The sequence below is a fragment of the Gossypium hirsutum genome, chromosome A12 (genome assembly GCF_007990345.1).
Source record: "Gossypium hirsutum isolate 1008001.06 chromosome A12, Gossypium_hirsutum_v2.1, whole genome shotgun sequence".
NCBI lineage: Eukaryota > Viridiplantae > Streptophyta > Magnoliopsida > Malvales > Malvaceae > Gossypium > Gossypium hirsutum.
Genome location: NC_053435.1, coordinates 804000 through 875138, shown reverse-complemented (window position 1 = coordinate 875138; position 71139 = coordinate 804000). Strand labels below are relative to the sequence as shown.

The 71139-nt window shown below is 33.6% G+C and overlaps 6 protein-coding genes and 1 long non-coding RNA gene across 35 annotated transcripts; 2 read left to right on the top strand and 5 right to left on the bottom strand.

Moving 5' to 3' along the window:
- Window positions 1-14050: 14050 nt before the first annotated feature.
- LOC107930187 (uncharacterized) lies at window positions 14051-19248 on the bottom strand. The gene is made up of 3 exons (XR_005905981.1): window positions 19152-19248; window positions 15274-15340; window positions 14051-14467 (listed from the first exon to the last, which is right to left on the bottom strand). It is a non-coding gene; the product is annotated as an uncharacterized lncRNA (long non-coding RNA).
- A 1350-nt stretch (window positions 19249-20598) lies between these two features.
- LOC107930194 (LEC14B protein) lies at window positions 20599-25025 on the top strand. 2 transcript variants are annotated; one of them, XM_016861783.2, is made up of 10 exons: window positions 20599-20816; window positions 21288-21825; window positions 21938-22057; window positions 22348-22425; window positions 22582-22755; window positions 23282-23359; window positions 23517-23692; window positions 23933-24091; window positions 24222-24282; window positions 24561-25025. In XM_016861783.2, exons 2-10 carry the CDS (start codon window positions 21397-21399, stop codon window positions 24750-24752), a joined length of 1467 nt encoding a protein of 488 aa, XP_016717272.1. In that variant the 5' UTR covers window positions 20599-20816; window positions 21288-21396; the 3' UTR covers window positions 24753-25025. The 2 variants fall into 2 exon arrangements, with proteins under 2 accessions (XP_016717272.1, XP_016717280.1); XM_016861791.2 differs by having other exon boundaries at window positions 20656-20816; window positions 21410-21825.
- A 901-nt stretch (window positions 25026-25926) lies between these two features.
- LOC107930207 (uncharacterized) lies at window positions 25927-37238 on the top strand. Of its 26 annotated transcripts, none has more exons than XR_005905980.1 (7): window positions 25951-26176; window positions 26364-26580; window positions 26773-26854; window positions 26937-27086; window positions 27178-27298; window positions 27396-27521; window positions 36853-37238. XR_005905980.1 is itself a non-coding variant. In XM_041082392.1 (7 exons), the coding sequence occupies exons 4-7, from the start codon at window positions 27005-27007 to the stop codon at window positions 36885-36887; spliced, it is 354 nt and encodes a 117-aa protein (XP_040938326.1). In that variant the 5' UTR covers window positions 25952-26176; window positions 26364-26580; window positions 26773-26854; window positions 26937-27004; the 3' UTR covers window positions 36888-37238. The 26 variants fall into 26 exon arrangements, 4 of the variants coding, with proteins under 4 accessions (XP_016717315.2, XP_040938325.1, XP_040938326.1 ...); XR_005905978.1 differs by lacking the exon at window positions 36853-37238 and adding an exon at window positions 29187-29649 and having other exon boundaries at window positions 27396-27511; XR_005905979.1 differs by lacking the exon at window positions 36853-37238 and adding an exon at window positions 29187-29649.
- Window positions 37239-42455: 5217 nt separating this feature from the next.
- Window positions 42456-44242, bottom strand: LOC107930268 (LRR receptor-like serine/threonine-protein kinase SIK1). The gene has a single exon (XM_016861881.2). It carries the CDS (start codon window positions 43842-43844, stop codon window positions 42666-42668), a length of 1179 nt encoding a protein of 392 aa, XP_016717370.1. The 5' UTR covers window positions 43845-44242; the 3' UTR covers window positions 42456-42665.
- Window positions 44243-45206: 964 nt separating this feature from the next.
- On the bottom strand, window positions 45207-46955 carry LOC107930275 (histidine-containing phosphotransfer protein 5). Its single transcript, XM_016861893.2, has 6 exons — window positions 46809-46955; window positions 46268-46398; window positions 46110-46181; window positions 45945-46016; window positions 45804-45876; window positions 45207-45707 (listed from the first exon to the last, which is right to left on the bottom strand). Exons 1-6 carry the CDS (start codon window positions 46869-46871, stop codon window positions 45657-45659), a joined length of 462 nt encoding a protein of 153 aa, XP_016717382.1. The 5' UTR covers window positions 46872-46955; the 3' UTR covers window positions 45207-45656.
- A 3633-nt stretch (window positions 46956-50588) lies between these two features.
- On the bottom strand, window positions 50589-58804 carry LOC107930255 (autophagy-related protein 18g). Of its 3 annotated transcripts, XR_005905959.1 has the most exons (10): window positions 58162-58804; window positions 56435-56899; window positions 55592-56029; window positions 54728-54973; window positions 53777-54613; window positions 53542-53699; window positions 52596-52729; window positions 51920-52498; window positions 51730-51788; window positions 50589-51028 (listed from the first exon to the last, which is right to left on the bottom strand). XR_005905959.1 is itself a non-coding variant. In XM_016861855.2 (9 exons), the coding sequence occupies exons 1-9, from the start codon at window positions 58333-58335 to the stop codon at window positions 51784-51786; spliced, it is 3036 nt and encodes a 1011-aa protein (XP_016717344.1). In that variant the 5' UTR covers window positions 58336-58804; the 3' UTR covers window positions 51345-51783. The 3 variants fall into 3 exon arrangements, 2 of the variants coding, with proteins under 2 accessions (XP_016717344.1, XP_016717357.1); XM_016861855.2 differs by lacking the exon at window positions 50589-51028 and having other exon boundaries at window positions 51345-51788; XM_016861868.2 differs by lacking the exon at window positions 50589-51028 and having other exon boundaries at window positions 51345-51788; window positions 56435-56876.
- Window positions 58805-61797: 2993 nt separating this feature from the next.
- Window positions 61798-64501, bottom strand: LOC107930283 (receptor-like cytosolic serine/threonine-protein kinase RBK2). Its single transcript, XM_016861905.2, has 8 exons — window positions 64219-64501; window positions 63668-64131; window positions 63328-63579; window positions 63080-63234; window positions 62927-63006; window positions 62698-62833; window positions 62433-62582; window positions 61798-62320 (listed from the first exon to the last, which is right to left on the bottom strand). The coding sequence occupies exons 2-8, from the start codon at window positions 64005-64007 to the stop codon at window positions 62234-62236; spliced, it is 1200 nt and encodes a 399-aa protein (XP_016717394.2). The 5' UTR covers window positions 64008-64131; window positions 64219-64501; the 3' UTR covers window positions 61798-62233.
- Between the last annotated feature and the right edge of the window lie 6638 nt (window positions 64502-71139).

Sequence of the window (71139 nt, the reverse complement as noted above, 5' to 3'; positions counted from 1 at the left end):
AAAAATAAAAAATATATAATATTTATTCATTTGTATAAAAAATTGCTAAGGTATATATTTCATATCATTATATTGAAAAAATGAATATATATTTTTGAAAGTGAAAGGTTAGCAGCCACTTGGTAATAAAAAAGAAAAGCAGAGAAAATCTTAAACTTCAAGTTTTCACTAGGCCAAAAGTCTATTTTTATTTTTAAAGTCTATTTTTATTTTTATTTTATTATTATTTTTATTTTTTTTTACATTCTAAATTTATAAGATAAAGAATATCCCACTAAAAAGCTCCCCCCCCCCCCAAAAAAAAAATGGAGAGACTTAAAAAGGATTTCTCTTTTTGCTCCTTTTTCATGAACTGGAATAGTTGGGTTCACATGAGAACAATGAAAATTTCCACACAAAAGTTTATTTACTTATTTATTCATTTAATTTTCATGAAAACAAAGAGACAATAATAAAGGATGGGAAAACACTGCATCTATCCAACAAACATCAACATTTAACTATGATGTTTGTTTTTATGTATTTGGTTAAGTGAAGCAAATCTGGGTTTTCATTTTTCTCTCACTTTTTTGTATTTGAGTTTAGTTTTAATGCATAATTTAGTATCTGAGTTTTTTTTATCTTAATTTAATACTGGAGTTTGATTTTCGTGTTTATTTTGGTACCTAAGTTATTTTTTCCTTTTATCGATTTGATACTTGAATTTTTTTTTTGTCTTAGTTAAATACATACATTTAACTTTAATGTTCAGTATGATACTTGAGTTTTTTTTAATACAATTAAGTATCTATACGTTTTTTACTAGAACACATGCGTCAAATATTCATTCGGCTACGTGATGCTATTTAGTCTAAATATCAAATTAAACATTGAAACCAAATTTAATGTACTAAATTGAGAAAAAAAAATTTGATTAGGTAATATTAATAAAGGCAAAAATTAAGAAACAGGTTAAAAGAGAAGCCATGTTGTTCCTAGTCAAACATGTTTCCGCATGTTTCCTGCAATATTTAGAGTACAAATATTAGAGATAGCTCCGACATAGACATAGTTCAATCTTCAACCGAATTTCGAGGGTGTCAAAATCTGGGAAGCAAAATGGTAATGGGGTTATTACCAATGGCTTCCTTGCAGTGTTGTAGGATAACATGTTAATTGTTAAATAATATTACTTTTTATTTATTTATTTATTTATTTACAGCTGCTGCAACACAGCCAGCTCTCGTCTGAATGTGTTTTTAAGTTTTGAGCTGCTCTTTTTTTTTTTTTTTTGCCACGAGTAGACAGTCATTGGACATTGACAGCAACACTTGATCCCATTTTACTGACAATCTTTCTCCATCTCAAGAAGAAGAACCAGTGAAGAGCCATTTTTTTTTCTTTTTCTTTTTGCTGCTAAATTGAAATTATTGATGCATGGAATTTACATACATACATAAGCCAAGGGAAAAACCCTAGCTTTTCTTTTTCAGCTTGAATTATGGTTCAAACATATTTAAAATACGTTAATTAAATTGTAAATACACGTATATTTATTGTATGGATAACTTAGACCCAACATTAAAGAAATATTCTTCTAATTTTATTAACATTATCTTTTTTTTAAAGATGATAGATTTAAGTTGTTCATGCAATATACGTACACTTGTTTACAATTTGATCAACGCTAGATCCGAACTAACATTTAACAACAAAATTGACAATTAGGATAAGGCAAGGACTTAATTGATACAATGATAACACTTTAAGGACTCAATTAATGCTTTGAAATTTAGGGACTAATTTAAAATATTGATAATAGTTTAAGGGTGTTGTGTAGAATTAACCTATATATATTATTTAGTTTAAATAAATAAAAATATGTGATAATAATAATGTTTGTAATTTCTAAAATGAACCATGTCCTGTCTTTGGTCAATTCACAAGCTAACACTGTGTAATAGTTTTAGTAGTGTGAGTTGTATTTAAATGATATAAAAAATGCATAAATATATTTTTATGTATAAAAAATATTAAATATAATAATTATGACAATAAAAATAATACAACTATGAGGTGGGAATGATATTTGTAATAACATCTAGGAAAATAGAAAACACAAAATCCCTTCAAAACATGGGCAGGCCTTAAACGAGTTGCATCAAGCCTTGTCCATAAAGGCTGAACAGGCAAAAACTTGGACCCATAGCCAAAAATAATAGGCATAATTGTAAATTTAGCCTTCAATATTTATATTTTTTATCAATTTGGACATTATTCTTTTTTTTAGCTAAATTTAATTATTAATCTTTCAAAAAATATCAAATTGACGTGATAACCCGCTTGGTAATCATCATCAACTTCATACTAACCTAACATCTGTTAGAAATCAAACCCACTCCAAGCATAATCTAGAAGCATGAGACGTGGAGCAATTTTGTGCCATGCAAAGTGCTGAAATTTTAGCCATACAAAGTGCTCCATTATTGAGATGTTTAGTGGCTGGAAATTAAGTGGATTAATAGCCACATTTGTTGTCACTTTATCAGCCTATAAATAGAGGCTTGAACTTGTGTTGTAATGAAGTAAAATGAGAAGAAAAAAGAAATAAGAGAAGCAACGTGAGTGAGAGTGAGAAGGTTAGCAAACCTTGAGTGAGTTAAAATCTAGCAGCAGCTAGACTATCTAGTCATTGAGAAAATATTTGTAATCTTCGTATTGTAATATATTGAGTGTGTAATAAAAAGTAAATTTTCGGCCCATCACGTTTCCAACAAGTGGCATCAGAGCTACGGTTCGGAGCTTGGTTCGGAGTTCGGTTCGTGTCCGGTTCGTGTCCAGTTCGGAGTACCTTTGGTGTTCATCTAACAAGTCGATATGGGCGACGTAATTCAGCTACAAGTTCCACAATTGACGAAGACAAATTATGGAAATTGGAGCATTCGAATGAAGGCTTTGCTCGGTTCGCAAGATTGTTGGGAGATCGTTGAAAAAGGATACATCGAGCCCGGAGATGCCGCTACAGAAGCAGCTTTATCAAATGACGCTAAGAAGGCGTTACGAGAAGCACGAAAGAAGGATCAAAAGGCCTTGAATAGTATCTTTCAAGGTATGGATGAATCAACCTTCGAGAAAATATCAGATGTGAAGAACGCGAAGAATGCATGGGAGATTTTGCAAAAATCATTTCAAGGTGTAGAAAAAGCTAAAAAGGTACGCCTTCAGTCACTTAGAGCTGAATTTGAAATGTTAAAAATGAAGAGCTCCGAGAATATCGATGACTATGCCAATCGTGTAAAATCGGTGGTAAATGAAATGAAACGAAATGGAGAAACTCTTGACGAGGTAAGAGTGATGGAGAAAATTCTACGGTCACTCACACGCAAATTCGAGTACGTAGTCGTTGCCATCGAAGAATCAAAAGATTTGTCAAAGATGTCGCTCGAAGAACTTGTGGGTTCTCTGCAAGCCCATGAGCAAAAGATGAAGCTAAATGAAGATAGTGAAAATCTTGATCAAGCCTTGCATAGCAAGTTGTCCGTCGACGACGGAGAAACAAGTAATAACTTTAACCAAGGAAGAGGAAACCGCAGAGGATACCGTGGAGGCTACCGTGGTGGAAACAGAGGAGGAAGAGGATCACGAGGACGTGGAAATCAATCATATGGGAGATATCAAGAAAATAAAGATTATCAAACATCCAACCGTGGACGTGGATCTAGAGGTCGTGGCCGAGGCAGATTTCAAGAAAATAAATCTCAGGTACAATGCTACAACTGTAACAAGTATGGACATTTCAGTTACGAGTGCAGATCAACACACAAAGTGGATGAAAGAAACCATGTAGCAGTCGCAGCAGAAGGCAACGAAAAAGTGGAATCAAGTGTCTTTCTCACTTACGGAGAAAATGAAGATCGCAAGAGAAGTGTGTGGTATCTCGACAACGGTGCAAGCAACCACATGTGTGGAAGAAAGGAGCTGTTCACAGAATTAGATGAAACAGTTCATGGACAAATAACTTTTGGAGACAACTCACATGCAGAAATCAAAGGAAAGGGCAAGGTTGTTATAACACAAAGGAATGGAGAGAAGAAGTACATCTCAGACGTTTACTACGTACCAGCTTTGAAGAGCAACCTGATCAGTCTTGGTCAACTCCTAGAAAAAGGATATGAAGTTCATATGAAAGACCGCTCACTCGCCATCAGGAACAAAAGTGGAGAATTAGTTGTTCGAGTTGATATGACGCGAAATCGTCTTTTCACCCTCGACATCGAGTCTGGAGAAGTAAAATGCATGAAGACGGATCTGAAAAATGAATCATGGTTGTGGCACTTAAGGTACGGACATCTCGGATTTTCTGGCTTGAAGCTGTTGTCGAAGACAAATATGGTGAATGGATTACCAAGTATTAATCATCCAGATCAACTGTGTGAAGCCTGTGTCAAAGGAAAGCAGCATAGGCAGAAATTTGAAGTAGGAAAATCTCGAAGAGCTAGAAGACCATTGGAAATTGTACACACCGACATATCTGGTCCGTACGACATTGAATCACTCGGTGGAAACAGGTACTACCTAACTTTTATTGATGATTATAGCAGAAAATGTTGGGTTTATTTTCTCAAAGCAAAATCGGAAGCCCTAGAAAAATTGAAGGAGTTCAAAGCAATGGTGGAAAAACAGAGTGGTCGATATTTGAAGATACTCAGATCCGATAGAGGAGGCGAGTATACTGCAAAGCTTTATGAAAGTTTCTGCAAGGATCATGGAATCATTCATCAGTTAACAGCCAGACGCACTCCACAACAAAACGGAGTTGCAGAAAGGAAGAATCGGACAATTCTGGATATGGCAAGAAGCATGATAAAAGGTAAACACCTTCCGAGAACTTTCTGGGCTGAAGCCGTTGAATGCGCAGTTTATCTGTTGAATCAATGTCCAACAAAAAATGTAAGACACAAGACACCAGAAGAAGCATGGAGCGATCACAAGCCAAGAGTTGGACACCTCAAAATTTTTGGATGCATTGCATATGCACACGTTCCTGAGCAACAGAGGAAAAAGCTTGACGATAGAGGAGAGAAGTGTATCTTTATAGGCTATGACAAAAGAAGTAAGGCCTACAGACTTTATAATCCTCTTACTAAGAAATTGATTATCTCAAGAGATGTCGAGTTCGATGAAGCGGATTACTGGAGATGGAGTGAAGAAGAAAAGAAAGTGGAAGGATTATTTTTCAACGAAGACGACAATGATGTCATCAACCAAGAAGAACAAGGCGATGATCAAAGTCCTGGTACAATAGCCCCTTCGTCACCAACCAGCAGCAGCGGAAGCAGCAGCTCAGATGAAGCACCCACAAGAACACGGAGTCTCAACGACATCTACAATTCTACGGAACCTGTAGAGACGCAGTTCGATTATTCACTATTCTGTCTAATGACAGAATGTGATCCAGTGACATACGAAGAAGCAATTGAAAACAATAAATGGAAGAAGGCCATGGACGAGGAGATTGCTGCAATAAGAAGGAATGACACGTGGGAGCTAACAAGTCTGCCAGAAGGACATAGCCCGATTGGTGTCAAGTGGGTGTACAAGACGAAGACCAACAAAGAAGGAAAAGTAGAGAAATACAAGGCAAGACTAGTCGCCAAAGGCTACAAGCAAAGACAAGGAGTGGACTATGATGAAATATTTGCTCTAGTCGCAAGAATAGACACAATTAGGCTTCTCATAGCGGTCGCAGCACAATACAAATGGAAAATCTATCAGATGGACGTCAAGTCTGCATTCCTGAATGGCTGCTTGGAGGAGGAAGTCTACATAGAACAACCACCTGGATATAGCATACAAGGAAAGGAGGACAAAGTCTACCGATTGAAGAAAGCTTTGTATGGATTGAAGCAAGCCCCAAGAGCATGGAACACAAGGATCGACGAGTACTTCCAAAGAAATGGATTCATCAAAAGCCCGCACGAGCACACCCTGTACACAAAGAAGAATGGATATGGAGATATCATGATCGTATGCCTATATGTGGATGACATGATCTTCACCGGAAACAATCCAGGTATGTCTGATGATTTCAAGAAAGCTATGACTAAAGAATTTGAAATGACAGATATCGGTGAGATGTCATACTTTCTTGGAGTCGAGGTGAAACAAATGCAAGATGGAATTTTTGTCTCTCAAAAGAAGTATGCGGAGCAGATTTTGAACAAGTTCAAAATGAAGGATTGCAAGCCAGTAGTCACGCCAGCTGATCCAGGGATGAAGCTAAGTGTTGATTCGACAAGGGAGTCGATAAATCCGACGTTGTTTAAAAGTCTCGTTGGAAGTTTAAGGTATTTGACAATCACACGACCAGATATTACATATGCAGTAGGATTGGTGAGCAGATTCATGGAGAAGCCGAAGCAAGACCACTTAATTGCCGCAAAAAGAATTTTGAGATATATCAAAGGTACGATGAACCATGGTTTATTCTATACCCACTCATAAGATTCAAAATTAGTTGGCTACTCAGATAGCGATTATGGGGGAGACTTGGATGATCGGAAAAGCACTTCCGGATATGCATTCCACATCAGTTCCGCAGTTTTTTCATGGTCGTCAAAGAAGCAACAAACAATTGCTCTCTCAACATGTGAAGCAGAGTATATGGCCGCAGCAACTTGTACATGCCAAGCAATGTGGTTGAAGAATATTTTGGGAGAAATAGGTGTTTCAAATGAAGGTCCAATTACCATCTACGTTGACAACAAATCCGCTATATCACTTGCCAAGAATCCGGTGTCGCACAGCCGAAGCAAGCACATCGATACGAAGTATCATTTTATCCGAGAGCAAGTGAAAAACAAAAACGTGGAGTTGGTCCATTGCAGGACAGAAGATCAACTGGCAGATATTTTCACAAAGCCGTTGAAAGTGGAGACATTCAACAAATTCAAAGAGAAGCTCGGTATGAAAGTTGGGTTTGAGGGGGAGTGTTAGAAATCAAACCCACTCCAAGCATAATCTAGAAGCATGAGACGTGGAGCAATTTTGTGCCATGCAAAGTGCTGAAATTTTAGCCATACAAAGTGCTCCATTATTGAGATGTTTTGTGGCTGGAAATTAAGTGGATTAATAGCCACATTTGTTGTCACTTTATCAGCCTATAAATAGAGGCTTGAACTTGTGTTGTAATGAAGTAAAATGAGAAGAAAAAAGAAATAAGAGAAGCAACGTGAGTGAGAGTGAGAAGGTTAGCAAACCTTGAGTGAGTTAAAATCTAGCAGCAGCTAGACTATCTAGTCATTGAGAAAATATTTGTAATCTTCGTATTGTAATATATTGAGTATGTAATAAAAAGTAAATTTTCGGCCCATCACGTTTCCAACAACATCCTTCCCTAGAAGACTAAAGGATTAACTTAAAGCATAAATATCAAATGAATTTCAACAAATACTGGACTTGTAGCCCAAAAATCAGCTCTTTTGCTGTTATAATGAATGACACTTTTTTTTTAATACATAGTCAAAAGAAAATAGAAACTGTATCAAGATGCAGTAAAGCTTGGCGTAGGAACAACTTGCATTGCAATCTGGAACCTGCTGAAGTTCTTTGTCTGATGATATTGGGGTTGATCGTTTGCCTGACCTGTTGCTGTTTGCGGCAACGGTAACGCTAAGAGGTCACTCACAGGTGTATTTGAGCGGAGCAGTGATTGGTTTGGAGATATAAAGGATTCCTGGTTGACTCTGGTGTTAGCGTTGGTTTCCTCGGTTTGATATACTGAACAAAGGTACTTGCAATATCCTGAAATTGCATAAACAGTCTGTAAAGGGTTAGCGGTGTTGCTCGAAAAGCAGATGGATTTGCTTTGGATCCAGATTTGCCAAAGAGTAATAATGAATTTTCTGTATTTAAAATGGCGGTCATACTCATACCTATCAAATTTTAAATCCCCCACCCAACTTACAATCCATCCCTGTATATCAGAAGCCTGTAGCTTTTGGGCATGAACTAGACCGCTCGTGCAAAAGATGGTCTAGTGTTTTATCTTCCGTGAAACACGGTGGGCAACGAGAATCGATACCAGGTATATCTTTATCAAGTTCTGCTCGAATTGGCAAGCAGTTGTTGCAGATAGTTTTATACGCCATTTGTTAGCCTCTTTGACCGTGAGATTACCTGAGTAGTTGAACTTTCAAACAAATCTGTCACCCTGTTGGAACAAGGAGAATGATCTGGACCATAATTCCGTCTTCCAATGATGGTCCCATGAGCGTAGATTCGATGTTGGTATTCCTAGATTAAGGATAATCCATTGTCCACAATCGATACGTTTCCACCATCCCAAGTTTGAATGTCAATTCCCTGGAAACAAATGTCGCCTCCTTTTAAGTTACTTTTCCAAATGTCGGGGACAATATTTCGCCAGTAGTATTCTTGAAATAAAGGATTGAAGTTCCGCCATAATAGATATGCTTCCGAAAAAAAATCCATCCCTATAGCAATATTTGCACATCAATCCCACTACTTACTCGACCTTATATATGTCTGTAACAAGATACTCATATATGTTTTGTATATATAACAATCCGATTTTAGACCGAATTTAATAACACAAACTGTTTGGAAAGTTATAACGAAAAAGTTACGAGACAAATACGGGTTAAGAAATAGAAATAATTAGTAGTTAAACTGATTAAGTCATTAAAGTAAATAGTACAAAGACTAAATTACAAAGTGACTAAAATAATTGAAGTTTAGAACAAGTCCTTAGTGTGAAATTGATCCATGGTTTAGTAAATAATTTTACCATTAATAATATGAGTTAGAGGAGATCGCATAGCCATTGAGTTTTATTTTTTTAATTCGATTGAGTAAATAATGAGGTACGAGCGTTTCAAGCATTAGGAATTCAAAGGATTAAATTGTAATAAATGTATTCATGTTTAAATTATTGTAGATTATGTTTGAATTATGTGATTAATGAATTTTTGTATTCGAGTTTAATTTCATAGTTAAAGACAATGTACGACTGGCTCGAGACAAAGGGAAAGCCAAAGTCGTTGACAAATAGTCATTTCTAGTTTGTGCTTCTATAATTCTCTTTCAATAACTAGTTCATAGTCTAGTAAGACGTTATAAACGAATATGAAATAAATGTCCAGGTAATTGTATCTTTCCCCAAAAAAATAAGAGATGATGAATTTGATGTTATGATTGTCAAAATTGAACTATGAATGATTACATTGTGATTTATATATATGCATGCACGCATGTACATATATGTTTGATATAGATGTATATATGTTATTGAGATCTTGATATCATGTTGAATTATGTTATAATTGTGATAATATTGATCATGCCCCTTAAACGATGTTAGACGTAATTTGAGTATATTTGGCATGCCATAGGGTCACCAGTATCAGTGATTTATTAGCCCCAATTCCCAGATGGTCGTGAGTAGTCCCAATTTTCGGAGATTCGTGGACATATATTGACATTCAGATTGAGTAGTCTCAATTCCAAGAGGGTCGTGGACTTACTCGTTATATAGATACAAGTATTCGCCCTAATGTCTATCGTCGATTTATAGGGGTCGAAATGAGTAAGTATTGCAAATGATAATGTATGACATGTTGAAATATTGAACATATCACAATATGAAATTATGAGATATTGAAATAAGTATCAAACAAGAAAGTTTGGGAATGATATGATTATTGATATTGTGATAAAGTAAAGTAATATAGTTGATGTCATATTCATATATTTGCTTTAATTTAATATTAATATATTGGTTTTGAATTATATTAGCACTACTGAGTATTCAATATTCAATGTACTGTATTGTTTGTTTCCGTGTACATGTTTCGGATGAGAGTTGACGTATATTAGAAGTAGTCAAGCATCCAACTCAATAACTCAGCTTGGGAAACATCTTGTTACCTCTTTTGTATGTATTTATGTGTTTTGGTTATATGACATGTACCTAGGTTATTTGAGATTGTTGCTTAAGTTAATATTTTGGCATATTTGGTACTTGACCTATAAGGTCTTTGAAGTTGAATTTCATCCTTTAATTAGTAGTCATTCATGTTTGTTTATATAGGTGTGAATTATGCAAATTAGTTGGTTATGCTTTGATGCATGAAATTGTTATGGTTTGATTATGTTTAAATGTATTTTGCATGTGCCAATTGGTTTATTTGAGTTTGTGTAATGTTTAGGTATGTTTGAAGAAGTTTTGGATATGATTTAGTCACTTTGAAACATTCAACCTAGGCTAATTTATCATAAAGTCTCGAGACAGGAAGAACATGTCTCGAGGCTTTAAGAATAAATTTTACTATATGGGATATTACATTAGACTTGGTCCAGAGATCAACCTTATAGGTCTCGAGACAACTTGACTTATGCCTCAAATCAAAGTGGCCTCTGTCTCGAGACAAGGGCACATCAAAGCTAAATTAGTTTTGTCCTAGTCCATGTAATGACTCAAAATCCACGGGCACCGGAAAAGTGAGTTATAGGGCCTCTGTCTTAGTGAAATAAGTTCGAAAATAATTATTAAAAATATTTATGAGCCTAGTGGTGTGTCTAATTAGGATTTAATTAGGTGAAATTAGCTTAATTTAGAATAATTAGCAAAAAGAACTAAATTGAAAAAGGGGTAAAAGTTTAATTCTAAAGTAATAGAAAATAAAAAGGATCAAAATGGCAATTAAGCCATTTACATAAATTGAGGCGGCAAATGGAAGAAAAATCAAGATTTTTCTTGAATGTATGTATTATTATATATTAAAATTATTATTATTATGGTTTTATAATTATTATGATTATTTAATGAATATTATATTTTAAATAAATTAAATAGTTGATAAATATATGGTAATAAAATATACATGTGTAAAAATTATATTGGTACATTTGTAATTTAAATACTAAATTACTTATAATTTAAGTAAAAAGATATTTGTTAATTAAATAATTAAATTATTAAATTATGAGATTTTTGTTTGAGAAACAAATTAAATAATGACAAATGTAATAAAATTATTGGTACAAATGTAGAATTAAATATGTGTACAATTGTAAAATATGTAAATGATGTTAAAATAGATATTTAAAATAAATATATTATAATATATGCTAATTAAATAAGTAAAGCAAATAAATATAAAAGAGAAATAAAGAAACAAAAGGGAATAGAAACAGAATTGAAAACGGGAAGCAGGGGAGAAAAAAGAAAGAAAAAGGGAAAGAAAAATAAAAGAGAAAACTAAGGATTTGAAGCTTGGAGTTAATTTGTTTAGTCAATTAAGTCCTTTTTAGTTAATCTTGATGTTTTTGAAGCTTTGAAACAAGATTTTGATGAAATTAAGTTGATAGTTCAAGAGTTCATATGTTTCCAAATATGGTTCATGTTGGACAAATTATGGAATTAGGGATTTAATTGAATGAATTCTAAGTTAGAATTGATTAAGGGATTAAATTGTAAACTAGGCTATAAGTTTTATGTTGTAGGGACTAAATTGAAGAAATTTCGAAATTAGGGAAATATGCAGGAAATTTTATAGTTAAATATAAGTTTAGACAAAATTTGAATAGAAAAAGAGAGTGAATTGGATTAAGAAAATAATTAAGTTTAGTTAGGATTAAATTGGGAATAAGGTAGGAATTGTTTAGAAATTTAATTATTTATTATAATTAATGCTGTAAATAATAATGTAAATTACTATTATTTTCGTAGCCAACTAAGAACCTGAAGCATCAGCATCGAAAGGAAAGGAGAAAGTCATCGAGGACTAAAACGGGAGAATTACGGTGTGTATTACTATAATTCGAATTTTAATTATTATTGATTGCTGAATTTTTAATTGTTATGTATGGTAAGTAAGACTTGAGGTAAGTATGTGAAATTGATATGAATATTGAGTGAAAATGAAAGTGATGCAAATTGAATTAAATTGAATAGAATAAGTGAATTATGGAATATGTGATTATTTGAAAAGTGTATTGATGGAAAAATGAATGGTGATTTGAATTGTGAATTGAAAGTGATATGGAATTGAGAAAGTGAATTGAATACCCTATTAACTAGTCGGGCTGAGTCGGATATAGTTGGCATGCCATAGGATTAGAAGTGTTCAGGGATGCTTCGGCCTCGAGTCGATGGGACACTGGGTGTCAACTATTACTTCGAACTATCCGATAAGGCACTGGGTGCCATATTGGTGTGTTTGGTTGGATCCGTGTATCTGCCAAAGTCCGAGTTACGTTAATAGGGTGAAAAATTGAAATGTGAATTTAAGGCATTGAAAAAAAAAAAGAAATTGAATTATGAATAGAAATTGGAATTGTGATAGAAAGAGAAAAGTATGAGCTAAATGTTCACAAGTGGTTTAAATTCAAGTTTGTGAAAAATACATTGATTGACGAATGATTAAATTGAATTGTTATTATGAAATGATGAAAATAAAAATAAAAATAAAGTATGAATTAGTATTTAAGAAATTAATTGTTATGTAATTTAATATTTATATTTTTATTATTGATGATATATTTTGAATTATGGTAATACCACTGAGTATATCCATACTCAGCGTACGGTTGTTTCCGTGCGCAGGTTAGTAGAAGTCAAGTGTCCCGGCTCAGCATCCAAAACAATCTCGACTCCAACACAAATTTGGTGATGTATATTTTTCTTTTGGGTAAAGGTGGCATGTACATAGGTGTTGTTTAGTCACTTGAATATGTATATTACTTTGGGTAGTGAAGGATGAATTATAAGATTTAGATGGTTAAATGAATGAAGTTTTTAATCAATTTAGAATGATGCTATGATAGTTATTAAGTTAAAAATTATGTTAATGATATAAATATTAGTTATATGAATGTGAAACATTGGTGTTGGTTGTTTTGGTTTGAATTTGCAGGGGGTTTTAGGTAAAAATAAGCAGAAATGCTGCCGAAATTTTTTTTATAAAAAAAAATTCCCGGAATACTCAAACAAGTCCCGTTCTACTTTTAATACGTCGAGAGTCCAATATAGGGACTTAATTATTATATTATACTATGAAAGTTATATTAATTGTAAATTATTCGTAAGTTGTCTAATATGTCTGGTAATGCCTCATAACCTCGTTCCGGCGACGGTTTAAGGTTAGGGGGTGTTACAGTCCAAGTCTCGAGACAAGAACCCATTATCTCGAGACATTCAAACATTGAAGCTAAAATAAGAAAATAAGGGAGGTTTAGGTTAAGGTTGAAGTTCAGGTGCAAAGGGAACAGGAGGTGGAGGAGGAATAACGAAACTGATTTAATGTTTGGAAAAAAAAAGGCCTTTTGTGTTGGCCTTCCTTCCCTAGCAAACACTTGCTTTGGTTAAACTTTTTATTCTCTTTCAGGTTCTTGTCTTTGTTCATGTCCACATTCTTTAGAAGGCCTTAGATTTGCAGGTCCTTTCGACTCGCTATGGGCCAAAAGTGGGAATTGTAACACCCCACACTCAACCCAACCACCATATTCAAATGTGTGGTGTCACTTTACATCGCTGAAGCAACTTAAATTACTAAAACAAAAATACATTCAACTTCAATCATCAAATAACTTATATGATTGTATTTATGCACCTATTGAATTCATTTCATGAATTTACAAGGTTATACGAGTTGATTTTAGATTTAAGACTTGAATTCAAACTCAAATGTTCAAATTTAAAGTTATGTCTTAAGATAGGTCATAAATTATTTTAGAATTTTTGGCTTCAAAGTCAACATGTCTTGAGACATTACATGTTATGTATCGAGGCAAGGTCTTTTATGTCTCGAGACTAGGTCTCAAGACCAACCTTCATGTTGTCCTATTTTTGCTTTGATGTTTGAATGTCTCGAGACAAGTGCTTCATGTCTCAAGACCTAGAGCAGGGTAAATTTTGTTTAGTTTCAATATTCTTTTGCCTCGAGACAAAGGTCATTTGTCTCAAGACTATACAAGTCTGTTTCAAGACCTCAAACTATAGAATAAAAAGTTTAAGTGAAATTTGTTCTTCCTATCTTGAGACTTACTGACCAAATGGTCAAAATCCTGCATTTTTAAGTGTTCAAAACCTTAAACAATTGAACTCAAACACACCTAAAGTGTACCACAAATCATATTCATCCAATTGACCTATCTAAACATATTCAAACAATACCAGATTTTAACCTTCGATACATCATAACTAAATCAACCAATTAACACATTCAAACTCACATAATTAAACCTAAGTAACTATTGATCAAAAGATGAAATTCAACTAAACTAATATTATAGGTCGACTACCAAAAGTGCCATAACTAAGTTAAGTTATAAGTCAACCAACTTAGGTACATGTCATATGATTTTAAAACATATAAATAAATGCAAAATAAGATTGCAATAACTTCCAAGTTGAGCTTGAGGCTTGGATGCTTGACCACAAGATTTCTTAAGCTTTATCCAAGATCTGCACATGAAAACAAACAAATTCGTATGCTGAGTAAAGTATACTTAGTGATGCTAACATAACACGAATTCAATTTTAAACATAACTAAATTTAAATAACATAAATAGCATATTAACCCAAGCTAACCAACTAGCCATTTCACCCTAATATCAAAGATATGTATATATTAATAATTCATTTATCATTTCAACTAGTTCTCATCTATGCTTTACTCGATAATTCGATATAATTTCCAATGCACCCCAGGGTATTTGCATCTGATTTAACATAACAAGATCATGCTCATTAAAATCAATGTTTAGTATCAATTCAATACATATTCAAGATATCAATTTTACATTTTAACCCCTATTAATCAAATCAGATATAATAATGAATACTTGGATTAATCCACTATCATACCAAATATGCACTAAAGTGCTAATCGGGCATAAATACACTGATCCCACCAACCACACTAGAATATGTTCATACCTTAAGGTATTTGAGCTGGTGATACATTCTCAACCCCTAGGGTATTAGAAAACTATCACAATATATATATGCGCATAGCGTTAAATCTCCCACCTATCAATATGGACCTTATGACATGCCAACTATACTCGTTACTCTATCGACAACGTTAATGGGGAAAATATCATCATTATTAATCGTATCGTATCATCAAACATACATACATATATATATCAAGTCTATACGTTAATATCGAACACATTTATTTTGATAATTAACCATTCTCGAACATATATCGGATCAAATATATATATTTAATTAATTATTGAGCTCTAGTTATGGAAGTACAAACCAGAATATTTATTTGTTGACGGCTTTGGATTTCCTTTTATCCTAGGATGGTCTTGTGTTGTCTTTAACTACGAAATTGAATCCGAATACAAAAAATTCATTAATCATACAACTCTATTACAATTCAATACATTATACATATGAATGCATTTTATTCGATTTAGTCCTTAAATTTAATATCTAGAACATTTTTTTTCTCACAATTTACCCTATAACACCTCTTGCCTGACCCGATCGCTGAATTCGAGCTACAAAATGCTATAGTCGTTTCCAGAGCAACTACTATCAAATAGAAAGTACATAATTCATTCAATCATGCATTCATGTCATAAACACATTTACATTACGATAAACATTGTTCCGAGTCTCAATCGAGCTTACGAAAGCTCTTTTGTTGACTTGAATACAAAATATTACCAAATTGTAAAGTTTCAAAATTTCTGGTCGACGTAGTGACGTCACGTCCTCCATGCCGTGACATCGTAAAATAGTTTATCACGTCATGACCTCAGGTCACTCAACATTGTGATGTGACTCATTGTCTGCCGACGTTGCGATGAGGAAGATTGCTCATCGGGATATGAACTCTGTTTTTAGTAAAATTTGAGTTATTTGATACCCATTTCAAGACTGCCATATAACCTTCACATATTAAGCACAATTAACGAGTTTTCTTGAATTAAAAAATTCTATACACATAACTAAACAAGTACAGATAACCATATTCATCCGCACATCAACTAATAACATCTAAACAACCTTTAGACATTTCATTCATTTATCAAGGTATATATGTCAAACCATTAACTGAATAGCATATGCATATTTATCAATATCAATTCACATCCAAAAAATACCATTTCAAATACAATATATACAACTCATACCATTTACCAAAAGCATACCATCTCGACAAGCATTACCATTATGCAAAGTTATGCAAGCTATGTCATCATTCAAGGTTAACAAATACATACCACCTATATACATGCTACAAAACCGAACTTTTAAATGATTGAAAAACTACTAAATTAGAAACGAGATAGTGTGAGCTTCTTGTTGATCTGCTTGACACATTCAGCAAGTTGACAATCTATAAGAAAAGGGAGGTAACAGAGTAAGCATATTAAATGCTTACTTAACTTACCTTGACATTTCAACAAACTAACATTTAAAACACATTGGTATTTAACATGACATCATTTGACATATTTTGTAACATCATATGCAAACCATCATATACAACTAATGGTTTTCAATTTACATATTAAGAACTTATAACATAAATCATATAAAATAATTCAATTTGGTGCTAATTAATAATCTATTAAAAATAATTAATAATCTATTAAAAAGCATATATAGTTTAATTCATATTCAATCCATTTCAATAATTCTATTTCCACTAAGTTACATTTTCATCCGAAAGAACCTTAGTAAATCAAACTCGAATACACGGGACAATAGCGCTCACAGAAGCTGACAATGATCAGGGTTGCTCACACAAGCTGACATTTATGGATTTGCTTACACAAGCTGACATTGTATCGAGGTTACCAATCTAGACTAAATCAATGATACATATAAACTGAGAATCTAGAACAATTGTTGGGTCTCATATAACCATGTAAATTCCTAATCGATTCCATATTAGACTCTAATGTCATGTCATATGTATCCTAATCTTTTACTAAGTTCACACGAGCATTATTACTGTAATCATATCATTTCAATCCCTGTAACAACATATACATGTCATACCAATTTTGTAAAAATTCAATTTCCATTTTTGTACCTTGTACCTATTCATAAATATCACATTTTTCATACTTTATAATTTAGTCTAATTGATGCCAAAATCACCAAATTCACATTTATATAAACTAATAAGCAAAATAATTAAAATTCAATTATAACATGAACCAAAAAAAAAGTTTCATATGATCTTACCTGGCAAAACAACAACAAACAAGTCTTTAAGGGCTAATCAACAATTTTATTTTTTCCCTGATTATCTTCGGTTTTGGTTTAATGCCCGATCTATACAATAATTTGGTTCAATTTATCAATTCCAAACCTTTTATAACACCGTATTATAAATCAATCCAATTTTATTTTTTGAAGGCCCCTAAAATTTTGTATTTTATTCAATTTAGTCCCAAACTGAAATAACAATAATTTTCAATTTTGAGCTTCGATTTTGAAAGCAATCTCAATCACATCTTCCTACGACCCTCTATAATCAATAGTTACAGAAATTTCACATCAATTTCAAAATTTATAGGTGCTCATGGGTTGGGTCAGGCCAAGCCCAACCAAAAGTTTAGACCTGTTTGCTAGGCCCAGCCAAAAAATGGGCCTAAAATTTTTTTCAAGTTTGACTCGGATAAAAACGTTAAAACTCGGGCCCGAGCTGGCTCGCTCTTATTAATTTTTTATATAATTTTTAAAATATATATAATTCATCAAAAATAGTAAAAACTATAAAATAAATGTCTTCCAAAAAATTAAAAATAAATTAAATAAATATGTATACTAAAATAATACTAAGATAAATGCAACTTAACAACCAAATGCCTCTACAATAGTAACAAAATTAATAATAAAACAAGAGTTATATAATAATAACAAAATAGTAGCAACATAATAGTGAAATGATAGCAAAATAGTAAAACAAAAAAAATAAGAAAATAACAATAAAACAGTAAAAAAATAGTAGTTTTTTTTTTGCATATTCGGGTTAGATCGAGCTAAGCTCGAGCTAAAAAAGCCTTACTCGAGGCCCGACTTGTTTTCTAAACTGGCCTTATTTTTTTCCCAAGCCCATTTTTCGGACTTATATTTTTACTCAAACCCTCAAACTTTTTGGGCGGGCCAGCCCATGAGCAGGTCTATTTTGGACAAAACTAACAACTTAAACTTTACAATTTAGTCCTTTTTCACATCTAAGTTTAAAATCTATCAATTCAACATCAATTTCTTTAAGAAATAATCAATGGCAACTTTCAAAAACTTTAATAGTTTTACAAATTGGTATATAGACTAATTAAATCAAACTTTCATGATTTCAAAAATATACAATTTATAAAAAAAAGACTTAAAAACTTACTAATTTGAGGGACCGAATGTTTAAAGCTCAAAACGTTTTTCTTTTTCTTTGTTTTAAGCTCACCAACGGTGGAGAAGATGAACTTATGCCAATTCTCCACCATTTCATCTTTTATACCATAATTAATACCTTAATTACTTAATTAAATCTTAACTTAATCTTTCGTTAACAACTATAAGTGGATTCTATGGTCATATTCCACTATCTATTAAAAAGAATTGGTTTAATTACCAATTTGGTCCTTTATCCAATTAAAAATCTATAATGATAAAATTTTTACAATTTAATCTATGTACATTAATTAATCAATTAAGGATTTGACAAAATTATTAGACCAAACTTTAATAAACTTTTATACTAGCATTCATAAAGATTAAATCTCGAATTACAAAAACGAGATTTCAAAACTACTATTTTCGACACCACTGAAAATTAAGTTGTTACATACATGATCTGACTTAATAAATATAGTACAAGGACCTCCTACAATCATTATTTATTCTTAAGCCTTATAGTTTTTATCATTTACAATTTAGTCCTTAACAATCAAATAATTCAAAACTAAATTCTTTAATTCCTATTACATTTCTGACATATTTTTCCGTTCCTTAACTAAACTATATTGATGCATGAATTCAAGCTATTTATATCAAGATTTGAAACCTTTCTAACAATGAAAACCTAACTCAAACTTATTAATTTCATAGATTTATGGCATGGGCTTCTAAAATTAATCAACAATTTTACAAAAATCAAAGAAAAGAACTCACCTATTCTCCTAATTGAAGCTACTGTAATGGAGGAATGAAAAGGATATTTTGTTTTCTTTCTTTCTTTCTTTGAGGAACGGTGAAAGAGATGAAGGATAACGATGCTTTACTTTTTAAATTCTCTCTCCTTCCACTTAAAATCATTATATATAGCATAATTAATTATCTAACCTAATCACTTCTTATATTTTAAGGTTAATTTAGTGGACAACGATGACAAAATTCACCACTTAAGCATTATCATCTATTTCAAATGGTTTAATTGCTAATATAACCTTAACTTAATTGCAATTTAAGGGACTTGCCATATTAAAAATCAGTTTCCTTTCATTTAAGTCCTCACCAATCAATTTAGCCCATGTACTAGTTTTATTAACTGTTTTAATTCAATCACACTCACAGTCCGAAATTTAAGCTTACGACACTATTGAAAATCGAGTCGTTATAAAGAACTCATTATTTTTACTAAGTAACAAATATTAATACAATGGTATTTTTGTATTTTCAAGTTTTTTTAATCATTTCGACCAAAACCTCACTTGGTTTTAATATAAAAGCTTTATAAATATATTGTAGTTGATGAAATTTTTGGATCAATTAAAAAGCATCACATGTCAAGTCGAGATTATTGTGGATAAAGTCGAAGTTATGGGTAAAATTGATAACATCATATCAATATCATAATTATATTTTTAATTAATTTAAATTAATTAAGAGATAAATAATTAAAAATTATATTAATACTAATTAAAAATAAAATAATTAAGTGATAATATTAAATGATTATTTTATCTCTAATGAATTGAATTAATAAGAGACAAATAATAAATAAAAGAGCTTAAATTCTTGTATAGCAATGAAATGAAATAATTAAATTCTACTAAAACTTCTTTTATTCAAGTACCCCGAGTTATTCTACTCATAAAAAAGTTCAAGAATTTGAAAGATCTCTACAGAAATCTCCGAAGAAATTAAAAAACTTAAATAAATTCTAACAAACACTATACTCATTCTGAAGAAAAGTTGCATTCCAATCCAATTCAACTAAGAATAGGAAGGCAAAAGATGTTTATAAAAAAAATCGTCTTTCAATCCAATTCAACTGAAAAAAGGAGGTAATAAAAAAAATCGTCTTTCGATCCAATTCAACTGAAGAAAGGAGATTCAAACCTGTTTAAAGAACAAATCACCACGATATCTGAAGCTTGAAAATCAATTAAAGAAAAGAATGAAATGAAAATTATTTTTGTATTCAAGAATCATCCATACTTGAAAAATACATTACTTGCTTTATAAAATATATGGTATAAGTAAGTGGGTAAGATGCAGATTTCGAAGGTCTAAATTAAAGGATTATGGCAGTTATTTTCACCCAAAAATTATACCATTCAACAAAAGTCAACTCTTACTCATTACAGTTGAGATGAAGAGGGGAATGACGTACAAAAGAACAAGTTTAAGTTCAACATATCAAAAGGACACGTGTCAGGAACTGAATCAATCAGGTCCATCTTATTGCACCCATTCCAATCATCAACAATCCCCATACTCAGTTCATACCCCCAGAAAAAACAAAATTATAGTTTTCCCCAAAAACAATTGTTGGCAAAGGGAAACTCCTAATCTGTCTGAATCTCAGCAGCAGCATCTAAAGAACCAAAATAGGTAAAGCTTCATTTGTGTCTTATCCACTTTTAAGCTCTTTAAGCCTTTTTTTCTTTTTAATCAGTATTCGGTTGTCTTGTTTGTTGTTGTGTTCAAGTAGGTTTGGGTTTTGTTTTTGTTTGATGATCGAATCTTTGTTTTTATAAATCTTGTGTCATGTGCAAACGGTTCGACTTTGTGGTAAAACTTCACACTTTGCCTTGTTTCAAGAGCTGGGTTTGGTTTAAATTTCATGGTGGTAGGCTATACAAGCATGTGAAATTTATTTAATTAAAGAGCAAAAAAACTTGTCATTTTTTTGGGGTTTCTTACACCTTTTCTGGGTATGGATGGAAGTGACCTTATATTTGGTCAGACTCTGACAAAAGTTCATTCTCTTGACCGTTGATCATGTGAATGTTTGTTTATTACAAATTCATTATCTTTTTAAAACTCTGCATATACCCAATTTGTATTTGGTTTTTTTTTCAGGTTTGACCTGTTAAGAACCCAAAAAATTGTACTTTGGCATGAACGGTTAGCAGATATGTGTGTGCATTAGTGATAAGAACATATTGGCAGTTGCTTTTATATTGAAAGAATGTTTGTTACAGCCAGTGGGGTTGACATTGATGAAATGGGGTACGCCATGAGTAGGCTAGAGATAGAATCTGAGTTGTTCGATGGCGGTAATACCGTCCATGAAGCCAGTAGCAGTACTAGGCCCGGAAAACCATTTCCTAAAGTAGATGACGAGATTTCCCAGCTTACAAACCTGAGATCAGGGCCTAATGATCGACTCCATCAACTTGTGCCCGGAAAGCAGCAATTACCTGTTTCCCCGGTGAGGATGTTGGCAGGTCGAGAAGGTAATTATTCAGGAAAGGGAAGGTTCTCGTCAGCGGATCGTTGTCACATGCTTGGCAGGTATTTGCCTGTAAATGGTCCTTGGCTTGTGGACCAGACGACCAGTCGGGCCTATGTTTCTCAATTTTCAGCTGATGGTTCTCTATTTGTTGCTGGGTTTCAGGTATTTTTGCTCGGTGTCTTATTTCCAAATGAAACTGACTTGATATTGAATTGATTGGATTATAGTAAGTAATGTGTTTTGATTTAATTTGATTGTAAATGTTTGGTTTCAGGGAAGCAATATTAGGATATACAATGTGGATAGAGGTTGGAAAGTTCAAAAGAACATTCTTGCTAAAAGTTTGTGTTGGACAGTTATCGACACGTCCCTTTCTCCGGATCAGCGCTACCTTGTGAGTTTGCACCGGATACTGTTACATTGAAATGCAACCATCATTATTTGAGCAAAATCATTTTGTAACAATTTATAAGATGCGAAACTAAGGCATTAACTTGGATTAGTTTCTTTCCAACTCTAAATACAGAATGAATGTCTTAATACATGTTGGTTTTTCATTTTCTCATCACACTATATTGTCTCCATTTGATGAGTCGAAGTTTTGTTTTTCGATAGCTTTAAATGTTTTTTCTTTTTTTTTTTTTTTGCAGATATCTAAATGAAATTTCTATTCCTTTATTTCAGGTTTATACCAGCATGTCGCCTGTAGTTCACATTGTTAATGTTGGGTCTTCTACCACGGAATCCTTGGCAAATATCACGGTAGAATGCTTGTAATTTTGGGGGTAGCATTTGTGGTTTAAAGTTGAACAACATGAAATATTTTGATTCGGGGATGTGTTTTTGTATTCATCCGAGCATTGTTTATGTCGACAATAACCTTTTCAGTTACACATTTGGAGTTCTAATGTTTTTCAGGAGATCCACGAAGGATTGGACTTTTCTTCTAATGATCGAAGGTATTCTTTTGGAATATTCTCTGTGAAATTTTCAACTGATGGACGAGAACTTGTGGCTGGAAGCAGTGATGACTCGATATATGTTTATGATCTGGAAGCAAACAAGCTTTCCCTTCGAATTATGGCACACACGGTTGGTTCACTGGCCCTGTATTCTCGATATGATAAACTTCTTGTTTTATGATCATTTTATTGCTTGGATATTGTTGATTTATCATAACTATCATTTTATCCCCCATCAGTTTTAAAGATTATATTTGCTGCTATGCTTATACTTTGTCTTTGTGACTGACAAACTCGAATGTGTGACTAGTAATAAAATGTGTGGAAGTTGCCTCTGCTGACTTGTGATTGTATTTAAGTTTATATGGACATGACTTAAGAGTCTTAACTCTTGCCTTTGTAATATATGGGCATTGAAGCGCACAAGTGTTGCATGAACAAGAGAATTAAGGGAATGAGTATCCTCAGAACATATGTATTTTTTCAAGATCCATTCAAAAAGTATAATGCTTTATTTTGGATTGTTTTCGTTTAATTTGCATTGGCATACTTCCCACTCTAATATCGGAAGATTACATGTAATGCGGTGACCATTTTCCCTATTTGGATCTATAATTTCTGGGGACCTAAAAGTTGATTTGTGTTTTGTCTTGCAGGCTGATGTTAACACGGTAACCTTTGCCGATGAAAGCGGCAATTTGATATATTCTGGGAGTGATGATAATCTCTGCAAGGTAAGTCTTCCAATCCATGGAACGCATAGATATTATTATCCTTTTCTCTTACGTACCAAAATTATATTCTGTTTATTATGCATTTCTCCGTATGTACAATATTTTTCCAAGGGCACTGCTAATCTTTCACTAACACTAATATTTTGATTTTGTTTAGGTGTGGGATAGGCGTTGCTTTGGAGCAAAAGATAAGCCGGCAGGAGTTTTGGTGGGACACCTGGAAGGTATTACATTCCTCGACAGTCGTGGGGATGGTCGTTACTTCATATCAAACGGTAAAGATCAGACTATCAAGCTTTGGGATATCCGGAAAATGTCCTCCGATACCTCTTGGTATGCTTCTTTTTTGGCTTCCGATATGCATGGTTTAGATTTTCTCCACGAGTATGTCCTGTTAATGCTCTACTAAAGAGAATTTATTTTTTTTATCGATTTGAATTCCAGCAATAGTTTGATCATAAAAATATTTCGGATTTTGAATTCAATTTACTAGATTACTTTCAGTTAAAGCAACATCCGGTTCATGCAACGGATTGAGTTTACGGGAGTCGACATTTTTATATGTTATTGCAGCAATTTAGGGTATCGGAATTTCGAATGGGATTACAGATGGATGGACTACCCTCCACAGGCTAGAGATTTGAAACACCCAAGTGACGGATCAGTGGCTACTTATAAAGGTCACTCAGTGTTGCGTACTCTTATTCGCTGTTATTTTTCACCTGAATACTGGTGAGTTCTTTTACTCTTCCTTTGCTCGATATTAGTCTAATTAACAATATAGTTTTCTTTATCTAGCCGTTGGTTCCAGATTACTGTATTGATTAACATTTCATCAATTTCTCGAAATTATTTATCGCAGCACGGGCCAAAAGTACATTTACACCGGATCTCACGATTCTCGGGTTTATATTTATGATGTGGTAAGTAACTACATGTGATATGCTTTTCCTATAGGGTGCCTTCAGAGTCGTCGCTGTTGCATACAGTATTGACATATTCTGTCGATATTAAGACTAGAATGCTCTTTGTCCGATTCGATTTGTTATCGGTTTCATATATTACGAAAAATGTCTATTGCCATCTGATATTAGATGCCATGCATGAGTGATTATGCTGACAAAATGACGGCAACTTAATGTTACCATCCATGGCATGAATACCAAATACAAGAGAGTAATAACATGGTTATACCGTACAGGTCACCGGAGCCCAAGTTGCGGTACTGAAGCACCATACATCACCAGTAAGAGACTGTAGTTGGCACCCGCATTACCCTGTGTTGGTCAGCTCCTCTTGGGACGGGGACGTGGTTAAGTGGGAATTCCCTGGTAAAGGAGAAGCGCCGGTCCTTGCGAACGAGAGGAGAGTCAGGAGGCAATATCACGATTGAAGGCGGCGATCCGTAAGCTATAAGCATACTACGTATACGGTATTTGATAACTGTATCTACATGTTTTTTTAAGTAGCAGCTCCGGTATATCTTACATTATTTTATCCAATAAGGTGTAATCATTTAACGAAATGATTACACATCCATGTATAAAAAATTTTAGCTGCATAGTGCATATAAATAAACCATACGACTCCCTTGTTTTGCTAAAGAATTTTGTAATATTTAAATTATCTTCATGGATAAATTATAAAATATTATATGGTTTTATAATACTAAATTGAAAAAATCATTGGTATTAGAATAATTAGTAAAATAACTAAAGAAATAAGGTGGAGTGGCAAATATTTCCTTACTAAAATTTGGGTTTAAATTTCTTTATAATTATTTTATTTTTTTGGATTTTATATAAAAAATAAAAATATCTTTAAATTAATATTTATTGCTTTGTTAAAATAATGGTATTTTTTTGATAATTTAATGACCAAATGAGTTGGGACCTGATTACGATCTCTAATTCTACCTTGCTCTATTATCATTCGTACATCAAAATAAAGATAGCAACGGGCAGTGAGATGTTTTGCCCGCCCCGATCCTGGCTTGATATACCTCTAACATTAATTGATCTCAACTCGACTCAATTGAATATAATTTGTCTACTTTGATTCAATTCAATATGTCATAATTTTTAATTTTTAATGATACCATTAATTGTTCTCTTAATATAATTATGTTAGAAAAAATATTAATATATATTTTATTATCATATATTTTAAATAAATATTTAATAATTATCTTGAGATAAAGTGGGTCTTCATTTAATTCAACCCGATCAAATTCGACTAACTCGAGAATTAGACATACCTGACCCAGTCAAATCTAAACTCGTTGGATCTGGACCATACCTATTTCAAGACAAACAATAACTGGTGGGTCGTGCATGCCATGCACCCACCCCCTTAAGAATTTATTCCAGCTTCTAAGCCCATTTAAGTTTTGGATTGTTTATTTTTTTTTATCTCAAAATGGCTGGGTACTTTATTAGTAATCATAAAAAAGTAAAAAAACCAATAACAAACTGGGCTCAGACCAACTTACAGCAAAACTCAAAATAAAACCGGCCTCAATGTAGTCTATACTAATAGGCCTCCTAAATATTTAATAAAAGAAAAGCTAACTTGAAAAGTAAAGACAGTAAATGAATCTGCAATTTGAAAAACAAGAAACCTAACCCAGTCAAATCGAAGAACGGCTGGCACCCATTACTATTCAACGTTCCTTTATCACATCCCATCCGTTTCTGCCGATAGCACTTCCCAAGAAAGATAAGAAATCAATTGCTATCTATTTTGAACTTACTTTCTTCATCGTCTCCATCGTCCCTCCGAGGCATTCTCTTAGTCTCTCCAATCTTCTCCCCTCAGGTACACAGTTTCTCTTTTCTCTAGCGTAGTCTTTGCAAGTCTGTGGGCTGTTGAGTTCTCTGATCTATGAATATGCTGGAAATGGATCTCATGAAAGTATCTTTTCCTATTCTGGATATCTTTGATGATTGCTCCAATGACGGATTTGTTTGCTGTTGTTTGAAACTTTTTTATTGTTGTTTTGGAGTCCCCCATAATGTTGACCCACTGCATGCCCATCGAGATGCCAAGATTTAAAGCTTCAAGGCATGCGAATGCCTCTGCTGCAAATGGTGTCGACACATTGTTGTGAAGAGTCGATTTGGATACCAGTAGTTCTCCCCTCGAGCTCGGAGCCACCAGACCCGACGCTGACTGAAAACTTGTATTGTCGAATGCTGCATCGAACTGGATCTATAATCTCGGTATGTCTTCTTGATCCCTCTATGTCCTATTAGTGTATGATGAGCTTGTACTGTTATGTCTTCTTGATTCCACTGGTTCCTGTTAACGTTTGGTGGAGCTTTTACTGCTTGCACACCTTCATATTCTTCAATTTGTTTCTTCACTCTTTTTGCGAGATCTAATCCTGTTAAGAGTTTCCGATCGTGAACTAGTTGATTCCTAAAGGACCATAGCAGCCACAGAGTGAAACAAAATAGACGACACTGTTTGTTAGATCCATTTGCGAACACCCAGGTTAGCCATTCCCAAGTGTTTTGAGCCATATCATTAATGACCCAGGAAAGCTGTAGATGTGACCAAACTTCCGTTGTTACAGTGCATTGACGAAATATATGCTAACTGTTTTCAACTCCGGAGTGGCAGCGGAGACATCTGTCATTTGAAATGAGTCTTCTGTACCTGAGATTAGCGAGATGGGGGATAAAATCCCATGAAATTCTCCAAATAATGATTGTGATTTTTGCGGGTAGTTGTAAATTCCAAAGCTTTCTGTAAAATTTTTTAATTTCGGCATGTATTAAATGATTCCTAGGATCCATAATAGCTTCTTGTAATAGTTTATAGGCATTACGTACTGAGTATTCGCCCGATTGTTCTCCTTTCCACACCTGAAAATCCTCATGTTCTGTCTCTGCAAGCGGAATCTGTAGGATTTTTTGAGCAACATCTGCTTGAAAGGTATTCATGATCGTATATGTTCTCCATTTTCTGTTTGAGGAGTCAATAAGATCCGACACCATAACTAATTCATTATTAGAACTGTTCTGCCGTTCAGGTTTCGCAATTCCTGTGATTCAACTGTCATTCCAAATAGAAACCTTATCCCCTCTACCCACTCTCCAACAAAGTCCATTTTGAAGAAGACCCTTAGCTGCCCATATGCTTCTCCAGGTGAGTGAAGGTAAATTTCCCACCTTAGCATTTAAGAAACTTGTCTGCGGGTAATACTTTGCTTTTAAAACTCTAGCCAATAATGAATTTGGAAAATTAATGAGACGCTAACCCTGTTTGGCTAATAATGCAATATTGAATTGACCCAGATTTCGAAACCCTAAACTCTTATTTTCTTTTAACACAGATTTTTCCAAGCACACCAGTGAATTCCCCTTTTCCCTTTATGTTTTTGCCACCAAAAATTTGCTATAATATTTTCGAATTCATCACATAAAGTTTTTGGTAATAGAAAGCAGGCCATCGTATAAGTATGTATGACTTGTAATATGTCCTTTATAAATACTTCTTTTCCTCCTTGCGATAAGAATCTGTTGCTCCAATTGTCGATGTGTTTTTTAATTTTGTCCTTAAGATTCTGGAAAGACTCCTTTTTCCTTCCAACCATATTCGGCAGCCCTAAATAACGCTCAGGTTCATTAGAACTTCGGACTCCCAAAATATTAACTACCATTCTTCTGTCCTCTTCCTCTGTGTTTCTACTAAAAAATACCGTTGATTTTTCAAAATTTACCCTTTGGCCTGAACAAGATCTATATTCGTGTAAAATTTCTTTGAATAAATTAGCCCCCCTGCTTATTGCTTCCCCAAATAATATGTAGTCATTCGCAAATAAGAGATGAGTTACCTGTGGACCTCTCCTGCTAATCTTGACTCCTTTGAAAAAACCCTCATTCAAAGCTAGTCTCATTAGGCTTGATAAACCCTCTCCACAAGTAAGAAACAAAAATGGGCTTAACAGGTCACCTTGCCGAAGTCCTCTAATAGGTTTAAATTTCTCTCCGATGTGGCTATTAATAACCACAGAATAAAAGATTGTAGATATACATTTTATGATTGCATCAGTCCATTTTTTGTTGAATCCCATTCTAAACATCACTTCCTTAAAAAAATCCCTTTCCACCCTGTCGTATGCTTTGCTCATATCGAGATTAACTGCCATAAACCTTTTTTTTCCAAATCTCTTTTGCTTGAGCGCGTGTAGTATCTCATAGGCTAATAACACATTATCTGATATTAGTCTTCCCGGTACAAAAGCACTCTGCGCGCAATCAATACATTTTTCAATTACTCGTAATTTGTTTGCCATCGTCTTCGCCAATAGTTTGTATATCATATTACATAGACTAATCGGTCTAAAGTGTCATATTTGAAGGACTAGCAATTTTTGGAATAAGCACTATATTTGTTGAATTTATAGAACTAACCTTCATGTCTCCATTCAAATGGGTTAAATAAAAGAAAATCATGTCTTCGCCAATAATGTGCTAGCATTTTTGTTAGAATATTGTCGGAAAGCCATATTCCCCAGGTGCTTTTGTAGGTCCCATTTTAAAAAGTGCTTCTCGAATTTCCTCCCTATTGTAGGGCGTCGTGAGTCTATGATTATCTTCATCAGTTATGCATCTATTGATCCCTGATAACAAATGGTCATAGTTCCCTTTCGTTATTTCGAAAACAATTTTTAAAAATACAACCGCGCAACCACCTCCATCTCTTGCAATTCTTCCATTTCTCTTCCATCTTCAGTTTTCAATTTATGAATGAAATTTGTCCTCCGTCTCTGCGACGCTTGACTATGAAAAAAATTTGTAATCTTATCTTCGTATTTCAGCTAATTAATCATTGCCCTTTGCTCCCAATGTCATGGGTTGTGCATGGGAGCCCACAACCATGACACATCTGTGCGATCCATCAAGAAGGAAGGAGGTCATTTGGCCCAATTGGATTGACCCGTCGCTTGAAGAGATTGAAGGACTATCTAAAAGTTAGACAAATATGGAAACATGATCTTGAAAGATATGATTTTATAATCTTTGAGATTTTAGATATGATATGTAATCTTATAAGATATTATTTTATAAGATTACATATCTTAGATAAGATAGGTAATCTTAGAAGATATGATCTTATATTCTTAGAGATTTGATTGTAGATACCCTTTAATCATAGCTGTTGTTGTATTTGATTTTGTACCGTTGGATTTGGAGAGGCTCAACTATAAATAGAGGTCTCTTCCATCATTGTAAAGCACTTGAGTTTTGAGCAATAAGAATTCTTGAGAGCATTTACTCAAACTTTTTTCTCTCGTGTTCTTATTTTTTCTGGCTTTTTCTTGTCTCATTATTCTTTCATCTTGTTGGCTTTGAGTTGTTTTCGCTTGAGTTGTGTTTTGGGAAGAGTTTTATCGAATCCTTCTTTTGTGGAAGTTAGGCTGACTTAGGCGTTTTGGAGTAAGAAACTGCCTAAGGCTGCACGGATTGTGAAGCAAGAATCTTAAGCCCGTGACAGTTGGTACCAGAGCGAGTTCGGAAGCACTTTTGAGATATGTCGAAAGAAGTTGATCAGAATGAGCCAATGGAGACCCGTGCGAGGGCTAGAAAGGCTAGTCGATCGAAGGATATGCTGTCGAGCTTGGAAATTCGAGTGGTTAATCTCGAGGAGTCCGTTGGTGACATGAAGGAGACACTCAAAGTGGCCTTGACCCGTATGGAGGAATTGAGGGAAGATAGCAAGGAGTTTGTGTTGGACTCCCTCAGATCCACTTTAGACAAACTGAAAGGGAGGGACGAAGCTCTTGAGGCCCTGCTGACTGCCATGAAGGAAGAGATTGTTGAGCTTAAGGGGAAGCTCAGAATTTGTAAGGTTGCCCTGGGAAGTGGGATGTTGGCTTCGGGACCGAAGCAACGTCATGTGGATATTCCAAAACTCGAGAAGTTCAAGGGGATTAGGTCCGCAAAAGAAGTGGACAACTTCCTGTGGGAATTGGAGCAATATTTTCGAACAATTGGCATTGAGGATGATGCCACCAAGGTAAACACCGCTTCAATTTGCTTTTCTGATGTTGCTCTCTTGTGGTGGAGACGTAGGTCCACGGATGAGAAACGTGGAGGAACGACCATTGGAACTTGGGAGGAGTTCCAAAGAGAGTTGAAGAAGCAGTTTAATCCGCAACATACTGAAAAGGAGGCTCGTGCTAAGTTGCGTCGGCTTACGCAACAAGGCACTGTTCGAGATTATGTTCGGGAATTTAGCGAGCTGATGCTTCAGATCTCAGACTTGAACGAGAAAGAAGCATTCTATTGGTTCGAGGATGGTTTAAAAATGTGGGCCAAGCAAGAGTTTGCATCGCCTAGATATCACCGAATTGACCAAAGCTATGGCCAAGGCAGAAAATTTCTATAATGTTGGGGGAAGCAAGTTTGATAATAATGATTCTTCCAAACCCAAGTCGAAACCCAAAGACATTGGTAGGGGAAACAAGGATCAAAGGGAAAAGAATGACGAAGGCCCAAAGTCTAGTCAATGTAAGCCTTGGGATAGAAAATGACCAATGAAGTGCTTTCTTTGCCAAGGCCCACATAGAATGAGTGTCTGTCCAAAGAAAGCCGCTTTCCATGCCATGGAGGCACGCGAGGAAGCCGAAGATGACACCAAAAGCCTCAATTCGATATTAGGAGGTGTCGAAGAGAAGTCAAGCAATGGGTTGATGTTTGTGGACATTATCGTAGCTGGCAGAAGATTGAATGCACTTGTTGATACTGGTGCGACTGATTTATTCATGTCTAAAGAAATGGCAAAGGAACTTGGCCTTAGAATCGAGGAAGATTCGGGACGAATCAAAACGGTGAATTCAGAAAGCATTCCCATAACGGGTGTGGCAAAAGGGGTGGAACTCAAACTTGGCGAGTGGACGGGCAACGCGACCATTAAGGTTATCCCACTTGATGATTACAATTTTGTAGTTGGATTAAGTTTACTTGATAGGCTTAATGTGGATATTCACCCTTCCGAGAATTACATGACAATCTCCAATGCAAATCAACGATATATGGTGAGAATGAAAAGGAAGAGAAGCATGGAGGAAAATCCTTGTCGGCAATTCAATTTTCCAAAGGAGTCCGTCGAGATGAAGTCTCCTACCTAGCTACCTTGAGAGACAATATGGATGATAAAATTGAGGGGGAAATTCCAAAGGAAGTGGAACGGATGCTAAAGTCATTTCAATATGTAATGCCCATGGAGTTGCCCAAAAGATTGCCACCTAAGAGAGAGGTAGACCACAGGATTGAGCTGTTGCCCAATGCTGAACCATCTAAAGCTCCGTTCGGTGCACCTGTGTTATTTCAAAAGAAGCATGATAGATCTTTGAGAATGTGCATCGACTACAGGGCCTTAAACAAAATCACTATAAAAAATAGGGATCACATTCCTCTTATTGCAGATTTGTTCGATCAGCTTGGTAGCGCGAGATGGTTTACTAAGTTGGATTTGCGATCGGGGTACCACCAAGTGAGAATAGCCAAAGGGGATGAGCCCAAGACAACCTATGTAACTAGGTATGGGTCCTTTGAGTTCTTGGTGATGCCATTCGGGTTGACGAATGCTCCGGCCACGTTTTCTACCCTAATGAATAAGGTATTACAACCTTTCTTGGATCGTTTTGTGGTTGTTTATCTTGACGATATTGTGGTGTATAGTAAGACGTTCGAAGAGCATGTGGGACACTTGGGGGAGGTGTTCCAAACTCTACGAGAAAATAAGCTATATGTCAAAAAGGAGAAATGCTCCTTTGCCTAACGAGAAATGCCATTTCTATGCCATATTGTGAGAGGTGGCACGATTCGAATGGATGAAAGTAAAGTTCGGGTAATTGCCGATTGGGAATCACCAACAAAGGTGACGGAGTTGCGGTCTTTCCTTGGATTAGCAAATTACTACCGTCGCTTCATTGAAGGCTATCCCAAGATCACTACACCCTTGACGGACCTGTTGAAAAAGGGTAAAGTGTGGGATTGGGGCCTTCAACCAAGTGAAGCAAGCGATGACAAGCGAACCTGTACTCGCATTGCCAAATTTTTTAAAGGCGTATGAGGTACGCACAGATGCTTCAGAGTATACGATTGGAGGGGTGTTGATGCAAGACGGGCATCCAATTGCTTTCGAGAGTCGAAAGCTTAATGAGACAGAACAGAGATACACGGTCCAAGAAAAAGAGATAACGGCAGTGGTGCATTGTTTGCGCACATGGAAACACTATTTGCTAGGTTCCAGGTTTGTAGTATTCACTGATAATATTGCAAATAGTTATTTCTTAACCCAGAAAAAGTTGTCCCTCAAGCAGGCTCGTTGGCAGGTTTTCCTAGCAGAGTTTGATTTTAGCATTGAATACAAGTTGGGGAGTGCCAATATTGTGGCCGATGCACTTAGCTGAAAAATGGAATTTGCAACGATAAGCTAACCTGAGAGTCCCTTATTAGAGCGCATTCAAGGACTGTCCCATGATCCCACGGTCAAAAATTTGATGGAGCTTGCTAGAGATGGAAAGACGAGGCGATTTTGGCTCGAGGGAGAATTGCTATACACTCATGGGCAACGTCTATATGTGCCTCAACATGGGAATTTACGAAGGGAAATCATGAAGGAATGTCATGATTTAAAATGGGCTGGCCATCCAGGAATACATCGTACCTTGGCTCTATTGGAGGATCGATTTTATTGGCCTCACATGGGTGATGATGTGGAGGCCCATGTGAAAACTTGTTTAATAAACCAATAAGATAAGGTTGAGTTGAAAGCCTCTGCTGGTTTGTTACAATTGTTGCCCATTTCGGAGCGCCCATGGGAAAGCTTGTCCATGGACTTTATCACAGGCTTGCCTAAATCTGATGGATTTGCAAGTATTTTTGTTGTGGTGGACAGGTTTTCGAAGTATGCAACTTCCATCCCGCAACCAAGCATGTGGTGAAGTATTGGGGAGTACCACAGTCTATCGTCAGTGATCGAGATAGGCAATTTACGGGTCGATTTTGGACAGAGTTGTTCAAGTTAATGGGTTCAGACTTAAACTTTTCCACTAGCATGCATCCCCAAACAGATGGGCAAACCGAACGAGTGAATACATTGCTGGAGACGTATCTTCGGCACCATGTAAGTGTGACACAAAAGGATTGGCCAAAGTTGTTAGACGTGGCCCAGTTTTTGTAAAAGTTACAACGAAGTGGGACAACGAACCAGAGTTCGTTTGAGATAGTGACGGGGCAATAGCCGCTTACACCTAATGTGGTTGCAACTCGTTATGCGGGACCGAATCCAGCAGCTTATCGATTTGCGAGGGGAGCAAAACGATCTAGCTAGAGTTTGTCTACATAAGGCAAGTAAGCGCAACAAGAAGTGGGCGGATCGAAATCGAAGGGACGTGTAGTTTCAGGTTGGTGACCCAGTTCTTGCCAAACTACACCTAATTTTGAGACATGATGGGTTACACAAAGGACTCGTTCGGTGGTATGAGGGGCCATTTCGAATTCTGAAAAAGGTAGGCAATGTGGCCTACAAGCTTGAGTTGCCTGAGAAGCTCAAATTTCATCCAGTATTCCATGTGAGTATACTTAAGCCATTCCATGAAGATGGAGAAGACCCAAATTGGAGCAAGTCTGAACGAGCACCAATGGGGGTAAAAGTCGCCTATGATCGAGCGGTTGAGAACATTGAAGCTAATCGTGTGGTCAGACGTAAGTACTACCGATCGCGGCGTGGATACTTGGTCTTATGGAAGGGATTCCCGGATAGTGAGATGAGTTGGGAACCTGCTGAAGCCTTGTGGCAATTCCAAGACAAGATAGATCGATACCATGCGGAGGACGCGACGAGGGCGTTGCTAGATTCAGTGGGGGAGAATGTCATGGGTTGCACATGGGAGCCCGCAACCATGACACATCTATGCGATCCATCAAGAAGGAGGTCATTTGGCCCAATCGGACTGACCCATTGCTTGAAGAGATTGAAGGCCCATCTACAAGTTAAACAAATATGGAAACATGATCTTGAAAGATATGATTTTATAATCTTAGAGATCTTAGATATGATATGTAATCTTATAAGATATTATTTTATAAGATTACATATCTTAGATAAGATAGGTAATCTTAGAAGATATGATTTTATATTCTTAGAGATTTGATTGTAGATACCCTTTCATCATAGCCGTTGATGTACTTGATTTTGTACCGTTGGATTTGGAGAGGTTCAACTATAAATAGAGACCTTTTCCCTCATTGTAAAGTACTTGAGTTTTGAGCAATAAGAATTCTTGAGAGCATTCACTCAAACTTTTCTCTCTTGTGTTCTTATTTTCCTTGGCTTGTTCTTGTCTCATTCTTCTTTCATCTTGTTGGCTTTCAGTTGTTTTCGCTTGAGTTGTGTTTTGGGAAGAATTCTGTTGAATCCTTCTTTTGTGGAAGTTAGGTTGACTTAGGCGTTTTTGGAGTAAGAAATTGCCTAAGGTCGCACGGATTGTGAGGCAAGAATCCTAGGTCCGTGACAGTAACATTCATCTTTTTCAATCTCAAAGTTAAAATCAATTTTTGTATCAATAAACTCGGCTAAGTTTTGATCATCTCTTTCTGTTTCAGACAGCAACGATAGTTTTTCTATTAGAAGCTTTTTCTTTTTCTTCCTATATATTTGGATTTGCCTTGCCCATTTTTCCAATTCTATTTTTAAACTTTCCAACTTTTACAATAGTCCCCCACCTGATTGCACCCATAAATCTCTAACTTGATCCATAAAAGAGTCCACCAGTAACCACCAAGCCTCAAATTTGAAAGAATTATTCTGTAATTTCCCTTCACTTGTTTTTGTGTTAATTAGAAGAGGGCAATGGTCCGAAAAAGAATGAACCAGATGTTGGACTTTCACCCCTTGGAATATATCTATCCAATCTGAATTTGCAACCCTCCTGTCCAAGCGTTCTTGTATGTTTGTCTCTGGAAGATTGCCCCTCTCCCAAGTAAACCAGTTTCTTATGTATCCTACATCATTCAGTGTGCACTCCTCCAAAGATCTTCGGAAAAGCTCCATTCTCCATTCTTCTCTTGGCAGACCTCTTCTCTTTTCACAACCATATAAAATTTCATTAAAGTCTCCACAAACAAACCAAGGAAGGTTTGTATCAGATTTTAAACCTTTCAAAACTGCCCATGAATCATTCCTGTCTTGTGCATAAGGGGAACCGTAAAAACCCATTAACCTCCATTCGTATCCTGCCTCAGAATCGACAATTACCACATCGATATGTCGTACGGAATAGCTTTGAAGTACAATATTAACATCCTGCTGCCAAGCCAAACACAACCGTCCTCTTGAACCTTCAGAATTAACCTCAATACCGTTCATGAATCCACAACATCTCTAAACTCGTTCCATCTATTTTTTTTTGAAGTTTTGTCTCCATGAAGAAGACTACTTGGGGATGGTAAATCTTCAGCGTGTGCCGAAGTCTTTTTTTCCCTTCCTCACCTTCTAAGATGCCATCCTCCGAATCATGATCCATAGTAGTTTGCATTTGATTCTTCCAAAACCCATCCCTTTTTTGACGAACGGAAGATGTTCCCCCTTCTAAATTCAATCCCAACGTTGTATCCCAACCCTTTCCAATTTGTCCCATGTTCTCCCCTCCTCAAGATCTAACCCCAAGCCTCGAGACTCCTTACCATAGCTTTCCTCTTTACCTTCCCCTTCTTCGCGCAACCAAATACTCTTCATTGCTAAAGCTTTTCGAGATTGCGCTCGCAACGACAAATCCCAGCCCATCTCAGCAATATCTGTTCCAAGCATCATTCTTGCTTCACAAAAAGAGTCACTATGCTCTGGCCGTCCACAATAAAAACAAAAAAGTGATAGACGTTCATATCTGAATTTAACTTATGAACACCGTCCATAGACCATGATCTGTTTTTTCCTCTTCAATGGGCGCCTGACATCGACCTGAACTCGCAGTCTCATGAAATTTTAATTTTCTTTTCCTAGATTTGATCCATCATATTCCAGGAAAGTCCCTATAAAATTACCCAACTGAATTGCTAAATTTTCAGAAAACATACCAATTGGAATGTCATGGATTTGCACCCAAAAAAGGGAAAATATTAGTGGGACCTCTAATGGGTTTTCCCCTCTTTTCAAATTATAGAGCAGTAAAAGATGATTATTAAATGTCCATGGTGAACCCTTTAAGACTCTCTCCATATCCATAGCATGAAAAAATTGAAAAAGATACCTCTTCGTCCCCAGATCTCGGATCTGAACCCCATAAACCGGATTGCACAAATTTGCCATCGTACTTTTTATGACTGGAAAATGAATAACACTAGCTGTTAAAAAACATCCCACTACTAGATATTCCTCCCCTCCCTTTTCCATCCCTGGATCTATCTGTAATTGCAAAATCTCCTCTTCTTATTCATTAAGCGTTAACCGTGCTAATTCAGTGTCCATGACTGCAGATTTGAGAGACTGGTGGCAGCAGAACGGTAGGTAATCAGCAACTGTGAGGATACAATTTGGCTTTTGAAAGCATGACTACAAAAGAAAACTAAAGAAAGAAAAACAAGAAACACAAAAGACAAACGACTTAAAAAAGCGAATTTAGAAACCTATGCCAGCGGCGGCAGACAGAAAACTTGCTAAGGAAGCAGACCTAATTCATCATTTATTAGATTTTCATATTTTATAGTATTTATAAGTTTTTTTTATAATTTTTATAATTTTATATATTATAATATTTTTGTTTTTTTATATTTTATATTTTTAATTATTTTTATGGAGAATATTATATTAAATCATAAATGGTCATGTGCCACCATCTGATTGGCCCATCAATTTATTTTAACGATCAACATTGTTAATGATGGAAACTATTAACAGAGGGACTTAAAATTTTTTTTGTTAACGGTAGGGACTTAGTGCGAATTTAATACATGGGCTTAATTGATTCTTTCGCATTTTGTTAAGGGCTTTTTGACATATAAGCCTAAATAAAATATTTTCTTTTTTCTTTTGATATGGGTAAAAGTGCCACAAAACCCTTGTACTATACCCTGAATTGCATTTTGGCCCTTCTACTAAAAAAAAGGGACAAATTAGACCTTGTATGTTGGATGAGTAAGCAAAACAACCCTTACATTAAAAATGGCCAAATTAGACCTTGTATAGGCAAATTTTGAGTTTATATATAAAATATAATAACAAATTTAGCTCTCAATTTTTACAAATTTATTCAATTTAACCCCTACTCTTTTATTGGAAGTAAAATAGAAAATTTTAAAACTAATAAAACTAAAGGGTCAAAAAGATCTTAATAACAAATTAAAAAATAATTAAGCCATTTTAAAATTTAAAAGTAATAACAAAAAAAGGTTATAAAAATTTTAAAATTATAAAATTTTTATTAAAAATAACAATAGCAACCCAACAAAAGAGCAATGATCAATTTTTTTTAATATTTAAAATTTAAAAGTGCTTAATTGATTTTTTTTAAAAAATTGCTACTAAGGTGTTTTTGACTCTTATTAGTTTCAAAAAAAAATTAATTTACTTCCAATAAAAGAGTAAGGGTCAATTTGAATAAATTTATAAAAGTTGAGAGCTAAATTTATTATTTTCTGTATAAACACCAAATTTTAACGGATGAACTATTTTACTCACTCATCTAAGTTGTAAAAGTTAATTTGTTTATCTTTTCAATAGAGAAACTAAAATGGGAGGAAATTTGGTTTGATATGAAAAGAATGAAAGTCATTCATTAGCAAATATGATACTTTTTACCATTTACAGAGTTTAGTTGCAGAGAGAATACATAAGAGTTTTACACAAATAAAGACACACTGACATTGTACCCAAAAAACACACAAAAGAAAAAGGCATGCTAAAGTTGATACCAAGTCTTTATTCTCTGCTCCTTTGCTGTACAATGGAGTACATTTTTGGGTGCCATAAAAATTAAAAAGTAAATAAAAATAAGGGTTAATCTTGTTTGCAAGAATCCAGAATTAGTTGTGCGTATAGGAAACGCAATAAAAACCTAACCTTGGACGGTGGAGCAAACCAAGTGCCATTGTTTTAACCTACAAGTCAAACTTCATCTTCGAGTCCTTTTTTCTTTTTTTCTTTTTTTTTTAAATTAAATTATAAAGATGAACAATACAATTATTTAAAAGAAATTGTGGTTCCGTTTGTTTCATTGAAAATGACTTCCGGAAAATGATTTCTAGAAAATAATTTACTTTATGGAAAAGCTAATATTTTCTGTTGTTTGGTAGATTTCTTAAAAATATTTCATGAAAATTGTTTTTAATTAAACAAACATACATTTGAGTTTTTCTTATTTTTTTTCATTGTTTAATTGAATTTATTTTTATCTATAACTTTATATTTTACGTTGTTTTTATATATATTAAAAATATTATGTTAAATTCAGATTCATTACAACGTCATTTTTTAATTAAATGACTACTAAGTGAGTATTTTTTATTTAAAAATGTGACATCAATAAAATAACGATGTCAACAATTGGACTTGATTTTCAAATTTGAAAAGTAAATGGACTAAATTTTTAAAAATAAAAGTACAATGACTAAATTACAAATCTTTGAAGTGTACATAGACTTATGACATATTTTAACCTTTATACTACAAAACATTTATTATAAATATATTTATAATTGTAATAAAAATTTATTATTAAAATATTAATATTGAATATTTTTAATAATATGTGAATAATATTATTTAAAATTATTATTTTTAAAATTTATTATTAAAATAAAATTGAAATATTAAATAATTTATTAAAATAACAATTTATATTTATTATATTAATAGTTTATTATATGACTAAATATAAATAATTAGATATGTATGTTTAATAATATTAAAAAATATAATAATTTAAATATTTTTAAAAATAAAAATAAAATTTATTATCAATATAATAATGTCATTTTATAGGAAAAATGATTTATTTATCTTGACCTGTAAGTCATTTTCCGTTAACCAAACTATTTTATATGAAATAAACACAAGAAAATACAAAAAACATTTTCCGTAAAACCTTTTATATGTAAACAACCCGACTCTATAATCAAAATTAAACATGGAAAAAGAAACATAAATGCTTTCATTCTAGCAACATAGTTTATTTATTGGACATAATGTAAAGTCAGCCATCCCCAATGGAATAAGACATACTATACTAGAATAAAGCAATACCCACTATGCATCATGCAAGTCAAAAGGAAAGCTCACTCTTTCATTTTTTATTTTAGTTTTAGTTACTTCCAACAAAATATTCTGCTTAAGTAGTTTGTGCTATTAGGCTTCATTTTCAGCATGGTGACTGACTAACCATTTTAGCATTGAAAAAACTTGTTTATTGTGAATGTATATGTTTTAGAGCATTGGGTATTGAACATTGGTTATCATAAGCAAAATAATATTAAGAAAATTTATTCCGTCTAAAATTTCAACCCAGTTCAACTTTAAATTTAAATAAAATTTAATATATGTTTTTAAACGGGTGAATGTATTTTATAGGTCTTTTTTATCATAGGAATTTGATCAAATTACTCCCTCTATTATTAAATCGATCAATTTAATCCCTGTATTTAAAAAAAAATCAAATAAGACTAAATTGGAATGGAATTAATATTTATTGTTTGAAAAATATCATTTACAATTTAATAAAGTTAATATTTATAAAATTTTTATAATTTTGTAAATGAAATATTTTAAAAGAAAAAAGAGGGCAATATATAGACTAGATAAAGCTTAATCACAATTGACAATACCAACAACTCCCACAGTCCATACCCAAAAATTTCAGGCACTTTGCATAATATGTCATTTTCTATGAATTTTTTTTTATCAGATTTGTTTCATGGGTAAATGTGATGGTCCATCATCTACCTAATACTATAATCTTTTACAGTGTTATTTCCATGTCTCTTTATTTATGTTCATATCACTGTGCATATATTATAACACCTAAGAGGCAAATTTACAGTAATTTTATTTGCCAAAGCTATGAGAAATTTTTATAACAGAAAAGTATGCAGTCCAAAGGGGAAAATTTTGACAAGAAAACGATAAGATTTGGTGGTATAGTATATGCATCATGGTCCATGAAATATGTGTCACAAAATACATTAATTAATTACATATATAAAAATGTAAATGTTAAAATTTTATACTGATTAGTATAAGTCGATATATATTAATATAGGTCGTCATTGGTTAATTATTTTATACTAAATTAATATTGAAGTGATACATACTGATGGATAGTATTTTTCCATGTGCCTAGGAACTGATATATATTATTATAATGTTATCTTCAGTCTCCATCAGACCTAATCCTAGTGGTTTATTCATTTGGTGCATTGCCAAAGGAGACTAAGCGAATAAAAATGGTGAGAAAGAGCTACTTTTTTTGGTTTTTTTGGTTCTCGTTATGAAGAAGACAAATGTGTAGGTAAGGTATTAGGACCACTTCTATTAATATATTAATAAAATATTTTTTTAGTCGAAAATACATTTGAATATTCGGAAATCACAAATTTTATTTAAGAAATATCGAACTATTTATCACTAAAGTTGAGGACGTAAAAATATAAGGAATTATGAGGTGTTGAGAAAAGGAGAGCTGCAAAAATAATAGAAGTAAGTTGATTGGTGAAGCTAAGCTGGCCCCAACTTCATTGTCGATGCCAATGATGAATCTATGTTTCATCTATGTTTGGGTATGATTTAGATGATTGTTCCATTTTTTTTTTCTTGCCCAACCTGGTGCATTTGGAAAGCTGCTCAACTCTCAAACAAGCCCCAAGTTTTACTTTATTTTACCCCCCACTCACGTCCCTTCAAAACAAGAATACAAATATAAGAAATTCCTTTTTTTTTTCTTTTTTATTGTATCGATATAGATATTCTTTAAAGAAATAAACAAAATCAAGAAATATGTTTTATTTTTATGAAGGGAATTAAATTTAAAAATATTATATATAATATTATCTAATACTCAATAATTATATTGAATTTTAACTAAATTTAAAATTGAGCTAACCAAAATTTTAAAAAAAAAATCTTTTCTAAAATTATATTTCAAGTCCACAAAACTCAAAACTTTACTTACAAAACACTTATTTTTGAGGTCCACAAAACTCAAAACTTGATACTTACTGGCAGTGATGACACTAGCGGGGTTGGCAGGGACCGATCCTTCTAACATGAAATTTTTTTTATATGGCTTCTTTAAAATTTTTAAAATTTTAAATTAGTAAAGGTAAAATTACAATTTGGTTCCCCATAAAAATATAAAAATATTGATTTAATCATTTAAAAATGATAAAAATATAGTTTATTAAAATAATAAAATTACATTTTTATGTAAAAATTATAATTAAATTTCGACTCCCTCTAAAAGAATTTTCTGGTTTCACGCATGCTTACTGGTGGGACTCAAAAACATGTTAACTAACAATGAAATGATAGTTGTTAGTAGGGGTGAGTAAAATCCGATTCGATTCGAAAAACTCAATAAAAAATCAAATTTTGAATTAAATAGTTCGGGTTATTTGAGTTAATCAAGTTATTCAGATCAACTCGAATAAAAAATTAAGTTTTTTGGTTTAACTCGAATATGAATTATACAATATATTCGAGTTATCCGAAAATTTGATTAAGAAAAGACAAAACTACATCGTTTTGATAAATGTTTACCCATTAAGTTAAAAGGCAAAATCATTATATTGTTCAAGCAATTAAATAATCTTGTATTTCGTCAACTAGTTAAATAATCGGTCCATCTAAACGCAATATTAAGTATAAATAATAAGATTCGTTAACTCAACTCGAGTTGAATCTATTCGATTCGAAAAAAATTCAAATTGAGTTCGGTTGCTAAAATAGGATTTGTTAATTCGAGTAACTCGAAAATTTTTTACTCGACTCGATCAAATACCCATCCTTAGTTGTTAGTAGGGAATGTGGACTAACCAATAATATTCACATGAAAGAAACACAAGACTTGTCCCCAAAATTCATACTAGTATTAATGAAGTTTAGTTTAATATAAATAAGGGTGATTAAGTACATAATAAACTACAAAATATTGCATATCACAAAATTATAGTTTCTAAATTCTCAGATACCAACCTCACTTATTGTCACCTTTTACCCACAAAATCAATAAAATTCTATCCTAATTGTTTCTTTTTTTTTTCCAAAAGTACCCTCCACAAGATTGTTCAAATGACCAATTCTATCCTTTACATTGAAAAGCAGGCCTAGTCTTCATTTTACCGGCTTTCAACGGGCACGCTGTCTGGACCGGCGGCACCATGCAATTATACTGTAAACATAGCGAGCTCCTCAGAGGAATCTCCGCCGTCGGACTGATCTCGATTCCGGTCAAATAGTTATGCTGCAAATAGAGTATTCTTATGCTGGCGGATAATAACCGGTCCACGAAGCTGGCCGGGACGTGACCGGTGAAGTAGTTGTTGTTCAAGTAGAGATTCTGTACGGTCGAGAACATTGGTGATATGTGACCCGACAATCTGTTGTGGCTCAGATCGACGGTCGGTATCGTCACTGGTTCAGTCGGTTGGACTGGGCCGGAAAACGAGTTTCTTTCCAGCTGAAGGTTGGTGATTGGGAATGAGAACAAACGGCCCGGGATGGGACCGGTGAATTGGTTCAAGCTTAAGTCTAGGTAGTTCAAGTGGTTGAGCCGTGATAGAAGCTTATCGACCGGTCCGGTAAGCCGGTTCCAGGAGAGGGAGAGGGACTGCAAAGAAGGAGGGAGGGAGTAAGGAGCGAGCGAACCGGAGAGAGCATTGTGTTTGAGGTCCAACCGGGTTAGGCCATGAGAGAGAAACGGAGGAACCGAACCGGAGAGATGGTTATGACAAAGAATAACATTGGTGAGCTCCGGCAAGGTTCCGATGGAACGCGGGATTCCACCGGTGAGTTGATTATAACTGAGATCAAGCGTTCTAAGCCTCCTCAGTCGACCGAGAGTCACTGGAATATTCCCGGAGATAAAATTCCGGCTGATCGAAAGAAAACGAAGGCCCTTCAATTGCAAGATTGACTCCGGCAACGACCCATAGATTCGACCCGGAACAATAGACAACTCAGCGAGAGCAGATAGTTTACCAATAGCCGAGTCTATCCTTCCGGTTAAACCCGGCGAACCAGCACGAGGATCACCAAGATTAAGAGCAACTACTTTATCGGACGCACAGTAAACGCCAGCAAAGTTACAAGGATCGGAAGTAAAATCCCAGGAAGCCAAATAATTAGAGCCAGGCAAATCATGGAGAGACTTTCTAATAGATTGTAAAGCCAAAAAATCAATTGGGTCTAAAATTGCAAAAGCCAAGAATCTACATTGAAACAGAGCAACTAAAAACAGAGCATAAGAAACCACATGCATCCTCCTCCCTCGTTTAAGAAGACCCGAGTTTATCTGAGTGAAGCAAAGAGGTGAGGCAATTGAAATGTGGTTTATATAAGAAGAAAAAGCCAAAAGGGAAGGCTTTCGGGTTGGCAAATGTAGGTTTTACGTGAGAGAAGAGTACCGGTTTCTCGTTGGGGATACAAACGTGAAAGCTTTTAATGGCGAAAAACTATCAGCATCAAAAAGATTATATATAACTTAATGAAGTAAAACAAAGATTGGCTTCAAACAGAAGCAAAAGACCAAAACTTTTATCTCATTCTTTAGTTTTTTTTTAGTGGCTTCTTAGACAAGATGCATAGCACAACGGTGACGGCGTATTTTTAACACCGATGAAGGAAACTAGAAATGTTTGTTTTACTTTTCTTTATTGTTGTTTAATGTTTTGTTTTTGCTGTTCTTAGTTATTAGGGGGTAAAGGGTTTTCTCAAGCCTACATGGAAGGCAGAGGGATAGGTTCGGGAGACAAGTCAGCAGGTAGGGTCGGTTGACGGTGGTTGATCCAGGGACTCAGGGATCACGTGACTAATGAGAGTGGACTGGACACAGGGTGGCAATGTCCAGCTAGGATAGTAACGTCGTCAATAAGTGAAGCGGTACCATTGAAACCTATCATAACTATATATATAACATGTATATAAAATTGTGAATTAGTTTTTTATCGAAATATCGGATAGAAATAAGGAGCTAGATTGATTGACTCGTAAATTAATTGATTAATTTAAATATCGATCTAATTCCAAAAAGGATAGCACTAAGGACTAAGGAAGCTTTAATAATATTTTGAAGAAAAAAACACAGACCTCCCACAGACGAGCAGAGCCCAAAATTCATGTTTCTTTGTCTGCTTAATGCACCAAAATGACGTAGGACATTGATGTTAATTGTGCGTTCCATTTTCCATTAACGGAGGAGTTATATAATAAACGTGTAAACAAGAAAAAGGATGTTTGCATTTGGACAGCATGCAGTTGCAGGCAAAGGGCTATGCCTTAGCCACTGTTTGCAGCAGTTGCAGTCTTCCCTCATTAACTCTCAGTGTCGTTTCTGTCAACCCAGACTCGGCAATTCACTTTTCACTACTTTGCTATCCAATTTTGGGTCAAATTATTATATTAAACAAAAATTGTTTTAGGTCAAATTATGATTATGACTTTAATCTAGGTTTAAATATTAAATTAATCCCAATTGTTTAAAGCTTAAAAGATTGGACTGATGACATGACAAAAAATTCTAATACAGTTTGGATTTGGTTAAGTATGAGAATAAAAACCAGTATCTATTGACCTTGACCTTCCAGCTGAATGTAATAAATGTTCCAATAACAGATTCAGACCCACACAACATTTATTTTTGTCTTTGATTTTCAAAAAACATGTTTGATGATGTCCCTCTCAGCTTTTCTTTTCTTTTTCCAGAGACAAAAATCGTAGGAAACCTTTGCTTAAAGCAAAAGTAATAGTTTTTGATGTATCAATCTATAGATAGACAAGTCAAATGCTAGTGTGAAAACAACTCTGATGTTGTTTAGTTTTTGATGCATCAGTCTATCGATAGAAAAGTCAAATGTTAGTGTGCGAACAACTCTGCTGTTTTAACCAGAGGTTTAATCAGTTTTATCATCGATACGAACTGACCCGATTTCAAATCGAATTTAACACGAAAAAGTTTGATGAAATTCTCAAACATTGAACAACTTATGCAGGAAAATGCTGGACATGTTTTATTCACAACTCTATGCAATGTTTCTCCGTTTTATTCTATCAAGAAGACGATACGAAATGTGATTTAATGCACTCTTGGAATCGATCCACCAGCTGCAACTATTTGTTGCTCCAGCTGAAACACCAAAACATCAGAGAACGGTTCCGCATGCTCATTTTCCCGGCCAACCATCAATAGGCATACATACAAATAACGGGAAGCAACACTTACCAGGAATAAGGTTTGAAGCTTGTTCTTTAGTAGGGAGTATTCATGAGAGAGCTGTTGCAGACATCTCAAACACCTGTTCCATTCATCATCAAGCAATTAGGTGCATAAAAAAGCATTGCATACAGGTAAAGCAAGACTCACCCTTCGCGGTTTTGAGCGTCGCTGAAACTCCGAAAGGCGATACATGCATTTTTAACCCTCATTGCACCTATGCTATTACCATAGAGACAAAACACTTGATTTTCAAAGGTATCCATATAATATGATCAAATTAGGTCCTTGAAAATGCTTTTGAGATTGAATTACCTGGAACTGCTACCCTTTAGTTGATGGATACATTCATCTATTTGCTTGAAATCAACACCTTGTTTTTGTTCACTTTAAAAGAAAAAAATGGCACAGGAATAAAAAAAAAAAGCGAAGAAAGAAACAAGAAAAATGATGAGGACAAAAGCAGAACTTACAGTGCTATGGCCATATTGTTAATAAGTTTCTCACAATCTTCAAAGAAAAGTGAGGCAACCTCCATGACAAAATGTGGGCTGTTTTCATCTTCCAGTTTTCGGAGCTGAGTGAACTGATCATCCACAATTCCCTGTTCATAACCAATAACAGCCCATCATCAAAACGAGGCAAATAATGGGACAAAAAATAAGATTTGGTATGATATGCAACCCGAAACCTGGGTGTTCGCAAGCACAGAGTACGAAGCCAAACGAGTAAACTAACGAACACATGTCAATTCCATATACAGTAACCATGCCACATAAATACTCATAACCAAGAGGACACACTAAAAAAACACTAACACCAATAAAAATCCAACTTTTCCGAAGGATTTTTGCGAATCTGTAAGACCCCACAAGATTTGGTTTTTGTAACAAATACACTTCCTTAGAAACAAACGATTTCCCATAAATATTTCATTGGAAAAAATCAAATCTTTTAGAGTAAAATCTAATGAAGGAAGCACAAATAAAACGTAAAGGAAACATGCATTTTTACCTCACGATGGAGTGATGAAGAGTAGTCAATGAACTTTCTTTGCAACTGATTGACAAAATCCATGGTCGCCTCTTGTTTTTGTTTCTTGAAAAAGGAAAAGCAGTTAAAAACAGATACTTTGAAAAACTTTTTTTTGGAGGAGATTAAGGAAAGTAATTATTTGACTTATCAATTAATACTAATTTATTTCCTTTTATTATTTTTTACTTTCACCTTTAACTACATTAATTATTTAAATTTTGAATATTAATTATATTTTTATTTAAAATTGAAAAATGAAATATAGTTAAAAATGTATTATATATTTGATTTATATAGAAAAATATTTTTAATTAATTAAATTATAACTTTTAACATTAATTTAAACTTAAAAGATTAAAGTTTAAATACAATTGTCAAAGATTAATGTTGCACTGAAGAGTATGACGCCTTCGAAGGCTTCAGCGGTGGATGGTATGCCCGCTTTCTTTTTCCAAAAATTTTGGCATATTGTGGATCCTGATGTGACTGAATTTTTGTTTATCTATCTTAAAATATAATGTTCTTGTCTCCAGTATAAATGTGAAAAATATCATTTTTATTCCTAAAATTAATACTCGTTGTATGTGGAATTGTCAGGGCTATTGCTAACAGGTTCCGGCATGTGTTGGACTTTTGTATCGATGAAGCTCAAAACATTTCTGTGCCAGGTTGATTGATCTCCAAGAATGTGATTTTGGCTTACGAGATTTTGCATTCGTTTTAAGGTCTCATTTAAAAAGAAAAGGATCGTTTGCCTTAAAATTGACACGAGCAAAGCATATGACCCAGTGGAGTGGTCTTTTCTTTAAAATATGGTGTTGGGTATGAGATTGCATCATAATTGAGTGGCTTCTTTTATGATGAAATGTATCTCAATAGTCTCTTATTCGATCGTGGTGAATGGAAAAGGAGCACCTTTCCAGCCATCCCACGGCTTACAGTAGGGATGTTTGTTAAGCTTCTTTCTTTTTCTTAGCTGTAGTGAATGATTTTCGACACTAACGAAGATGGCAAGAAATGTTGTCATTGGTGCTTACGAGTAACCATTTCTGATAGTAAACAAATTGGGGGTTTTGGGTTCCAAGACTTGGCTAAGTTTAATGTCGCTGTGTTAGCAAAGCAAGGATGGAGAATTCTTTCAAAGGCCTGATTCTTTGGTTGCGCCATGTATGAAAGCTAAATATTTTCCATCTACAAATTTCTTATCATCAAAATTGGGTAATCACCCCTCATATTTGGACAAGCATATGGAGTGCAAAGGATCTATTAAATTCTGGCATTTGATGGAAGGTTGGAGATGGTACCTCGATTTCAATATGGAACGATGCTTGGCTCATTGGCTTTGGATCCTCCTCGATTCGAGTCACACTTGTGCAGACAGATTTAGTTTGGGTGTCTGATCTAATGGTACCAAATAGGCGAGAATGGAACAAATGACTTATAACGAACCTTTTCGGGGCAAGTGAAGCTTGTCGCATCCCTTAGCAGTAGTTCCTTAAGCTGATGTTATAAAATATTCAGTAAGAAGTATTATGAAATGCTACGTCTTAGTCTTAGTTATTTACGTTATCGTTTTGTTACAATGTAGTTAATCTATCATTAAGTTCCATTATTTCCCTAACGAAAATCATACATGGTAGTCTAAATGAAATTTAAATGTCAACTTAAATGTTCAACTGAAATAAGAATAGTCTTTTCAATCAAAATAGAAAAGAAAACTAAAAGAAAAAAGAGACTAACGGATTTTCTTTTTCAGTTCAAGATGTAATTAATTTAAAATCTACAATTAATTAAATTTAATTAATTAAAACCCTACTCTCGTCCCAGTTGAACATCCAAGTTGGCATTTAAAACCCATTTGAACTGTCACATAGAATTGTCGTTAGGAAGATAACGGAGCTTAATGGCAGAGTGACCACTTCGTAACAAAACGATAACGTAAGTAACTAAAACATATATCAAGCATAAGTGACTAAAATGTAATTTGAGTCAAATAAAAGTGACTATTTTTGGAATTTACTCTAAATTAAATTATCAATTTTTGTTCCATTTCACTTGAAAAAATACATGTAATATGTCACATTCTCGTTGGTTGGTATAATTTTAAGATTTAATTATGACAAAATTAATAACTTAACTTCACATCAAAATATTTTAAAAACAACACATAATGCCAAATTTAGTCCTTTATATATTTTGCCAATTTAACATTTATTTGTTTTTAGTTAAATTCGCCTCTTAATGTTATAATTTGACCATCAACATTCTGAAAAAAATCAAATTGATATTCTTTTAACGAGAATACTAACTAAAAATTTAATTCTTTACACACAATAGACTATATAACAATCCATGCATACTCCATGCTAATTTTTTGAATTTGTATGAACTTTTTATATTTTTAATTTTATTTTTTTATTTTTATAAATTTTGAATTATTTGTTAATGTAACATATAAGACTATGTTAACAAGATATCCACATGAACTGTCATGCGAGTTACCAAGCCAATAACATACAAATTAATGTTTTAGTTAGTATATCCGTTAAAAAAAAGAGAGAGAGAGCAAATTGAATTTTTTTAAAAGATTAAGAGTCGAATTTAGCTCCAAAAATATAAATATTAAATTTACAAAAAAATATAAATATTAAAGACTAATTTTACTATTATAACAAAAAAATCTAAATTTTCAGGAAATATTTAGATAGCAATTTATTAATAATGTCCTAGACAAGGTCCTCTGTTTACTAAAATTAGAAGCTAATGCTCTTCTGCACATTGAAAAAAAACGTTCTCTTAGAGGGAAATAGGGGTGTGCAAAATTCGGGTAAAATTGAAAAAATTCGATTAACAGACCAAATTCGGTTAATCAGTCGGTTAACCGAATTAATTCGGTCGGGGGTCGGTTAATAATTTTTTGAGTTTTCGATTAACGGTTAATTCGGTTCGAAACCGGTCAGTTAACCTTATATTTTCGGCTTAACCGAAAATATTAATAAATAAATTTATAATATATAAATAGCCCACTATTTATTCAAACCCACCCAATTCAACATAAACTCAAATACCCAATCTAATATATATTAACCCAAGTACACAACCCAACCTAACCCAACCCAATCATAAAAATTACAAATAATTTAATAAATAAAAATAAAAATCTAAAAATAAAAATAAAAAAAAACATAATTTTATACAAATAATTCAGTTAATTCGATTAATTAGGGTAATTCGATTAATTCGGTTAATTAGGGTAATTCGATTAATTCGGTTAATTTTATATTTATTTTAACTAAAAATAAAAAATATATAAAATTTTCAGTTAATTCGGTTAACCGACCGAATTAACCGAAAAAATTTCGATTTAGTTAATTTTTTTGAAAAAAATTCAGTTCGGTTAATAATTAAAAATTTTGAAGGGTCGGTTAACCGATTGACACCCCTAAGGAGAAACCCTCAATTGTCAAAAAAAGAAAAAGTTGAAAAGAAATATAGACTAAATAGTTTTAAATTATTAAAAAACCAATAAATGTACCATTTTTCAATTTCTTTCCTTTGATTGTATACTATTATTTCTTCGTGTTTAGGAACAAAAACTTACTCATTTCAGATAAATTTATACTAAATAAAATGACTTAAATTTTAAATAATATCATATTTCAAATTTAAAATTAAAATTTTTTCTTCTAATAAAGTTACTCATTTCAAGGATTTTAAAATTTTAAAGTAATTATTTTCGTAAGAGTATTTTATATTAATTATTATATAATGATAATAACTAAATAAAAAATTACAAATTAGAAGAGGAAGATGATAACAACTAAGTTTAAATCTTACCGTTTAAAGGTAAAAAAGAAAAAAGATAAAGTTAGCATTACTTCCATGTATCTTGTGGGAATATTTTAAATCATCTACGATTTTTCTAGTTACGACACAATAGTTAATGATTGTAAGAAGAAGAAAAAAACTTCCAAAGAGAAAAGGAAAACCAATATTTGTAACAAACTTTTTAAAACATATACACTCTCTCTTTACATTTATTTTAATTAAATATTTAATATACTGACAAAATATATTTTTTTTGAACTCCACAAGTTATGCATTTACCATGTACTCATCAAGGGATGAAGTGAAGAATCGCGATACCTTATCATTCAGCAGTTCCTTTTTCTTCTTACCGAGGTACTCCTAATTCCTATCTGTCAAAGAAATTAATTCAGATCGAATATGATTTTCTTTTTCACTTTTTTTTTTTTCGTTCAGCGTGAAAAAAATATATGTTCGAACATATTTTATAAAATTTAGGTAGAAAACAAATAAACGAGATTAAAACTTTGAAAATCGTAACTACTTTCCTAAATTTTTTCGTGTTTAAATTCTTTTCAAAAAATTTATATAAAAACATAAAAAGATAACAATATATATATTATTGATGAATTTTTAATCATTTCTCTACTAATGTATGAAAAATATATAAACAAAAAACAAAAACGTCTCCAGAGAATGAGAGAAGAATTTATGAATACATTACAGTCATTTCATTTGCTTTTTCTTCCTTTTTTTTTCATCACCAGACAAACAATATTGTTAATACAGATTGAGACCAACAACTTCACACAGTTTTCTGTACATACAAACAAATTCAATATCATCAACACTAAGGAACTTCAACCCAAATCTAAGTACCAGAATGAGTTTTGATTCAAGTTAAATCCCCTTCTCCTAAGCTCAATACTCTCATCCATTTTTACGTATTGCCAGCTAAATAACATGTACAAAAGAGAGGAGGGGAACGATGAAGCGTCGTTCTTGCTACACTTTAAGCATACAACACAACCACCATTGCCCTCCCCCACCCTTTATTTACAGGGTGCAATGCATTTTGAATCCAAAAACATACCTTTGCTAAGCTTTCCATGGTGGTCGAACTAATACCGTGACTGATGAATCTGGTTCAACCTGTTAAAAGAATCCCAACCGTGAAAGGCCAAGTCAATTTAATTTTAGACAAAGGTGGATAAACAACATTATTAACGAGGAAAGTAAATGGTGTTTGAGGAAATGCTGCCCCATTACTTGAAGTTTTCTACCTTCTTCAGAGAACAGAAATACGCCACCTAGCATTTCATCATTTTCCCCATCTTCTTCCGGTTTTTCCTTTCCGCAGTGGTTGCTGCTGATGCTGTCGGTATCATCATTTGCATGTACAGACAACTTGCCACTTCCATTCTCCTGTATGATTTCATAGTGCCCTTCACGGAAATGCACAAAATCAACCGCAATCTGTTGTGCAGAAAATGATGACTCATCTGCCAGAATGTTTTTAGGTGCATCATAGTTGTCTACATGCAACATTGAGGCAGCACCGATCCCTACAGCGTTGAAAGAAGGCATTCCTTCAGCCTTACTTCTTGATGGAGGCAACTCCCTCTCCAGAGAGGAAAAATCACTTCTCTCAGAATGACTGGTATCATTATATATATTCTCTGAGTGCTGAAATGGAGAAGATTGGACAGTCAAAGACTCCTGATTCAACACCAATGGCTCAATGAAGCCATTCCCCATTTTACCATGGCAAGTTTCATTCAGACCCTGGTAAATGGGTGGATAAGGCTTTTCGCTGTTAATCTGATCGAAATCAAGTATATTATCCAGTCTCCTTGATGAACCTGACAGGAATTGCAATCATCAAATGATGCAATTTTAAAGGCAAGGACATTTCAATAGCAAAACCAAAATTCCTCACAAGCAATCACATAGGCTTACCTCCTTCAGAACTTTCAGTGGAGCTAAGTGACGCTGGTTTTGAATGACAAATAATAATCTCTTGTGAGGCTTTATATTCACCTTGATGAAGATCAGGAGACAAGGACAGAGGATATTTCCCAACAGAAAAACACCTATATGGAACAACCAAGATAGCTACTTTATAGATTTTAAACACAAACCATAGTCAACAAACATGCACATGAACACACATTTGCGTTGCATGGACTTGCTGCATCTAAAGTTTGTGGGAAGCATTGAATTCCCAAATGTATGGAACTTCAATCCTTAAAAATGAAGGAAAATTTTACCAGAAATCCTTTTTTTGGCAATCAAATACATATTTATGTCCAAAACTTTGTACAATAAAATATTCCATAATATTAGTAGATCCCATATTCATCTAACAAACTACCCTTCTTCAACCAAAGCCAAAACACACTTTCCCTCCTGAGAATCTTATGCGAGCACATTATAACTGAGGGTGAAAGAGGTCATATTTTCTTGCATCTTCCGTATACTGGAGGAAACAGTAAAAATCAAGACCAAACAATAATTACAGACTCTGCTGTATGTTTAAAGACCTCAGGCACACATGGAAACACTAACTTAAATTTGTGGCAAAATGCTAAAAGACAATCTTATTATATCCTTGGTTATACTTTAAGGCTACACTATAAACAACATCAGCAATAATACGGACAATAGATGTTAGATGTAAACACATTCTTAGTGCAAACTAAGTATGAGAAACTTCCAGATAAATCAGCAACATCAACCCATTTCAGTGAGATTTTCCTTGAATCATCGGCCAGAATAAAACATTTCACTAGATTGGAATCAATAATAACCAGAAACTTCAGGCAAGGATGGATATCAACATTAAATTCAGAGTTCAAAATGTGGCTAGAGCAGCCAAAAAGAATATGCATGAAAGGGAACTCACCTGTCATTCCAGCTTGATTTGATACGATGGAAGCGATCAAAAACGGGTAATAATTCCTTGCTTTTGATTTCAACTTCATGAACTGGGACCTCCTCAATTTCAAACTCACCACCATTATGACTATTGGCTCTTGAAGAATCCATCATATAGAAGGAAATCTGTACAAATGAAAAAACTAAATCAACCAAGTTATTGCACCTATTATGAGTAATAGAAAATTAAAAACATGAACTACCTTAGACTTTTGCCATGTTGGTAACCTCCAGGAGTTTACTTGCACCTCTGCATTAGAGAGGTACCAGTGGAAGCTCTCATGGGGCTTTGTGGGAAAAGGTGTTGAAGTCTTCTCTCCACGGACATTATCGTTAATTTCCAGAGAATTAATGCTGTATTCCTCACAAACTGATTTACTTTGAACAACTTCAGCTAAATCTTGTCTCTCAAGGGTAGCCTTAGAAATACTTTCCTCTCTTTCTGGCCAATCAGACCTCCTACATACATCCCACCACTGAACAGGTTCAACCTTCACCCTCAAGTCATCCTCTTGTACGTGTGTATATGAAGCTGTCTGGAATCTTAAATTACTTGCACCTGAATCTGCCCCAATTGACGGGAGAAGCTCATGTTGAACTACATGACCTGATGGAGTATAAACTAAAAGATGTTCCAAAGAATTAGTTCTTGAAACAACATGCTGAGGAGCGAGCAATATAGAATTATGAAAAACAGCAGCAACAGCACCAGATGGCACAAAAACCTTTCCTGTCGCAGAATTCGCAGCATTGCTTACTGTGTTAAGCCATCCAAAACTACTATATTTTATCCTGCTGACAACAGAAAGGGCAACGGGTAGTGGGGGTGGGAAAGATTGCTGATTAGTGACACAAGATGAGGTAGACCACCATGGCAGGGATATAACTGGAAAAAGGGAGGGTTCTTCACCCTGAGAACTAAGCGTTTGAAATCCTGTATCACCTCCAAATGGGGACAAGACAAAAATATGGCAAGTTCCCTTGGATGAAACAATCGCAACCCACTGACTATAGTGACTAAAGCAAATATCTTGAATCATCTGTTAAATTATAACATAAAAAAAGGAAAAAAAACAAAAAATATATATTAAAATGCAATCTGCAAGGGGAAGGTAGAAAAGTAAGATATATCTTGAAACTAAAATTATACTAACAGCTGATGTCATTCCCCGATGTAGCTTGTAAAGATGCACATGAGAAGAGCTCCAGTCAGAACTTTGAACACCGGATCCAGAGCGCACATACGATGGCATGATCCTGAAGATGTTTATATTATTTCCATATACTGATGCAGTAACCAGAAGGGTCCCACTAGGGTCAAAACTTAGTGCAGAGATTGGGCTTGTATGAGCTTTAAATTGAGATATAACATCTCGAGAAACAAAATCCTTTATGACAACCTACAAAATCAACCATTTGAATCATAAGAAGTGTCAGTAATTGGATGTTCTAAATCTCATCTATCATGTAAAATATACTCTCTTAATAGAGAATAAATAAGACGGCACAGTCACTAATGCCTCCTCCTAAAGCTATTTATGATATAACTGCATTCATTTTGTTCTTCCCGTTTAGCCTTGCAACTTCCATAGACAAAAGGAAACATGAGGCCCAATTTGTTCCATTTGGAGATAAAATTGGAAAAACGAAAACAATCATCTCATTCTCTTTGCAGACTCCATACCTTTAATAAATTAAATTAAATTCTATTTTTCAGAGATAAAAATATTCTCTATGATTGAAATGATATTATGTATCCTGCTAGACTTCTTATAAGTAGAAGCATAGCAAGACATCCTAGAGGAATCCAACTGGAATATTTAAATTAGTTTTGGAGTCATCAGGCAGTAACCTCAATGCATTATTTTGCTGCAAACATGAACTATTCAGAAATGCCATCCAAAAATAACAAGTTTAACCTCAAATTTTAAAGCATGCGTACTTTCATCCTGAAATATAGAGAAAAGAAAGATCTTATTAAAATAGAAATGTAATCTAAGTAAAAGCATAAGACTAACCATTCCTGCATTGTCCATATCACTTCCTGCAAGTCTTCCAACTTTCCAAACTGAATTCTGTGACACGGGGGAATGTGAGCCATCAGGAAGTAGCTCTTGACAACACTTGGATAAAGTCCTGTATCCCATATCTCCCAGGTTGATTAGCCCAGTTGCCAAATGCTTACTAGATTCCATTGCATAACGAGCAACCAGACTACTGCCACCAGGAGATGTTGATGGACTGACACCAGGAGAAGGGGTAAGGTTTTGTGGGCTTAACCGTCCAGTGTTAGACAACAGTGGATTATTGGAAGCATATGCTAACCACCTTGGACCCACAGCCATTGGACCCAAGCCGACATTAACCCCAACAGCCCCTTGTCCTGCCAACTGGGGAACAGGATAGGTGAGGACACTAAACTTATTCTCGAGAGTGAGGGCATCAAAACAATATATCTGCAACCATACAAGAAGAGTTGATTATGATATCTGCAGCACCAGAAATAAACTAGAAAAAGAGGAGTGCATAATCTTCATAAAATTGCTTTGCCTTTGATTGGTATATATATCTCAGCTTACTGCCTTTGGACTGACCGGTCACTTGCAGCACTAGTTAAAGCAATACAAGAAACTAAGACAACCTACAGACTAAGATCACTAATAACCATGACTACAACAAAACTTGGAACAAAAGGAGATACAGGTTATAAGGAAAAAACTATGCTGCTGATAAATTTTTATCATAGAATAAAGTAGCAACAATGCCGAGTAATTTAATCTGCACTTCAAAACCCAAAACATGCAAAATGAAATTTCAAACTCTCTTAAATTAATATACCATTTATATCAGCCAGCACTTACCTGTGTTGCAAGACCTACCGCTACAATCCTGGAACTGCATCTAATCATGCAAACTGATGATCGAAATCTCAGCACATGCACATAAGAGTGAGACTGGAGAGAGTAAAATCGAACTGTTGTAGGTGAGTTGACAGTGTTTCCTGACTGTGGCTCCATACGGCAATCTTGGGCCACCCCAACTGAATGGCCAGTGTTCTGAGCCAATCTTGAACTATTGGTGTCATAACCAGCAACGACCAATAGCATAGGATGAGATGACTTGAATCCTTCTTGTCCATCTGAACTCAGGGGGCAAGGCTGCATCTGTAAGAAGGAAACTGGACCATCACGCTTTGAAACTAGTTCACTATAGTTAGAGGCATCCTCCACATCAAGGACTTGAAATCCATTCTGGTAACCAAGTAAGAGGACACGCTTGAAGTGAGACGGATCAAGTTCCAACCTGTCAAAGCCAGCCCATGTTACCTGTTCATGGAACAAATAATGGAAACACACCGAAGCAAACGTTGATTTCAAAATAGGAAGAAAGGAGAAGCATTCTGAGACAGCCCAAAAAAATCCAACAGAATTATGAAATTTAATTCGAATGTGCCAATTCACACCAAGGCAGAGAGAGCAGATAAAAAAATCATTGTGTAAAAATTTGTTTGTTGATAATTTAAAGCTAAGCCTCGCCATTCCATGAGAAACCACATTCCAAGTCTAGTGCAGCTTAAAAAGAGATTCTTAACAAATATTAATGCTTCACAAAGCACAACAGTCCAGATATGAGACATTATGAAAGACACAGTCATGCACACACTAGTTCTATTATATCAATTCTCCACTGTAAAAAATCATAACAATCTAAATAAATTTAATTCACAAGATAGTGCATCGGTGACTTAACTCTTTAAGATTTTCCAAACAAACACCCCACGAAAATTGTGCAGACAAAAAGCAGCATGAAATAATCAATGCTTTAAAGGATATCAAAGATATAAGGTTTGAGTTAACATAGTTAGAGCAGGTTAGCTAGACTCCATATCCAAATTGTTTAATATTAGCAGAGCCAAAACTAGTTTTGTTAAGGTGTGCGTTTGGGAACTGTGCCTACATAGGTGTTGTTAGACAAGGTGCTTTTGATGAGGCAAGCACACTTTTGTAAGGAGGCAGACACCAGAAATATATATATTTGAAGTTCTCTTTAATTTCTTTCATTTTTTTCATTAATTGCAACTTTAGTAGTTTTTTTAAAGGACAAATTCAAGCTCTCTACTTCTAATGTTTGAGTATTCAACAATCTATGGACCATAAAAAGATCATGCATATTGGCCAACAAAAGAAAAGGAAAATTGTGCATGTTTTATAAGATGGACCGCTCTTTAGAGTTTATAATCAAAATTATATATCTTAAGTGTGTGCATATATGCATACACGTACACAAATACACATACTGCGCCTTACTTAAGTAAGCGACTTCTTGGGCAATATAATAGCTGAAGCACCTAAAGCTCACAGTGCGCCATAGAAGTAGACAACACTAAGCCAAATGGTTCTCGACAAGTAATACCGAGTAGTGAAAGCAATTAAGCTTTAAATCACCATTAACTCTATGCAGACACTAGACAACTCTACAAAGTAAGCTAAAAGCTTTCAACTACCAAGCAAGCTAAGAGTTCAAAAGCTAAAAAGAAAGAAACCAGAAAAACAAATGTAAACGATTGAGCCTAAAATGGAAAGTAAACCTGATCTTTATGATCTTCAGAAGAAGTAGAAATGGAAGCAGCGACGGAAGCACCAGCGGAGCGAACCGAGGATGCGACGTTACTAGCATTCGAGGAAACAGTCTTCAAACAAGACGATATTATCCTCAAAGAATTCGGCAACAAGCCATTGTTCCTTCCTTTCCCTTTCCTCATCCTCCAACTATAAAAACACTCCTACTCGTACTACTCTCTCGAGCAAAACCGCCACTGACTCTTCTCCTTCTTCTCCTCCTCCTCTGTCACTGTCACCACCAGCATCACAACGGCCTAACTCCGCCTTCACCACCGTGACCACCGGCGAGTAGCATCTCCGATCGCTGACGATCGGATTTAACATCCGATTCTCCTGATCGCCACTCGAAAATCCTCACAACAAACAAACAAAAACAACTTTTTTCTTTTTTGCAGCTTAGCCTGAGATTACTTTAAGGCTTGCTTAATGTTTGACTTCAAAGGAATTATCATCAGCAGTATCCTCTTTATACTTATCCAAAATCCAAATTTACTCTTCTACATAAGGGTTTTTATTTATTTATTTATTTATTTTCAAATTTTGTCTCTCAGAAGTTTCTCTTTTCTTTCGCTTTCTCTCTCAAATCAATCTACCTGTGTTTTGGGATGTAAGCAAAAGAAAAGGGAGCGTTACCCTCTTTTATTAATTTATTTTTGAAAGAATTTTTTTTATAAAAATTAAATAATTTATTAAAAATTATAAAACTCGAAATAAATTTTGGTTAAGATAATAAATTTAAATGTAGTGTACTAGAAATAAACTTACTATATGTGAAATTTTATTAATTTTATATAAAAATATTTTTTTTTGTATAATTTTAATTTTATTTCCGGAAGGTAACTAAAAAGTCATAATTTGATTTTTTTTATATAAAAATATCTTTATAATAATATAATTTTATAATTTTATACTCATTTTTAATTGAATTTAATAAAAATATTAAATATAATATAAACTATTTATGAAAATTTAAAAAAACAAAAATATTAATAATACATCCATTTATAAATATCTTTGTTTGTATTTTTAATGTTTATAGAACGGCTGAGATTGAAGGGATGAAATAAGAAGTGAAATTTTGGTTTGAGGGGGGAGATGTGGACCGAGCGGTGTAGCTTGGACTTTGGATCACAACACGCAAAAGCCTGAAAAAGATGTTTACAATTTTTCTTAAAAAATATATTAAATAAGAGAAAATTTTAATAATAATAATAATAATAATAATAATAATAATAATAAAGAATTATTACTAACAGTGTAACTTTTGTCTCGTGCCGTGTGATGTCAGTTGTCAGGCTGTTATTAATTTTTCTGTTGATTCATTAGTGAATTTTGTCTTCGCATTGGGCTTCCTGCAGTGGATTGGCATGGGCTGGCCAACTTAAGACTTGTTTGGTTTGGATTGGACATGAATTTTATTAGTGACTAATGTATTATATTTTATCAAAATTAGGGTTTAATTTCTAATGAAAATTTTTATTTCTTTATTTTATTTTAATTTCACAAGCTTTTTATTTTATATTATTATTTAATTTAAATTAATAACATAATTAACATAATGGCATAGATTTGTTTTTAAACAATTTTTTAGAATTCGGATAAAAAATTCACATATCATTTAATGGTAACAGCTAATATTTTTATTAAATTCGACTTACTAATGATATTATAAAAGAAACCAAAATATTATATCAAACAAAATTAAAGGGATATTAACTAGGAGGAGTTCGGGCATGTTTTAATGTATTTTTCTTTTAGTTTAACTGGTGGAGAGAGGTTATAGGTAGAAGTATTGTATAAAAAAAAGGTTTAATGACAAATTTCGCCACAAACGTTTACATATTTTGTCAAATAGCTCTAATTGTATTTTATAGCTTTTTTTAGCCATCAACCTTTGTTCTTTTTTTTTCAAATTATTTTTTTAATCGATTTGATGAAAATTTTGTTAAAAAAGTTGACGGGATGATGTGGAAGGTGTAGTTTATTACTTAAGTAACCTAATAAGATAATTATATGTGAAAAAATAATAAAATAATAAATTATACATGAAATTAAAAAAAAATAACTCTTAATTTAAAAAAAACTTAATTGTCTAAAAAAAGTATCGAAATGAGTGTATACATTTGTTTACTGAGAGGTTTTAAAAAGATAATTAATAAATCAAATAAAAAATATTAAATGTGTGCATTCATTTCAAAACCTTTTTTTAGATAATTAGTTTATTTTCTTTTTTTTTAGAGTTATTTTTTTCAAGTGTTATTATTTTATTCGGTTATCTAAGAATAAATTATATCTCATTAAAATTTTTCACATATGAAATTCCATATCATCTCGTTAGCTTTTTTAACGGTACTTTCATCGAATCTATTAAAAAAACAATTTGAAAAAAAGATTAAAGGTTGATGATAAAAAAAAATTAAAAAATACAATTAGTGGCCAAAGTTGTCATTAAGCCTATAAAAAAATGTTGAAAAAAATAGATTTATAAGCTAAGTTCTCAAGGGAAAATTTAGTGGCGAGAGTTCTAATCTTTAAAGGTACAAGAGTGTATGATAAATTTAAGTTCCCTAGTTGTAATTGTTTAAAGATAATGAACACTCCCTACTGAGTTAGGTTTCGCAAATATAAAGAAAACAAATTGCGTAAGCAAACTTGATTGTCACTTGTTTATTTTGTGTCTTCATAATGCGTGGATAAGTTAAAACTACCGCAATCACAGGTCCTTATAGTTTTCATTAAATTAAAAAATAAAATTATTAATAGATTTTTTTATGGAAAAAGAAGTTAATAATAAATGGAAAAACTAAAGAAAGAAGTTAGGGTGAAATGATAAGATGATGAGAAGATAAGAAAGAAGGTAGGCGGATTACGGTGGGTGTAATGGAGTTACGTGCCGCCTAGGTTGGGTCAATTATAAATAAACGAATCATCATCATCATAATTCAATTGGCTAAACACCTTGAGAAAAAAAATAAAAAAAAAGAAAGAGATGATCCCACCAATTGGCTCACGATAGAAATATATAATTAATTTATATTTTTTTATTTATTTTAGTTTTAGATTTTATATAATTTTTAAAAAAAATTTAGACCACGATATAGTAAATACCAAAATGTCACGTCATTATATTATAATAAAAATAAGATTCACATATTAAATCAAAAAACTGTCAAATTTGAAGATTAATGTGAAAAAAAAAATTGATTAAGTTGAGAGAAATACAAATTCTAATCTACTAATTTAAATATTAGATACGAGATTATTGAAACATATAATTACGAATTATAACTTTGTATGAAAGCATGTTTTTCTATCAATATATCTTTGTGTTGTCTAAAATGATCTATAGTCCCTTAAAATAGAAGGATAATACGTTTCAACGCACTCAAATCTACGTCCTCCCGTATTAACAATAATACCAATACTAATTAAACTAAAAGAAAATCTATTCTAAGATATTTTTGACACATTATGAATATGCCAAAAATTAATAGTTATTGGTTGTGATTTGAGAAAGAAGTAAATTGGAAAAGTCCAACAACATAGAATTGAAGAGAGAGAAAACAGTATTAAAGGAATAAATTAAAGATGACGTGGAATAATAACATAGCAAATAAATATCTTATTTTAAAAATAAAAACAAAAGAGCCTTCTTTTGGGAATTAAAAAACAACTCCTTTAATCATAGTTTGCTTTAAAGTTAAAATAAATTAGAAAAAAAAAAAAAAAAAAAAGAATGACAATGGCTGGTTCTCCTCTTTAATCTATTTGTCCGACAAAAATTGACTGAACCATAGGATATTCTCTCTACTTCTGTTCCCCTATGATTCTCTTATGTACATGTCTTCTATGTCCCAAACACACTGCCATTCTTCACTTTCCTTTTTGCCCTCCTCGGAATTCTACCCAAACCCTAATCCTGTTCTGTTCCTTTTTAAAAATCCCATTTTTTTTTAATGTACGTGAAACAACGTCGATCTTTTCAATTTGGTCCCCCTTTTCAACTTCATCTCTTTGCATGCACCATTTCAAATCTCTTCATTGAAAGCTTTTCTGAAAAAACGGGACCCGACATTTCTTAATGCTCTTTAAGCTGTTGGGATTACCATTAAGTAGCTGCACTACCTGCATGACATTTTAACAACCAACTGTTAACATATATATACGTATATGTATATGTAATATGTATTTATGCATGAAAGTTATCAAAGCTTTGATGTGGAACTTGTCCACGTGCCTGACTCATTTGCGGACGCCGTATCGACGACCGGTGTATGCACAGCGAAGCGGCTAGGAGGACAAGGCTCATTTCTCGAGCACTGTAATCGTTGCCAAGATTGGGATCGATCAGCTCTCGGATTTCGTTCTTCTTTAGCAAAGGTTTAGCCTAGGTGGGGAGGAAAACAAATTCAAGGCATAAATAAAATACATGTGCATATGCATATAAGCGAGTACTTGAGTATATGGTGATGTTGTGTGTGTGTTTTAGTGGCGTTACGTACCCACAATACAAGGCTTTGCTGAGAGTAATCCAGAGCTCTACGGCCGGTAACGAGTTCCAACAACAGTACACCAAAGGCAAACACATCGGTTTTTTCGTCGACTATGCCGTGCATCAAGTACTCAGGAGCTAGGTAGCTGCAAAAAGAATGCAATAAAGGAGATCGATTTAATTATTGGAATCGATAACCGATAACTGCAATGAAAAGTTTAGTGTTTAGGTATACGAACCCGAAAGTGCCTTCGAACTTGGAAACGTTGTGGTGAGTCCAGTTTTCGGGTAGCCATTTCGCGAGTCCGAAGTCACAAATCTGTTGCTTTCTTGTGTTACTATATAACAATGTAAGAAAATGGAACGTTTAAGGATTTGGTTTTGGAGGGTACCTGAGGGTCGAAGTCCTTTGTAAGCAAAATATTTGCAGCCTTGATATCTCTATGTATGATTCTCCTCTTGCAACCTTCATGAAGATACCTTAAACCTTCAGCTGTTCCTAAAGCAATCTTAAACCTAATACCCCATGTCAGTTTTTCCTTTGAACCTGTAAGAAAAAACAATACATAAAAAAAAGGTCAATTCAGACTGGGATCCATCCCTTCAATGTTCATAATTTCATGAAAACGATGAAACTAACCATAAAGAAGAGAAGCTAAGCTCCCATTTGGAGACAACTCAAGGACAAGATGCATTCCACCTTCAATTCCATAACCAATTAACTTAGCAGTGTTGGGATGGTTCACATGAGCCATAATCCCAAGCTCAGACAAGAAATCCCCTATAATCTCATCGGCTGTGCCTTTTGTTAGTCGTTTTATTGCAACAAGCTGTCCGTTTCGTAAACTCCCTTTATAGACTTCAGCATAACCACCTTTTCCGACAAGATTCTCTGCACACACACACCAAAAAAATAAAATAAAATAAAATAAAAAATCATCCAATAATCAAATTCCAAGCAGAGTACAAAGTAAACTAACGAGTGCTGAAGTTTTTTGTGGCAGCTTGAAGCTCTGAAAGGGTAAAAATTTTCCTATGATTATATGAACCGGAAAGAAAATCTGGTGCAACAGCAAAGTTTCCTCTCATGCTATTACTCCTTAACGACAGCCTAAATGACCCGAAATTCTGCAAATTCGCTAAAGATTTCCTCGATTTACTTCGGAATAATTGTGCCAATCCTCGCCATTTAGAACCACCTTGCTTTGAGCTTTGATCATTTGTTGGTTCTTTACAAGAATTAGTCCTTTCGAATTCTTCACTCCTAAAGAAATCCTCCAGAACACCAGTTGGAGAACATGTATCCACCTTCTTCTCCATTTTTTTAAACTTTCATGTTGCAGACGATAAGAGGCAAAACAGGGGAGACACAGATACAGAGTACTCTGTTTTCTTTTTCTTGTCTTCCCCCACCAGTTTAACTTGCAAAATTGTTTTGATTTCCCTGCAAATATAATGGATAAGCAACACAACAAAGAGAAGTAAAAACCCAGAAAGAAAAAAAAAAGAAGCAAAGAGAATGAGTGAATACCATTTGAGGATGAAGGTTTTAAGTTGTTCAGAAATATACAGATATTATAGTTGTGAGACAAAGAAGCAAACAACATAAAAAACAACAGAAGATATGGAAGATATTAAACAAAAACAAAAGAGGGGACGATTAAAGAAGAGGTGCACATAAATTTGCGGTTACTCTAAGCTTTTTATCATCACTTGCTTCTCCATCAATATTGTTTTGAATGATTTCTTTCTTTCTTTCTTAAAAAAAAATGTTTATTATTTGTTTCTGAAGTAAATATTACTTCTTCTGCTTAACTAATTTATTTATTTTTAATTAATATTACTAAATAGAAAAAAAAATGGTATATTATATATATATATAGCTTCGGTTGGTCAAAGACGGCTTAGTCCATTGAGTTGCGGCACGTGACTTAGTTAGACACGTGGGTTTTTATTGTTGTCCCTGCCGTTACATGTAAGAACTTTCCGGCTTGGTTCAATGACGGGACGTAAATATGGATCACACAAATATATATATATAATATATTAACGTTTTATTTAAGGTAAAAAAAAAATCTCTATTATCTCTATCTAAAGAAAAAAAGAGAGGACAAAGTGGGAATATTTTATAAAAACTGTAAGCAATTTTCTGACTTTTTCTACTAAAATCTAGACAAGTAAATCATAATCTAAACAAGAACTAGTTTAGTTTAGGGCTTTGGGACAAATGTACAATGTTTTATGAACGTGTCACGTTTTTAATTTGGTCAAAATATTTAAAATCTTAAAATTAATTACTTGACTTTAATTAATGAAAAAAACCATTTAAAAAAATTAAATATAAAAATAAATAAAAAGTTGAATGTAAAAGAAGAATGGCAGGGAAGATATCATGATCATAAATGTAAGTCTTTAATTACTATTACTTCATTGATTACCTTGTGTACAAGTTTTACTTTATAAATCATGTCTTATATACCACATCACCCCTTTAAGTTAGTTAACCCAAATCAATGCTACTTCCAATAAATTAAGTGGAGTGATAATAAATAATCAAAAGAAAATAATTGGGATCGGATTTGAAAAATATTGACTAAATTTATAGCAGTGTATATAGTAAAATATTAGTAATTGAATTTAAACAAATAAATATGAATGCTATTATCTGGTGGTCAGGATTAAGATTTTAAAATTTAAAAATTATAGGGATTAAAATTGATCAAATTAAAATATAGATACTAAATTTATAATTTTTACAAAGTGCAAGAACTAATAGTATAATTACCTAAGAAATATATGTACTCATATATAAACTTTGATGTGAAGTATAATCAGCCGCGTAGTGAACCGGTTAGGTAGACACCAGATACTATGATCACCTTGATTAAATGGAAAATTTATTTTATAGTCCCTATCAAATACTAGTAATTCAATTTAATTTTGTTTAGCCTTTTTAGTTAAATGAAAATTTTTATGTTTGGCTCTTCCAAAAATAAAAAATCAATTAAGGCTTTTTTAGCCACTGATCAAATGGGAAAACTCTTTTTTGCCCCTCCCAAAAAATCAATAATTTAAATTAAACTCCTTCAAAACAAAAATTTTAATTTGTATCCTCAAAATTTTATAATTTTATCTTAGTTCCCTTGACACAATTTCTTCAATTCACCCTCGAGACATATATAAATTTTGATTTGATGTGCTTATATATATATGAAATTTTGGTTTTAATAATTACAATTTGCTAACATCAATTGACTTAATATTATTTTATGTTTATTTATTTCAGAAATAGGGTTGACTACAAATTCGAGCAATATACACATGGTTTCATAAAATCGTACAATTCTCCTTATCTAAATTAAACAGGTTTTACATGAAGAAGATTTTCCTCGGCATGTTCTATTCGATACGAGTAGGAGAAGCGGTATTCTTAAAAAAATAGAGAAATCAGAACTAAGTCAATATGATACGGACCAACCCCTTCTTCTTAGGGGTGTTCAATAGGTTAATCGACCCGAACTACCATTAACCGAATTAACCGACCTTTTTAAACTCTTAACCGTTACCCAAACCGAAATTTTTTCAAAAAAAATTAACCGAACCGAACTTTTTTGGTTAATTCGGTCAGTTAACCGAAATTTATATATATATTTTTATTTTTGGTTAAAATAAGTTTAAAGCATATAAAAAATTAACCGACTTAACCGACCGATTAATTTATATTTCCCAAAAATTAACCGAACCGACCTAATACTTATATATTATAATATTATTTATTAAATTTGGTTAATTCGGTTAACCGACCTATTTCGAACCGAATTAACCGTTAATCGAACTTCCAAAAAAATATTAACCGACCCCGACCGAATTAATTCAGTTTTACCCAAAATTTGCAGATCCCTACTTCTTCTTGTTTCAAAGATCTTACCATTTCTTTTTTAAAAAAAAAAAGATCTTACCACTTCCGAAGGAACTGGAGTTACATCTCTTTTCCAGTTCCATTCAAGAATACTTATGTGTTTCCACAACCCTTTAAGACCCCAAAATTTTAACAAAATTCTTTTCTTTTCTTAGGAACACATACAAGATTCGTCACTACAAACAAGATAACGGTACATACATAAGCAACTATATTTATTTACTATGAAAATAACCGAATTTATTTATTTTAAAAATATACAATTGAGTTAAAATATAAACTTTTATATGTAAAATTATAACAAATTAAAATTGTACCAATATCATCCTGTATTTATAGAAGTGTTGAATGAAATTGATTAGTCTTGCGGTAGTTGAAGCTAGAGAAAGGTATCATAGGTAATGAATATAGCTCAATGTTCATCCTACTAATTAACTTGTAAAAGTGGATTTTGATTTGAGATGCAAGGTGAAAAAATAATGGGTGGGCTCTTATTATTTGTTCACCATTTTGGTTGGTGGCTCTTAGACCTCGATTCTCATTTGGGTCTTACGTTATTCAGCTGATTTATTTAGGCTTTGTATTGTCAACTACTAAGTCTGATTATTATTAATAAATTGTGGGAAATTGGATTTGAATTAAGTTGTGTTGACACGTAATCCGACTCTATTTGGATAATCTAAAAATTGACCCAAAGCTTAAAATTTTGATTTCCAACATCCTAAGGAAAAAAACATGCTATTGTTGTGATTGAATAATCTCAAATTCAGCAGCATAAGTTTGACAGTTTTATGTAATAAAATAAAAAGATGTTGAATGGAAGTGTTTTAGCTGGTTATTGCGACCAACAAATTAAAAAATGACATAAATGATTGTTTATGTAATTCGGTTTTTTTCTTATGTCTTCAGTGAGTAAATTTACTGTTTTTAATCTCCAATACAACAAGTAATCAAGTTATATCACTCTACTAGTAAAACAACCTCATTTTTTGTATTTAAAGACCTAGATTATTCACCTCTAAGTTTTCCCGTTTAGAACAATTAGGCAATAAACAAAACATGTTTACTCTCTTAAATAACTCAATAAAGAGTTCTATAATGAACAAATTAGTGTTCTTAATACACAATATAAAACCTATACAAGCCTTTCAATATATAAGATTTGTTCTCCACAATCGAAAGATATGATTGCTTGATCCAAACTAACCTTTAAGATATGTTGCTTCATATGGATAGGTTTTCAAAGTCGGGCTTGCATACATCCATAATATCATCATCATTCAAAGCCTAAAGATTTTGTTTCGAAAATTGTTAACTTCAAATATGGCAGGTAACATCATGTCACAATGATTGTGGGAGTGACCACTTTCGTTTGCACTTAGCCAACCACTTCAAAAACTTGCATCAACAATCTCTCTCTTGGGCAATTTTTTAACAAAAACCAACCGAGTCAGAAAGTTAATAAACAATATACCTATAGCTCCGCTTCAGCACAACCCCTTTATTCCATCACACTTATCTCAAAACATAATCAAGCAAATTAACCATCAATGCCTTTGAGTAGTTACATCAATATTTAATATATTAGAATTATAACTAAAATTTAACATATACTTCAAGAGTATGTAAAAATTCTCTTAAAACAATGATTTGGCAGAAGATGTAAATTATTAAAAAAGTTGGTTACAAAACAGATCTACACGCCACCCACCCAAAAGATCATGCATGATACAAATTTAGTCAAGTGGCTCACTATCAACAGTAACTCTAGCTTAGTCCCATTTTACAGAATCTCTTTCTACTATCTGTATGCCTGAGAAGGAAAAGATAACAGAGTAAGTTCAAAAGAACTCAGTGAGTTTCATAAAAAAACACAAAAAAATACAAGGATACCACTGATGAACAAGCATTAATTCTCATAAAGAGCATCGAACTTTTCAGTGAAACCATGAGGTACTGTAACAACCCGTTTTTAGTAGAGTCAGAAACAGTGGTTTTGGGACCACAATTTCAACGAGTGACTTATTATTTTATTATTTATTCAATGTCTACAGGATTATATTAAGGTCGTATTAAAAATTCGTTAAGAAATTTTGATGTTTAAATGGTTAATTAGGTAAAATGGACTAAATTATAAAATGTGTAAAAGTTAAGTTCTATTAGTTAAAGGGGTCAAATGGCTATGAAATTTTAAATTAATGGACTGAGAGAGTAATTATACCATTCTTAATGTTAGTGGACATTTATGGGGTAAGATTTTATTAAATTTTTTGTTAATAACCAAGGTTAAAATGGTAAATTAATAAATAAACTTAAACTAAATAAAACAAAATTGTTTCATCTTCCTCACTTAGTCTCTCCATCAAAATTTGAAGAAGAAAATAGCCATTTTTAGGGCTTGAAGGTTTGGCTAGCTTAGGTGCTTGCATGGTATGTGATTTCAATCTCGTTTTTAATGATTTTTATGTTTTTTAGTTCGTTTTAGCTTAATCTAGCTAGCCAAGGGTTAATTTGCAAAACTGTTAAAGGTTGAGGGACTTGCATGTATTTTTTTTAATGTGTTTTGATGTTAGTTGATAGATTATTAATCTTGGTTGTAAAATAAACATGTTTTGTTAAGTGATTTTTGTTGAATTTTGGAAATAAGGATTAAATTGTTAAAAGTATAAATCCATGGGTTTTTTTTATGAATTTTTGGTAATTATGGGTTGGTTCAAGGTCCCTTGTAACATTAGTTAAGTTGGATTTAGGCTAAAATGAGTTATATTTAAGTTATAAGCTTAAGGACTAAATTGTGAAAAGTTAAAGTATTAGGGGTAATTTTGTGATTTTGCATAAATATGAACTATGGATTAAATTGAATACTAGAAGTACTTAATTGAATAAAATTATTTATTTAGATCAAGATAAACCACAATCAGACTTAAATCGAGGAAAAGCTAAATCTTCGAATTAGTTCGACTCTACTACAACCTTAGTTATCGAGGTAAGTTCGTATGAACTATGGTCTTAGTTAAATTGACTATTTGCTATTTTGTTTTAATATAAATGAATCTATGTATAAATGTATCTATGCTATGATGAATTGATGAATAACGAGTCTCGTTTGAACCTTAAGAATTCTTAAGGGATTTCATGTTTCGAGTGCTGGTCTTGAATGTCCTACCAATGGTTGAGGTCCTGCATTTGTTGCGGATTCTCCACAGCTCGTGTGAGCAGTAACGTGTAGCTAACATTCTGACCCACAACTCGTGTGAGCAAGCCCATTTCACAGCTCATATGAGTATTAATGTAAATGAAAAGTTACGATTACATGGAAAGACACATTATGTGTGAGCATTACCGAGTATTCAATGTAATTCTAGACGGTTCAACGGGTAAGAAAAGGAAATGAAATGGTAAGTATGCAAATGGAATGAATCATGATCTTATGAAAACATTGATGAGTTAAATATGTGTTGTTATTTGGAAATCTACTTATCTTATGGTTGAATTCATGTGTATCATGGATAAGTATACTAACTTGTGAGTTTGATAATATTGTATAGGCTTATGCTAATCTTATGACATTGGTAATAATTTATGTTTAATCTATAAATTTTATTAATGAAATGGTAAGTTATGTTTAAGTTTATATATAAGAGCTTATTAAGCACTCATTGCTTACGTAGTTACTTTCCTTTGTTTATAGATAATCGAAAGCTTGATTGGTTGGAACCTCATCGGAGACCTATCACACTATCCAGCAATCATTTCGGTAGTTTTTGAGTATTTTTCCCAAGGTTAATAATGGCATGTATAGGATCTTTGTAATGGATGTTTTTGTATGTTTAAACTTTTGAAGTTATGTTTGGTTTGGTGAACTTTAATGCCTTACCAAGTTATGTCATGTTGGTCACTTTTAAGTGCTTGTAAATAAGGTTCTTTTTCTATGTTTGTGGTGGCTTGAAAATGGTCAATTGTGGTAGAATATAGTGGTTAAGTGAACTAGGTTGTATGTTTGAGATATGGTCAAATTGCTTTGGTTTGATTCATAACGTTTGATACAATTGTGGTGCCTTTAAATGACATATTGGTTAGGTGATTTAGGATGTTTGAAATAGCATGTATATGTGTGTTTGAATTGTGTTTAAATCCTTTGCTTGTGTGCCCAAATGGAATGGTTAATTGAGTATGGTTTGGCATGGAAATGGCTTGATTTTAGGTAAATTTTTGGGATCACACAGCCTGGGACACAGGTTGCCACATGGCCTGGCGACACAGTTAAGTGTCATTTGAAATTTCTTAGTGTCCCAAGTCAGTGAGTTACATAGCCTAGCACACGGCCTAGCACACGGCCGTGTATGGCAATTCAGAGAGTTACATGGTCTGGCACACAACCTGGGATACGGCTGTGTAACCCTACTCAGTGAGTTACATGAGTGAGGACATGGGCTGGGACACAGCCGTATGTCTTAAGTTCGACTATTACACAGTTAGGGCTATGTCACACGACCGTATGACTCTTATTTTCACATTTTTGTATCTTTTTCT

Bases quoted from the DNA above. Each gene is read 5' to 3' on its own strand.
- LOC107930194 (XM_016861783.2), top strand. From the start codon at position 21,397: ATGTTTGTTACAGCCAGTGGGGTTGACATTGATGAAATGGGGTACGCC. The intron at 22,756-23,281 runs GTTGGTTCACTG...TTTGTCTTGCAG, and splicing joins TTCGAATTATGGCACACACG to GCTGATGTTAACACGGTAAC. The intron at 23,693-23,932 runs GTATGCTTCTTT...ATGTTATTGCAG, and splicing joins ATGTCCTCCGATACCTCTTG to CAATTTAGGGTATCGGAATT.
- LOC107930207 (XM_041082391.1), top strand. From the start codon at position 27,005: ATGAGTCTTCTGTACCTGAGATTAGCGAGATGGGGGATAAAATCCCAT. The intron at 27,087-27,177 runs GTAGTTGTAAAT...TTCTTGTAATAG, and splicing joins AATGATTGTGATTTTTGCGG to TTTATAGGCATTACGTACTG. The intron at 27,512-36,852 runs GTGAGTGAAGGT...CCATGACTGCAG, and splicing joins CTGCCCATATGCTTCTCCAG to ATTTGAGAGACTGGTGGCAG.
- LOC107930268 (XM_016861881.2), bottom strand. From the start codon at position 43,844: ATGCATGTGGTTTCTTATGCTCTGTTTTTAGTTGCTCTGTTTCAATGT.
- LOC107930275 (XM_016861893.2), bottom strand. From the start codon at position 46,871: ATGGATTTTGTCAATCAGTTGCAAAGAAAGTTCATTGACTACTCTTCA. The intron at 46,182-46,267 runs GTAAGTTCTGCT...TTTCTTTTAAAG, and splicing joins AACAATATGGCCATAGCACT to TGAACAAAAACAAGGTGTTG. The intron at 46,017-46,109 runs GTAATTCAATCT...CTATGGTAATAG, and splicing joins CTAAAGGGTAGCAGTTCCAG to CATAGGTGCAATGAGGGTTA.
- LOC107930255 (XM_016861855.2), bottom strand. From the start codon at position 58,335: ATGAGGAAAGGGAAAGGAAGGAACAATGGCTTGTTGCCGAATTCTTTG. The intron at 56,900-58,161 runs GTTTACTTTCCA...TTCCATGAACAG, and splicing joins CTGAAGATCATAAAGATCAG to GTAACATGGGCTGGCTTTGA. The intron at 52,499-52,595 runs GTAAGCCTATGT...AATTCCTGTCAG, and splicing joins CACTGAAAGTTCTGAAGGAG to GTTCATCAAGGAGACTGGAT.
- LOC107930283 (XM_016861905.2), bottom strand. From the start codon at position 64,007: ATGGAGAAGAAGGTGGATACATGTTCTCCAACTGGTGTTCTGGAGGAT. The intron at 63,580-63,667 runs GTTAGTTTACTT...GTGTGTGTGCAG, and splicing joins CACAAAAAACTTCAGCACTC to AGAATCTTGTCGGAAAAGGT. The intron at 62,583-62,697 runs GTACGTAACGCC...CTCCCCACCTAG, and splicing joins AGCAAAGCCTTGTATTGTGG to GCTAAACCTTTGCTAAAGAA.